This window comes from Anabrus simplex, chromosome 4 (assembly GCF_040414725.1).
Source record: "Anabrus simplex isolate iqAnaSimp1 chromosome 4, ASM4041472v1, whole genome shotgun sequence".
In the NCBI taxonomy this organism is placed as follows: domain Eukaryota; kingdom Metazoa; phylum Arthropoda; class Insecta; order Orthoptera; family Tettigoniidae; genus Anabrus; species Anabrus simplex.
In genome coordinates this window covers 293615292-293687380 of record NC_090268.1, presented here as the reverse complement: position 1 = coordinate 293687380, position 72089 = coordinate 293615292, and positions in this window count along the sequence as shown.

The window sequence follows — 72089 nt, the reverse complement described above, 5'->3', positions numbered from 1 at the left end:
TACTTACATTCCACTCCCTACTGTGAAGGGGACCGATGATCCCCTTGTTTTTTCCTTTATTGAAAATGAAAACCTACAACCTGTTTTGCAGTCATTGACCGGGTCAGGGATGGAATGAATGAAGCAGATATAGGCTATTAGCACGATGGGGTCGCCATTTCCAAAGTGATTTATTAATGACTGACAGATGCTATGAAATGAGAACGGAGAGTGCTGCTGGAATGAAAGATGACAGGGAAAACCGGAGTACCAGGGGAAAAACCTGTCCCGCCTCCGCTTTGCCCAGCACAAATCTCACATGGAACGACCGGGATTTGAACCACGGTATCCAGCAGTGTGAGGCTGACGCGCTGCCGTCTGAGCCACGGAGGCACCTTTTTTCCTTAATTATCTCCATTAACTCTTCTCTGAGAAATAGTTTATGTCTTCCAAGCTCGTATAGGGTTTTCTAGGTTCTAATATTGTAAGCTTTTAGCTTTCTGCATATATAACCTGCGCTTTAGATACGAAATTCCACTTTGAACCCCGGTTACAGTTAGGCCTGCTATTTCTATGCACAAAGGATCTGTATTCCCCCGACCTTATGCTAACTAAGTGAAACCAATGAATTATTCCTAGTGCACCAATACAACTGTTTTACCGGGATAAAGCCATTGGAATTGAAATACAATCGATGGTGGGCTGTGAGACTTAACGTACCGGGCGGAATAAAGCGAGCCTCTACACACCAGTTAATGTTATCCGTACTTTAGTCTATATGTACTATTCTAATGAGATTATTGGATTACTGTAGAATCTTACTGCAGCCTGTCCCATTTACATCATTTAGTTATAACGCTCTTCAGATAATATTGGTTCTTTTTAGAGTATACGATCAGATTTTTATTCATAAAAGCAGTTTTCATCTCATTTCAGTAGTCATCCTCAGTAGAGGCCAATGACCAAGCAGTTTCGAACCAATACAATCAATCACAATGACAACAACGAAAACGACGTCGACGACAGAACAACTGTCTATCATTTTATTGTACACGTTCACGCACGCTGGCACATAAGAAGTTCCCTTTAACAAGAACAAGCTACTTGCTCAAGCTTCGCACGAAAGCAGTTATGAATCTAAAAGCAATAGGCTTATTTTAACCAAAGATTCATATTAGTTCCTTGTATATAACATTAATCTTTTTTCCTCCAACTAGTGAACACGAAAAAAAAAAATCGTTTTAATGTAACACGCGAAATGGCCAAGTAAAGCCGTCCATGAGAAAAATATTCTTCACTGAGATCAACTCCAGCCACGTTAGCTATCACACTGTACTTTGCCATACCAAAACTAACTCTCACCGGGAATTGAACTCGCTTGAAATCAAAAGGAAAATCTAAAGGAATCATAGTGATTCTCAGTATTAAGACCTTTTTCTCCTGTGTCACAGCCGGTTAAAATAGTATACCCACTGTCGGCAGCCCTAAAGATGGTTTTCCGTGGTTCCCCATTTTCACACCAGGCAAATGCTGGGGCTGTACCTTAGTTAAGGCCACGGCCGCTTCCTTCCTACCCCTAGGCCTTTCCTGTCCCATCGTCACCATAAGACCTATCTGTGTCGGTGCGACGTAAAGCAAACAGCAAAAAAAAAAAAAAAAAAAAAAAAAATTCCATCTTCCGGTTGAACAATATCGGCAGACAACAAACATTGTACTCAAAGAAACAGAACCATCATTTTTATAATTCAAGGACGAATCATAATCATAATACTCGTCTTGCGGGACAACGGATTGACACACACACACACACACACACACACACACACACACACACACACGTGTTAAAGGTAGATAGGACCTATATGCTATCGCGGACATTTTCGTAGAATTTATTCAAAAAGCAAAGCAAAGCAAAGTCACCTCCGTACAGGCCATGAAGGCCCTTGGAGGAGTGGAAGGTAAAGGCTTCCACCATTGTTAACCTCGGCACGTGATGGGGTAGAGTAGTTAGCTCTACGCCCGGCCGCCTTTGCCCCCAGGAATTAACCTGGTACTCATTTTTGGTGTAGGCTGAGTGAACCTCAGGGCCATATGAATATCCGGAAGTGGAAATCTCGTTTCTTAAATTTTACGACTTCCTGACGGGGATTCGAACCCACGTCCTTCCGGGCGAACCGAGCACGCCTTTACCTCCTCGGTCAGGCAGACCCTAGAATTTATTCAGCTGAACAATTCTTTAACAGTTTAGTCAGCGTAACATAAGAAGGCGCACGCACGACTGTTTTATCTTCGACTTCCTTCACTAAAATAGTTACTGCTCGACTTCCTTTGGTCAAAGATGAATGTTTCTATACATAAACCTTTCTCGAGAAATACTTAATGAAATGGTGTAAACTGTATCAAAATCTATCCAGTGGTCCTTGAGATAAGCCGTCACAGACAGATAGAAAAAATATGAACTGAAACCTACTTTCAACTTTTGTAAACCTAATGCGAAATAAAATGAAATATAGAGCAGCTTCCACGAGAAATGGAAAACAGAGAAACTTCCAAGAGGCTGGTATACTGCACGGATTCACCCCATTGATAAGAAAGACGACAAAAAGAATGAAAGCAACTATCGTGATATTTCCCTCGTCTCAGTTACCTACAAGATTCTTTCGAAAACTCTTCAGAATAGGGCAGTAGGTAGGTTAGGGTTATTCTGCTCGAAGGCAGGTCCGAACCTCCGCAGAGGTGTTCCTGAGCCGGAGTTTACGTGCGGTAGGGTGGCCAGTTCCTTTCCGCTCCTCCATTCCCTTACCCCCCGACAACCAACAGCGCGTGGCAACCCATCCAACTCCTGACCACGCCCAATGTTGCTTAACTTCGTAGATCTCACGGGATCCGGTGTTTCAACACGGCTACGGCCGTTGGCAACTAGGGCAGAAGAACAACTATAATAGATCCACAACTAGCAGAATGCCAAGGAGGGTTCAGGAAAGGACGCTCTTATATCGAGCAGATTATGACTCTAAAATCAACCCTTTCATACCTGAAGCTCAGGAACAAGAAATACGTAGGGACTTTTGTCGATTTCTAAAAGGCTTACGACTCGATTGATTGAAATGTCCTAATGAAAATGAAAATCCACAGCCTGTTTCTAGTCATTCGACCGGGTCAAGAATGGGATGAATGAAGCCCCATCTAGCGGCGAAGATAGGAATACCGAGTTCGATAGCTGCAGTCGCTTAAGTGCGGCCAGTATCCAGTAATCGGGAGATTGTCGGTTCGAGCTCCACTGTCGGCAGCCCTGAAGATGGTTTTCCTTGGTTTCCCATTTTCACACCAGGCAAAAGCCGGGGCTGTACCTTAAAAAGGCCACGGCCGCTTCCTTCCAATTCCTAGGCCTTTCCTATCCCATCCTCGCCGTAAGACATATCTGTGTCGGTGCGACGTAAAGCAAATAGCAAAAAAAAAAAAAAAAAAAAAAAAAAAAAAAAAAAAAAAAAAAAAAAACAAGTAGGAATTGTGCCGGCTGCCGAAGCCTATCGCTCTCCTCTGGGGCAATGACTGATGAACGACGGATGGAATGATACTATACTGGAGAGTGTTGCTGGAATGAAATATGACAGGTAAAACTGGAGTACCCAGAGAAAAATTTGTCCCGCCTCCGCTTTGTTCAGCAGAAATATCGCATGGAGTGACCGGGATTCGAATCACGGAACCCAGCGGTGAGAGGCCGGCACGCTTCCGCCTGAGTCACGGAGGCTTATGGAAATGCTCTAATGCAAACCCTAAAGGAATTTGGCTTGGACAACGAAACAAGAACGGTCATTCAGATACAACTTCCAAAGTGAAGTTCAGAGGGGAAGTTCAGATGCCTTTGAAATAAGGACAGGAGTTGGGCAGGGAGACTGAATTTCACCTCTGTTCTTCAACTGTGTTCTATAGAAAGTCATCCGCGAATGGCGCAAGAAAATGAGAAATCAAGGGGTGATTAGTGGAGTCAGACTGGGTTGCAGGAACACAAATCGTGTAATTGACTATCTTGCTTCTGCAGACGATCTGGCTATCTTTCCGACTCGCTACAGACAGCTACAAAACAAATCAGGAAGCTGAAGACATAGGCAGTGAAAGCAGGTCTTCAGATCCCCTTTGAGAAAACTCAGTTCATAACAAACATTAAGGAGGCACCAAACGAGCTAAATGTGGATCAGGGAAAAATCAAGCGGGTAGGAAATTTAAATATCTAGGTGAATGGGCAGAACCCAATATATCTGAGAAAGAAGCCTTCATGTCACGCATGAATAAAGTGGAAATGGCATATCAACTAACCAAGGATGTATACAACAAAAGATCAATATCCTTGAATGCCAAGTTCAGACACTACCACACAGTTTTACATCCGGAGGTCCTCTATGCGACAGAGTGCCTTGCAATGACAAAAACAGGCCTTGTTATGAAACTTGACGTCAAAGAAAGATTGAGGAAAATCTAGGGCCCAATTTTTTTTTTTTTTTTTTGATAGTTGCTTTATGTCGCTCCGATACAGATAGGTCATGGCGACGATGGGACGGGAAAGGCCTAGGAATGGCAAGGAAGTAGCCATGGCCTTAATTAAGGTACAGCCGCAGCATTTGCCTGGTGTGAAAATGGGAAACCACGGAAAACCATCTTCAGGGCTACCGACAGTGAGGTTCGAACCCACTATCTCCCGGATGCAAGCTCACAGCTGAGCGCTCCTAACCTCGCGGCGAAATCGCCCGGTAGGGCCCTATCAAAGACAAAGGTGAATATAGAAGACAGCACAACCACGAGATCTATTTCCACGTAGAAAAGATAACCGATACGATGCGGAAGAGAAGAATTGTTTTCTCTTGTCACGTGACAAGAATGAGCCCTACAAGGTCAACCAAGCGAATCGTCTCCTACTTCCAAGATGAGAAGACAAAAGGAGCCTGGTTCAGCGAAGTAGAAAAAGATCTACAATAGGTGGGCATCACACATGATGATATAGTGCAGCGCAACCCACTTAAGAAGGAACTTCAAGACCAGAAGAGTTTCCAAGAAAAGCCGAAGCTGAAAACAGGGAAGGCGTGGACCCAAGAAAGTAACAACACCGACAACGAATGCGGGAATACCGGGCAAATGTCGAAACGACATGAATAATAATAATAATAATAATAATAATAATAATAATAATAATAATAATAATAATAGTAATAATAATAATAATAATTGTACCGGGAGGTACACCTCAACTCCACACATTCAAAAGAAGCGCCTTAATGAACTCTGTCTATCTAACAAAACATGCAATTTCTACTTCATGAAGTTGGGACATTAATCAGATGATGTCACTAGTGAATAATTGAGAAGATTGTTAACTCTAAGTTTCCTAACCTGACTGGATTTATTTGCTTTGTGTTTGTTTTCAAGAAGTTTGAACTTTTCTCCATATATGCCTCTACAAAACTGAAGTCACGCACTCTGGTGCAAAGTGGAATAATTTTTTATTGAAAGAAATTTTGTGTTTATAGGTTTTCTGAAGTAAATTAACTTTCATTTATTTACTTTTTATATTTCAAGGTTTGCAACACTTCTTTCTCATTCCGACAGTTTTTGAATGTAGCCAATAAGGAATTTTCTGTAATTATGTTTCAGCCTATCACAGCCATCTTGTTGCTTTTTGGGTGTAACTTTTGATTCTGCCAATAATGAGAGGGTGTGTCCGGATTAGTCCAGAATCATTTCGAACCTTCCCTTCGGGTATATAAACTGCGGCTTTTCTGGCTACCTTGTCTTTGGATCACTGAATTTCTGAGTGTGTGTGTCAAGTTAGGAGGCGGGGCGCCTCATTCTTCGCCAGGCAGTTCAACAGCCAAGGTAATGGCCATCAATCTTATCTTTCTGTAGCTACCTCCGCAGCCTTACACGAGGGGAAGGTCCTAATTTCTAACTATGTAACCTGTTTTCTGAAATGTACATTTTCTTTCGGGGATAGAGAGTGAGTTACCCTCTCGAGTTTGAGGTGACTACGAGTTTGTAACCTCTTTTTTCTGTAATACATTAAATTTTCATTCGAGTCACCTCAGTACCTTGGGATTAGCCTCTGTATCACCGGGCCGAGAGCCCAATTAGGGTTTTATATTAAAGTGTACGCCTCCATTCAGACTGTGTTTCGGGCCATTAATTTAACCTGTTCTTTTTCCACAAAAGCCCAGTAGGTTGGACAATAGATACCCCTGTGTAAAATAAATTTATATTGTCAATTGTGTCTAGGGAGGCCAAAGAACGGGCTGTTAAAATTTAGTGAAGTTGGAGAGCATGTAAGCTCTTTTCTGTGTTTTCTAAATTCAACTGCAATATTGAGGTGCGCCTCTGCAAGGCTGTAAATTTGTTGGAGCAAAGTGCTCTTGAATTTTTCTATCTTTGTCTGAATAATACCACTTTTGAAACTGTAAACGTGTAAACTAGGGGCTTGAAGCCCAAAAATGTTAAATTCCCTATTCTGTGGTTCTCTATTTTAATCTCCAAATTTCTCATTATTATTATTATTATTATTATTATTACACTAAGTGAAAAGTTGTTATGTTTGTTTTTTGAAAAGAAATATCACCTTTATTTAAAGTTTTAAATTAATTTTTGATATTGTAGTTAGACCCATTCGAGCCCACACCTTCTTTAACCTATTTCTTCTCCACGGATATCCCCGTAATAATAATAATAATAATAATAATAATAATAATAATAATAATAATAATAATAATAATAATAATAATAACAACACAGCAGAAATGAAATATTTAAGATGAGTTACGGGAAACTAAGAGCCAAAATACTAGAATGGTATTAACTTTCCATCCTCTGTAAAATCATGTGGAATTGGCTCAACTCAAGATGGTTTGGGCAACTGAGCATAATGGAACAGAATGGAAGGCAAGCGATTACCTCAGCAAGTAAGAGAACGCCCACGAAGACCTATCAGAAAGGGTACATACACGGGTCAGTTTATGGAACGATCAATTCGAAACTGGTGCGCTAATCAGTCAACAAAAAAGACATAATTGCGCTTCTCCCATGGGTATTTTCTCAGATAAAAGTACACTGTCATATTTGGCGATGGCACACAATTCCCGTCTGAAAGTAAAATTTTCTTACATTATTAAAAGAGAATATTCGCCCATTTACCACATCAACAAAATCTTGGAAATCATGTCCTTTGTTTTTCAAATGGGTTATTTGAACCTTGAAGGAGCCAAGAGGAGCAAACGACACAAAAGGCTTGCCAAAATTTTCGGAAAAGCAACGAAAAATGTACAATGAAATGTCCATGTCAATACATTTTGGAAAATCATATCCCTCCTATATTCTTTAGATGGATTAGGTATCATAAAATGTACAGATTATGACAAAACTTTAGGACGTAAAATGCTCTAAGCTGTTAATTTTATTTATTATGAATTTATTTACTATGGCGAATTATTATCTGTTATTAATATATCCAAGAAATAATAAAACAAAAACAAGACAATTAAAAATCTGTTGTGAGTCTACGCTGGAAGTAAATATCGACTAGACTTACGGCTATCCGTGGAGGTCCAGGCGTTCGTGGATTTTAAATCCACTATCGTGAAGGGTAGTGCGAAACTTCGTGATGGGATTACCTCATACGTAAACTATGGACCTTTCGGCACGGTTTCTAATTTCAGGTGTGAAATCAATCTGACATTTCTCAAATGACCGGTGGGTGAACTATGTCTCTTTTCTGACCCTCCCCAGGTAACTACTTGTCCGGTCCATGAACTGCCGGGTAGCTGGCAGATACCGAAAGAAGAAAGATCCAGAGGAAGGGAATGATACAGTACTAGAAGTTCTGGAGAACCGAAAAATATCATAGGAAAGGGACAAGAAGTTATCGTTAAAGAGGAAAGAATGGTGAGTTCCCTCTGTAAAACCTGGACACCGGATGGTGGAAGAGAACCGGATTATGTAAGTAAAAGTGGTAAGTAAAAGTAAGTAAAGTTCCTTGCATGAGAGAGAGAGAGAGAGAGAGAGAGAGATCAAGCACTTTCGTGTAACTGAGGAAGTAAGTACTTCACCTGCTCACACCGGCGAGGAGTAACCCTCTGAAGATAAATTATAATGGGTCGAAGCAAAGTGCTTTGCGGATATTCTATATCTCATTTCTCTATGCGATGTTAGATCGTTAGCAAGCTGTGCTTCTATATTCAGCAAGCCGTCGTTCTCATTTGAGAAAAGAGCCTCGGTATTGAGATGTATCGCTTATTGGAAAGCCATTACTGAACCAGTCATAGAAACTAGGAGCATCCAAGATAAATAAAACAAACCTGGCGCTCAAGATAGCGGATTATACCACATACTCTCGCTGCTTCCTCTTTATCTTCAACTCTGGCTCTAATCGACACTTGAAATGAAGCACATTAACAGATATAGCTGTACGTTCTATTTGTGTTTAATTTCCTGTTCCACACATTCGAGTATATGCGAAATGATCTCACTAACAGTTATGTAGAATAGCAATTGAAGTGGGGTGGGAATTCCTATTGGATCCTCCATCACCCTCAACTTGATTTTGTCACTTGTTTTTAACTTAGAAAAACCTCGCCATCGTAGCTTGAGCGCGTGCTCGGTATCTTCATTTTCTCGTAGTCTGTTTTCCACTGCACAATGCTCAGTGGAGAATCACGAACACATACTTACGATAAATTGAGTGATGACAAGATTTAATCGAGAAAACTGTTGCAAATGAGTGACAGAGAATCCAGTGGGTTTAAGTAACATTTTTGTAAATTAGGAAATTGACCAGGTATGTCGAATTAACCTCACTGACGAACGAAGAGAATACTTCCACAGAACATGTTTTACATTATTTTAACTTTCTTGTATGACAAGAGGCTGCACTTAGTTGCTGAGTTTTCTAGAAAATTATGGGCGTTTTTTTCGGTAGATCTGAAATGAATTTCATGCGTTTAATGAGAAACCCACGTTCTTCTGCCTTCATTACATCGGCTAGGCATTTCCTTCTGAATTACGCTCGTAACGTGGAAATATGATACCAAATTTAAAGTAATCCAGAAGGCCAGAAAGCTGACTATTCCGCCAAGGAACCGGACTAGGATTGTAAGTTATGGTTATTCAAATAATATCTGGTGAGAATAATACCTTATAGGCCTACGAATTAAATAACACATTTAATAATCGAATGCAGGATTACATCGTAAGTTTGAAGTGTATTCAAGTAAATGAACGTCCATTATTACTACTTGCACTGGGATATTGTTGTTTCGGTAATGTTCGGTGATTTTTTGCATGTAACTATTCAAGTTGGCATCAATAATAGATCTTACGTGGAACTAATTTTACATGATTTCATCTAGACACTACGGCACGTAACAGGCCCGATTAACTGATAACCACTTTTTATGATCCTGACAATTTTCAGGAAGGGGTCCGACACATCGATAAAAATGAAGGTATCGGCCAAAGGAAAGCAAGGGCCACAAAGGGCGTGAAAATGAGATTCACTAGACCTCCATACGTAATACCGTTGGGGTCGGAAAGGAACGAAAGTTGACCAAGAGAGGTCGGATAGGATAGATGAACAAGGAACTTGGTAAGTGGATGCAAGGCCAACACTACGCTAAGTGCCCCATGGTCACAAATCGACGCTCTCAAGTTGATCCCCAGGGTCCCTTTAAGTCACCTCTTACGACAGGCAGGGGATACCTTGGGTGCTGTTCTACCACCCCCACCCACAGGAGGAACAACTATATGACCTAAACCGTGCAGCTACTCGCTCCGTTGATCGATTTTAATTTTGTGGACCATTTACCCCTATTTTTAAGAAGGGTTAGTGACAACTATGGATCAAATCAAAGAGCTGGCAGCACTTTCTGTAATTTTCATTCATATTTACGTTCTTTATCCTTAGCAAGACCACGAGGACACGCGAGTCTCTACAGAGACGATATTTCTTCGTTTCGAGCGTAGGAGTTGGAATACTATATCCACCAATCCACCATCTCTTTGAGGAGGATATTGTTCACGAACTAGATTTAATCCGTTTATGGAGCACAGAGAGCTTTAAATAGAAGTTCTGTTCGTCTTACCGTTCAGATTGATATGCGGCTGACAACGTGAGCTGTATATACAGGAGGATCGTATTGTTATGAAGGACTCACAAAGGTAAACTGGGACAGGGAGACGGTAAAGGGGCTTTAACAAGAAATAGAGGCAATATAATAGAATTCTGAGAACCATAAAAGTTCGAGAATATGATCGATAAAGGAAGAGGACTATGTCTGCCGTGGAGGAAGAGAACTCCTACATATTAAACAGTTAAACTCTTAAACTATTATTTCTTTCATTTTTTAACGTACATTCTAATCGGTCTTAAGAGATGCTATATTGCCCAATAAAGGGAGATTTTTATTCTGGCAATATATCTTCCGATGCACAATAGGTAACTCACATTTAAGCCCTCTTTAAATCCAAACGACTGTAGAAAGTTTAAAACCTGCAATCTTCAGCTCAGAAGAAGTAGAAATACTACAAGGTGGTGGTGGTGGTGCTGGTGGTGGAGGAGGAGGCAGTTCTTCTTACAAAATAAAAGATCCATGATTGATAATTATTTATATTTTACTATTATTTTTTTTTGTGAATATAACAGGTCATATTTCCTAATTACAATTCTCACGATTGTTGTTACATATTTATGTAAAATGTGTGTATCCTTTAAATTACTTAACAGTGACTCACAAACAAGGTGTAAAAACAACATGAAATAAAACTAATATCGTATTGTTAACTAATAACAAAAGAAATAGTTATAATAAAATATATTAAAAAGGGGAACGTTCATCTATGATGTTACGTATTTGGTAATATGATTAGAGCCTCCTTGACTTACGCGGCATGACGTCGGCCTCTCACAGCTGAGTTCCGTCGTTCAAATCCGGGTCACTCCATGCGAGAATTGTGCTGGACAAAGCGGAGGCGGGACAGGTTTGTCTGCGGGTACTTTGGTTTCCCTGTCATCTTTCATTCCAGCAACACACTCCAATATCATTACATTTCGTATGTCAGTCATTATCATTGCCCCAGAGGAGTGCGACAGGCTTCGGCAGCCGCCACAATTCCTATCATCGCCGCTAGATAAGGGGTTCATTCTACTCTATTTCTGCCCCGGTCAAATGACTGGAAAAAGGCTGTAGATTTTTATCTGGTAATATGATTAAAAAGTTAATGCTCGAGTGCTGGTATATTAAATTTCGTAATCTCGATTATATACCATTGGGAATTACAGTGTTATAACGTAGTCTCTGTCGGAAGCATTTAGGTTACGGTTAACTGTTATTACTGGTCACAGGATGCTTTGTGGAGAATGTGCCTTGAAAAATATACCATATAAATAGACAATATAACACATTACAGCAGGTTATAAAGTGTTATCTTCGATTGACAATGCTGTAAGCCATGGCCAAATAACTGTATTTGTGCAAACGAAGATAGTTCTCTAAAAGTCAGCCTATCTAAAATTCCTCCGCGTAGTATCATTCATTATACACAATACAATGTATTGGAGAATGACAAGTAAAAATTGGACAGAAATAGAACCACTCTCGCTGGAAAAGATGCGTCTATCAATAGGTCAGATATGAGTATTATGAAAACAAAATTGAGTAGGTAACCTTTGTGGTAGGCATTGGACTAGCAGTACCAGCGACCTATAATGTGACTGATACCTAAGAAGATACGATATCTAAACAGGGCTCTGGTCGAAGAGCCCAGGGCCAAAGATCAATACATATCACCTCATTGATGTCCGACTCGTTGGCTGAACGGTCAGCGTACTGACCTTCGGTTCAGAGGGTCCCGGGTTCGATTCCCGGCCGGGTCGGGGATTTTAACCTTAATTGGTTAATTCCAATGGCACGGGGGCTGGGTGTATGTGTTGTCTTCATCATCATTTCATCCTCATCACGACGCGCAGGTCACCTACGGGTTTCAAATAGAAAGACCTGCACCTGGCGAGCCGAACCCTTCCTGGGATATCCCGGCACTAAAAGCCATACGACATTTCATTTCACCTCATTGATTATATCAGCCTACGGGTGGATCCAAAAAAACTTGAAAAAAGTCTGAAGATCTGAAGATACTTCAGATTCATCCCTAGACATCCAATGATAAGTAACTGAATTAGACATAGCTGCTATTTTGACGAAATGCTACTGGGGTTGGCCCGAGAGATGTAGTAGTAAGGCATGGCACGATACTGTGATGGCGTTAGACTTCGTCTTGGCCGGGTGAATAACATTTAAGCACAAAATGGGTAAGACTCAAATTTTAACGCATTTGATCGCGGCCAGATTGTCGATGTCAGTTATATAGGGCATTCCATCTCCAAAGTCAACAGATACTAGGCTTTTCACACGTCTAGACTGAACAATGAATTTGTGAATTCGGGCAAAAAACCACCCTCACCAGTATCAACTAACATGGTTTAACGCGTTGATGACAGCGGTCCCTGGTGGCTAGCTCGGAAGTTAAGAGCGGGTAGGCGGGCCAAGGTGCAGTATATAATGTGCAAATTCAATGTTGGACAAAAATGGAGTATGAGTAGCCATACCATCTAAAACCATCTCCTTGCAATGTGAAATAGAAGCCACCGTCCCAGTAGGGAACTTCAGCTCATCGCATGTCACAAGGTACAGTACAAAGGCTGACATAGGCAAAGGTCTGCCGAAGCACATAGAAAGGTTGCCTGGACAGATGAATCGAGGTACCACTTTGTAGGATATGACGATACAGGTCCCACTTCCCAGCAATGTGCAGATCACGCCGATGGTGGTGGTATCCTCGTGTGGGGACTGTTCATGTGGGGTAAAATGCTATTAACTATTTGCTTTATGTCGCACCGACACAGATAGGTCTTATGGCGCCGATAGGACAGGAAAGGGCTATGAATGAGAAGGAAGCGGCCGCACTTAAACGACTGCACCATCGAGCTCGGTATGGGGTAAAATGATACTCGTAGTATATCTGCCAACATTCCTCACAGATGATCGATATAGAAATTTGCTGTCAGAATTTGTCTACTCGTTTATTTGCCTCCAGCTCCTCGCAGGATACCTGTACGTACAGCTAGAAAATACAACGGCCTATCACTCTGAAATTTGAGACAACTGGTTCGTTTAACCCTCCATGATTATGAAGATACACTGACTGACAGAGCAAATGCAATACCAAGAAGGAGTGGTCAGAACTTTATGCCAATTGCAGGGTAGACTGACGTCACTGAGGTATGCTCATGATGTGAAATACGCCGCTGTGCTGCGCACGTAGCGAACGATAAATGGGACACGGCTTGGCGAATGGCCCACTTCGTACCGTGATTTCTCAGCCGACAGTCATTGTAGAACGTGTTGTCGTGTGCCATAGGACACGTGTATAGCTAAGAATGCCAGGCCGCCGTCAACGGAGGCATTTCCAGCAGACAGACGACTTTACGAGGGGTATGGTGATCGGGCTGAGAAGGGCAGGTTGGTCGCTTCGTCAAATCGCAGCCGATACCCATAGGGATGTGTCCACGGTGCAGCGCCTGTGGCGAAGATGGTTGGCGCAGGGACATGTGGCACGTGCGAGGGGTCCAGGCGCAGCCCGAGTGACGTCAGCACGCGAGGATCGGCGCATCCGCCGCCAAGCGGTGGCAGCCCCGCACGCCACGTCAACCGCCATTCTTCAGCATGTGCAAGACACCCTGGCTGTTCCAATATCGACCAGAACAATTTCCCGTCGATTGGTTGAAGGAGGCCTGCACTCCCGGCGTCCGCTCAGAAGACTACCATTGACTCCACAGCATAGACGTGCACGCCTGACATGGTGCCGGGCTAGAGCGACTTGGATGAGGGAATGGCGGAACGTCGTGTTCTCCGATGAGTCACGCTTCTGTTCTGTCAGTGATAGTCACCGCAGACGAGTGTGGCGTCGGCGTGGAGAAAGGTCAAATCCGGCAGTAACTGTGGAGCGCCCTACCGCTAGACAACGCGGCATCATGGTTTGGGGCGCTATTGCGTATGATTCCACGTCACCTCTAGTGCGTATTCAAGGCACGTTAAATGCCCACCGCTACGTGCAGCATGTGCTGCGGCCGGTGGCACTCCCGTACCTTCAGGGGCTGCCCAATGCTCTGTTTCAGCAGGATAATGCCCACCCATACACTGCTCGCATCTCCCAACAGGCTCTACGAGGTGTACAGATGCTTCCGTGGCCAGCGTACTCTCCGGATCTCTCACCAATCGAACACGTGTGGGATCTCATTGGACGCCGTTTGCAAACTCTGCCCCAGCCTCGTACGGACGACCAACTGTGGCAAATGGTTGACAGAGAATGGAGAACCATCCCTCAGGACACCATCCGCACTCTTATTGACTCTGTACCTCGACGTGTTTCTGCGTGCATCGCCGCTCGCGGTGGTCCTACATCCTACTGAGTCGATGCCGTGCGCATTGTGTAACCTGCATATCGGTTTGAAATAAACATCAATTATTCGTCCGTGCCGTCTCTGTTTTTTCCCCAACTTTCATCCCTTTCGAACCACTCCTTCTTGGTGTTGCATTTGCTCTGTCAGTTAGTGTATTTTCCAGGTCCTCAACGTCGCCCGACCGTATTCACATGGAGCAGATTTGTAATGATGTCAGAGGAATGTACCCGACCATGTAATTATGTCAATATGTCGTTCTACGTGACCGGGTACAGTAAAATACAAGATTAACGCATAAAATTAAAATACACTGACGTAGAGGGCGTACGAAACCACGAACTGGGGGAGTAACGTACTCTGAGGCATTCCGGATACACGTCTCTCACACAGCTGTGGAGTAGCCCATGTGGTAAAACGCTAGCCTAACAGTTAACGGTATCCTACATCGCACAAATCGTATACGATCGGAATGAAGTCGCTGCAGCCATTCGCCACGTATTCCACGGATAATACGTTGATACGCTCCTTATCTATGGAAAGCACGAGAAAATTCGTATAGGAGATTTTCCAGTGTTGAAAGACGTTTACGAACAACAGGGGTATTTCGGACGATACCACCTGTGCGGTAGAATTCCGTGCCGTTTGGTGAGAATGAGGAGGCTGTTCTGGGCACAGATCGCAATAACCCACACCCGAATACACGGACAATTGCATAACAGGTGAACGTCTGCCAGGTTTCCGTACTGCGATGCATAAATATCACCCCTACCATCTGCAGCTAAACCAGGAGCTCCAAGGGCGGGATTTCGAAACTCAAATGCATTTCTGTTAGTGGCCTTTAGAAAATCTGGAAAATGATTCATCATTCCTGTTAAAAACCCTGTTTTCGGAAGAACCATAATTCCAAAATAATGGTACTATCAACCACCACAACATGCACTATTGGATGTTGACAATTCCTTAAGGACGAATTAATGAATATATGGGGTGGAATCTTGGGCGATCGCCTTATTGGACCGTAATTCTTTGAGGGGTCATTTAACAGACACATGCTGCCGCAATTCATACGCTATGATTTCTCATTTCTGCTGCAGGATGTGCCGCTAGGAGTACGTTTAACGATGTGGTTTCAATACGACGGAGATCCAGAGGAGGACATACCTCTTGGCCCACCAGATCACCGGATTTAACGTTATTAGATAATATGATTGGTTTTTCATCCCATTAACTACCTTTACGGTTTTTGAAGACGTCTAGGTGCCGTCATTTTGTCCTTCTGGAGTTTATTTACGTATCGATAAATCTACCGACACAAGGCTGCCGTACTTGAGCAACGTCAAATACCACCAGGCTCGAAGCCCCCAACTTGAACTCAGACGGCTAGCGTTCTACCGTTTGAGCTACTCGGTATGGCACGTCATTGGACTTCTTCCTGTGGGGGCATTTGAAACAAACAGTTTACACTCAGGAAGTCAGGAAATCCCGAACACCTTCGACAACTCATCGCCGACATTTTCAGATCAATGACACCGGCTATGCTACAGCGCACTAAAATATCCACTCAGCGGCGTGCCCGCATGCGCATAAACAAGCAGGTTATAACTTCGAGCACTTTCTAACTTATCTAATCATTGCTAGTGCAGTCTGATTCCCCCCCCCCCCTACTATCTATCCCGTCTTCGTCCGAGCGTGATGGCATTCTTAGAGCCACATACACTTTAATTGACTGAAAATATGAAGATGTTATTTCGAGTACACTGAAATATAGTAACAGCTAAATAAATCAAAAATAAAATAGCATCCTTGTCCCGGACTCGAAACTACCACATGCATGACTGGCGCACCGTAACGTTCGGCTTACTCTTACCATCTACGCTGGTCTGTGTCGTGTCATAATGCGTGTATATTACAGCTCACGTGATAATTCAACAGGATCGCAATATCCACTTCATGTTTCACAAATGTTTCATTTACATATCGGATAATTTAGAGAGCACACTCGAAGTTTTTTGTTTAATAATATTATGGCATAACACAGGGCCTTTCAGGGTGCATGCGCATGGTGCAAAAGACGACTTCGCTTGGTTGACCAGAGTGCAGACTCCCACTCCCCCATTTGGAGCAATAGCGTTTACTCTCTCTTTCCTCACGCCTATCTCGCTCGCTCCCCCTGCCTCCCTCTTCCACACTTGCTCCGTAGCGCTCCAAATACGAGCTGAGTTGAGCCGAGTAGAGCCGAGCTTAGTCGAGTAGTCCAGACACGAAGCGTTGGTTTGAACCGAGCCGAGTGGGAGCGATGCACAGTGCACGGAGCCCTTGCGCCTCGATTTGCACGCGTAAAGATTTTGGGCGTTTGAGAGGCCCTGGCATAACAGATTCCTATTTATATGTAGGTCGTAAAAATACATAAATATCCGCTTTACTGTGTTTACTTTGCGTAGCGGAAAGACATATGTTTTCAGGACGTAAATAAAGCTGCGGTTTACATAAAAATATATTGGTAGGGGCAGCTGATTCGTATATGTCTCAAAACCTAAGAAAAAATTTCTAATTATTATTATTATTATTATTATTATTATTATTATTATTATTATTATTATTAGCCGGCAAATGCTGGAGCTGTACCTTAATTAAGGCCACGGCCGCTTCCTTAACACTCCTAGACCTTTCCCATCCCATCGTCAGCATAATACCTATCTGTGTCGGTGTGACGCAAAATAAATTGTAAAGAAATTTTAAAATATTAGGCCTATTATTATTATTATTATTATTATTATTATTATTATTATTATTGCCAGTGCTCTCTAATCGTATGGAATTTGTTTTTCTAGTACGTTAGGGTCACAATTCGATGTTTGAACATATCCACCAAAGAGTAGAACATCGTCTCGCTCACGAAAGTCAGCTACCACTAGTAGCCTTTATCCTCCCAAAATACAGCCGTTTTTCAACCTCAAGTTGGTAGTCTACTTTAACGAGGCTGCAGTCTAAACAAAGAGGTTTAAAAACAAGCGCCCTTGCAGACGAAACCGCTTGCCTTGGAGTGCAGACGACCCCAACCCAATTTGGCAAGTTAGCGCTCGGCTGCACTTGAGGATCTCTTGACAGCACTCAGCGGCGGTGGTGGCGGAGGCGCGTCGTTCCTTACAATGGCATCGCCGTCACGTATGGGGTGCTCGATCCATTCTTCTTTGTACGCACCACAAAGATTCCCTTCAATTGAGGTCTTTCTCCCTATGTATATTAATCTGCATTCAATTCTTCGGAACTTCAATGAGACAAATATCAATGAACCAGAAAGACATATTTCCAAGCCATTAATTCAATAATCTGAAACAGTTTTATAATCGGTTATCGCTTATTGATTATGAAGAATTTACCTTTATCATTTCTAAATAGGTCACTCTGTCGTTCCTTTGATGACTATCACATTACGAAGAGGTATAACGCCAGTATTCCACAATTGAAGGAAACATCACTACACGTTCTTTACGAAATTTGAATGAAATTCTGCTACAGAGTGAAAATCCAGACGATGATGATGATTTATTTTACGTACACTTTTATATCGGTAGTGTTCTAGGACATGTTCATCTCGCCTGGTGCAGGTCTTTTTATCTGACACCAATGGGTGAGCCTGCGCTTCTGGATGTGGGAGGGTGATGTTAATAAAAATAGGGAGAGTGTGAAACCTGGTGTCGGCAAATAGCCTACTCCTGTTGAATAGCACCAAGGGGTCTGATCAATGCTTAACGTCTCCATCCGACGGACGAATCATGGTCAATATTATTTATACGAGAGGTTCAACGTCGCACTATCTCTTCGAAGGTTTTCAGCGATGTAAGGATGAGAAAGGGCTAGGACTAGGATGGCAGCAGCCATGGCTTTTATAAAGGTACAATCTTTGCATTTGTCTGGAATGAAAATGTGAAACAACGAAAAACCATCTTCAGAAGTACCAACGGTGGGATTCGAGCCCAACATTACCCGACAGCGAACTCTCTGCTACTTGATGCGAACTGCGCAACCAACTCGCTCGGTATTATTATTTTCTAGATTTCAATGAAAGTTGTTTCCAAGGAGTCCCTAGCCTGTCAAATGGGAGTGGGACTCCATTACTCCCATAGGTCCGAGGCTTGCTTAAAATGTTCTGAGCTCGGTAAATTCATGAAGCAGGATGCTACCCTACTTGCACAGAGTCCAAGTGAGGATCTCTCCTCTAACGGGTTATGGACCACCGGTGAATTGCATAGTCCTAGCCGCCTGAGCACAAGGAGGACCAGGACTCAGAATATGTCCGAGATGCCCACTTCCATTCCATAGCAACTGATATTCCGACTCTCAGGACCACTTACTAGGCCACTCAGCCGTTGCCCATGGTTCACGAACTAGGACGTGACTACAGTAACCCACAAACAAGAGGTATAGAACTAAATGAGGCCACAACACTAGTTGCAAATCGAGGATTGTGGCGATGTTTAATGAATTCTCAGAGGCTTGCAGACTGAACGCTGAAAGGTATAACAGTATATAATGATAATGTATGTATGTATTGTCCCCTTCAAAAGTGGTAATAATTTAGTAAAAGGAAAATGATTTATTTCATCAGCGTGTTGGAACATTATTTAATCGCCAAGAGGGTGAGATTCTGTATTTCCGTGCTAGTGCGAGCCAGCCACTTGCGAACCGGTTTTTCCCGACCTACCAAGAGAACGAGGAAGCAGGGTGAAATTCCTGTTATGTGGCCTTCAAACACATGTGTGCGTACCACGTGACCCGGCGAGCAGCCTGATCTCAATCGATCAAAAAATGGAAAGTCAAGTGACGTGAAATTGGAGCAGCCAATAAAAATGACAATCTTCACAGGAATTCAACAAATCCACCAATTAGATGTAATTAAGGGGCACACCTACGTCTTACGATAGGAAATTAATGGTAATTCCAGAGAAAAATTTATAGAGCCTTTTGTACTTCGGGACGCTAAATTTGAGCATTACTCTGACTGCAGCTACGGAAGAGACTGGACGTCGTTTGCTTCACTGGGAGACTTTACATTCGAGAAGACATCGAGGACTGTATAAACAGCAATTCAGACACTCGGAAAAATTAGCTACGATTTTATTTAGGGTTGTCCTAAGATAAGTGTCTACATCCAAATTATAAAGCATCGTGTGTGTATCCTGGGCTATTGCTAAGACTTTTGTTAGTTTCAGCTTTCTACGAGAACTTGGAAGAAGGAAGGTCCTTGGTTCGAGTTCACTGCAAGATGGTTATCCAGTTCCGCGAAGAATACTACAAGTTCCTGTGTATCTTCAGCTCCTCCATGAGTCACTAAGCATGTAAGGCGTCGGACATGGGCGAGACTTTGTTCGATGGAAGGTGATGTGACCACGTGCTAGGTCATCAGCCAGAATCCAGTTCACACCAGCCACATGAGTATTCTTTAAGAATTCAATTTCTTTCTATCTTTGTAAAATGTTTGTAAACGTAGCCTTACCTTATTCATTTAGATTTCTGTTAGTTTTGCAGTAGTTAGACTTTTCATTCTTCTTTCTTTGGTGAGAGGTAGTTAGTGCTCTGGAATGAGTGTGTATTTGTTCTATTAGTTAGAAATTAGTGTATGTCATCGAGAGAGACCTCAACTGTCCTAAGAATTTAGAAGGCAGGAGAGAAAATAAAATAAATGAACCCCGCGTTAATTTTGATTGGTTTTGAAATAATTTGAAAATTAACTGTGACAAATTAGGACAGTGTTCTAGTGTTTTTCTTAGTGTAGAATTTCATTCTACGATGGTACGACATGTTTGTGGGTTCGAGTTTGTTTAGAGTCATCCGAGTAACTTCATACGACAGCTTTGCGAGTAAGATTATGCACGGTCAGGAATATAATAATAATAATAATAATAATGAGTAAAAATAATTAAACCTAATTACGGGCTAAAATGATTTAATAAGGTCATGGGTTTAATGTTAGTTATTCTTGGAAAGTATTATCGTGTGCTCACTTTATGTAAAGTAAGCCTGGGACATGGCAATTCTCCGGACGGAGTAATGACGAATTAGATGTATTTTTTCTGCGCTATTAATTTGAGTATGACTTGCAGATGGACATTATATTTTGAGTAATAATTTATGCATCCATTAGAGTCAATTTTGGGAAGAGATGTGTCACTGGACATGATTTCTTCGAGCTTCAGTGCAGAGTAATCGAGAGCCACGACATTATAGGTGAATAAAAATAAATGCCGCAACTCATGTACCGTAAGCGCGTATTCTAATATTTTGACCTGTGTTGGAGTTATTCTACTGGCTTAATTGGGATGATTTCTGTTTAAAATATTCCTTGAACATCGTTGTATAGTTAATTTCTACGTATAAGTGATAACCTTAATTCCATCACATTCTAAATTGATACCTGGGATGTGCGTGATAGTGTCATCTAGAAAATGATTTCCCTAATTTGCAGTAAATCCTAAATTTAATAATAATGGGTTAGTGTTCGTGTAAATAGTATTATAATAATGCCGTGTACCCATGTGTGAATGTGTGATGTGTGATTTGATCATATTCTGTGTTTTATGAATATTTTTTGTATGATTTTGTGACGATATTCTCCACTATATGCGTCAAATTTTTGTCCGATTTGTATTATTTCGCGTGTCCGTAATTGGATCAAATTTGAATCTTTAGAAGATTTTATTGTAATTTAAGGTAGATTAGGGCCTAATTCACTAAGTTAAAGTGAATAAGAGAAGGCAACGTCCGTGGACTGATGTCACGAGATTTAATTATTAGTTATTGTACAGTCACTTTCTGCATAAAATTGAGTAAAATTTAGGTTGATATAAGTTCAAGTAAAAATTTATTACAAGAAGTTTATTCAATTAATAATTATAAAAATGAAGTAATTGTTGAAGGGAAAGTCTAAGGAAGACTTGCTAACCATAAATTGATGAATTAAATAATTTTCAATAATTTAAATAAGGAAGAGAAAATAATCATTTTATTGTAAAAATAAGCGAAATCCAGATGGAATATTTTAATTTAAACAATTTGATTATCATTATAATAGAATGATATCAGATATTATTTTGTTTTTCAATCAATTTTTCAGTAAATTAATGATTCCTATATTTATTATTACAGAAACGAACAGTCGTTGAACTTTAATTTGAGCGAGATCCCTCATAAATGATAGCACGAGGAGAAGATATTTTCAAGAATCAAACCCAGATTTTGTGAATTTAATTGTTTTATTTAAAAGTGTGTCACTTTTAATAAATGTGTAAACCTATTTTAGTCTCCTTTCATTTGTCGCTAGTCCTTCATCTATCCCTGCCTTTAAAAATTTCTGCACAGCCGATAGCGAACGGTCCACCTCTGAGACCCTCGCTCTCCGGCGAGCTGAGCCCGGCATAAAGGGGGCAGTATGTATGTATGTATGTATGTATTGAACCCTTTGGTCCATATAGAGGGATACCTACCTTTCTTACCTATCAGCAAAGCTCATGAGATCTGTCTCTTGGGTCGTGTCGGGTTCTTCGTCACTTGCTGAGGTAAAGGTAGGGTTCAGTAATTCTAATCTATCTACTGGAATGAAAGGTCTGTTTAAAAAATTCCTATTTATTCAGGAAAATTCTGAAGCATTTTGATATGTCAACGGTATCATAGACGTCAATTGTGTCCACTGGACACCACAATCATTTTTACATAAACGTCAGAACACTGGTGTAAGACTTTAACGTAACTGCCTGACGGGCATTCATACTAGAAACCATTGTCTCAATTATTAATCATTTAAGAAAGGAAAGTCTGGAAATCCTTAAATTCGGCTTCCATGTGAGACCACATGTACCATCATAGTGATTCGTTATGGTCCAGCCCTCGTAACGCGAACTCTGGACTCTGGGTATAATTAAGGCCGTCCAATCGGTGTGTGCCACACAGTGGTTCTACGGCATGGACCCTTAATTGAATCGATGTGACCTGCGTCTATGTCATGGACCGACCTCTAATCTTCTAAGTTACTTTAAAGTCATTGTGGATGATGACCGCAAGGAAATGATGCTACAATGGCATATGGCCCTAATCTAAGTCACTGAGGTTGATGACCCCCTGACTATCCAAGTTTCTAGGCTGAAACCTGGTGTCGGCAGTATGTATGTTACATCGGTTGATGACCAAAGTTCCACTTTACTATCCCCAGCACATTCACTGCTCAATCAATCAAAGTTCAATAATTACAACAATAGCAATGCTCACAAACTTTGTGGCAGTAAAATCCATTTCCTTCGGATATGTCCCCTTACTCGTTACTTTATTTTTTAATATTCCCCAGAAAACAAACTAAAATTTCCAGAATGCATCTCCAAGTTATTCGCTTGATTAAAGTTATTTCAAAATGCGGTTTCACTGAATTTAATAATTAAATAAATTTAAATGATTTAACGAAATGTTAAAGAACAGTAAATTTTATCTCCGCGGACTCTGGTTTCTTCACAAATGCCTACGCAGCTGTGATGTGAATTCAATCTAGTGATGTTTATCTGGCTGGAAAAGAATTGTTACATAATTCATGTCCAGTTATATATCTTGTCTCGTGATCTCACACTTTAAAATCTAATCTAGTCCTAACCGTTATTAACACTTGGATATCCTAATAATCTACGTACGAACCAAACAACACGCCATATAATTATGATGTCATATCTCGTCATACCATTATGAATTTTGCACACCCCTCACAGACAAACCGATCATCACAACCATCGCTCTACATTTTGGACAACCCTGAATTTGGTTACTCTGTTCCTTATACTCAAAGTTCGTGATTTCAAATGTTCATTACGTCCCCAATTACAGTGTTTCACAATACTCAGATCATTACCGGCTATGAATTTCAACTAAATCCAGCATTTTAACGTTTTCCCTGGCCGAGAATACAGTACAATCTCAATTCCACGCCTGTCCCGTTATCACAGCTGAGGTATTTTCTCCCCCAAGTTCGCTTGGCAGTCACATGAAACACCTGGTTTACTCACAGTTGACTGGCTTCTCAAAATGCTCTCTTTAAACTCTGCCGACATAATTAAACAAATACGATATTCTAACCAACAAAATGCACAGATTAAGCTTCAAGATGCCCACACTAATTATACGCGTCGCCAATTAATACCGCTATGGATTTCTATGAATTTCTTTCCATTCCCCAACATTATAAAATATACCTCGGGCTATCGTGTCCCGGCTTCAATGACATGACTCTTAACCTGATTCGCACATCTCATCTCAACTCATATAAAACATTCTTCGGGCTTCCATGTCCCGGCTTCAATGACAGGTCCAACCTGATTCACAAATCTCATATCAACAAAACTAACCTCTGTTTCCCAGCTCCACAATTATCATCGACAAAGAACTGGAATAAAATCCTTACTAGAAATCTCGACGTCTAATATCGCACAATGCATTAATCCTGAATAACTTCCCATAAATGATATCGTATTTAATAACTTGATTTTTACAAACAAAATGACTGAAACATTCTACTAGATCTTTTTATTGTCTGTCAGACACAGTTTAAAATGGGCCTAGAAAAACGTTTCTCTCCGTGACCAAATTCATCACCCTAGGTTCTCATCCGACAGCGCGCTTCCACTCGATTGAAAATGAGTAACCATGGATTATTATTATTATTAACGTCAAATTGCAGACAGAAAAATTTTACGTCGAATGAACATCTTAATTTGGCATCACAAAATATAGGCAGTGCACTCACACGGATGACGATCTACATTGGACGTGATATCACTTCGAAACCCTATTCAATAACTTTTTACAACATTATACGGCACTCGCAAGACTTCAAAAATTTATCCAAGTGGGAAATAAAACAAATGACTCTTTAGCCGTACTCTCACATTTACAAAACTTAGTAAGGGTGACCACTGCGTCGTATATCCCCATTCAAATACACTTTTAGAGATCATGAGACAAGATATAAGAGGTAGTAAGATGGAAGTCACCTACCTCATATAGTCACGCCAGTGTTCGTCATAGGGCTCACCTGCGATCGTGGCATTTTATTTAGCCATTTTTACATTCATGGCTTTACAAACCATTATGTTTCTTCAGGTTTCCTGGAATAAAGCATTAAAAAAAAAGAAAATGCCCTTCACTTGTTTGCTGAGTGCACACGATGGATTATAATTATTTCCGCACACGAATTACTTAATTACATTAGAATTTATTCAGTACTTTGACCGTCCTATCTGGTACAATTATTTCACTCAAGAAAAATATCTCCTCATGGAGACAAGACCTAGCCGCAATGGCTAAAATCTGCAGTTGAACTCAGTCTACTTTCGTTGTTTGATTTCGCAGAGCAGATCAACAATTTTTCGTCCGCTTTGTATCACAAATGCCGGAGAAGGAGACTTCGTCATGGCGTCCCTTCGTATTTATAGCAGTTACCCCCTCTCTTCGGATATCTCCCTTTGCCGCCAAGAAAATTTCTATAAATTTTCTGACTTACCTAAACTGTAATTTCAAGAGTTTTGAAAGTGACTACATGCTTGCTACATTTCTGGCGGTAGTGTTCATGGACATTTAAAACTTTTACGGGTTCGATTTGTGAGATGATTGACCCCCTTTGATAGGCACTATATTTTTTGACTTGGCTTGGGTCGCCATGTACACGCGCTTTGAAATAGTTCACAAAAATGACTTGAGATTCTTCCGCCGTTGACACGTGCGGCTGACGTCACGTACCCCAGAGCGTGGGACCGAAGGTAATCACCCCCTCGTCACGTGTCAAATCCATGCTATCAAGAATCCAACTTATAGTTTAATTGTTACATTATGCATAATGTTCTTAGGGCACAAAGGTGATGGGTTCAGTATGTTTCAATGAAAGAAATGAAATTTCCTATATAATCGTCTCCAGACACATATGCGGCAAATGTGTATATAAGGCTTTCTTTTAAATATGGATACATTTCCAATACGAGACTTTCGCATTCGAACATAATTAAAATGGCACCGACCTGTATTGAATGCCACGCACAGTGAAACAATTCTTTCTTTTCTCACCGCCAATCTTACAAAACTGTACAAATAAGAAAAAAAGGAAATGGAGACACGATCGCAAGATTTATGGGGTAGAAATATATCTTCTTGAACAGAATTGTAGTAGAAGTAACAACAATATTTATAGAATATGATTTTAAAAATAAAGCGGCTATAGATCAGTGGTGCATATGTGGATAGAGTGTGTTCTCAGAACCAGAGTAAATTTCGGGGTGGAGTGAGTGACTGCTAAATTGATACATGACGTAACATTATAGCGAAGGACTGGCCAGTCCACCGCAGTTGTCGGTGAATGCACGGTGGGATCATTTCATTGGCCCAAAGCTCGAGTAATATGAAAACGGCGGCCTGGTTCGTGTTATGACCCCGAATGGGAGGATGGACCACCTGCTCATAGAGATGAGAAATGCACCTATGTGACACTGTTACAACGAGCGGGAGAGCAATATGCGAACGGTACTATATTTTATTAAACTTCTTTCTCCATGACCTCGTGTAAATAATTGTAGAAATCATCACTCACAGCAAAACGGAATTTTTATGTTATTAATAAAGCTAATGTCGGGCCATTCCCAACCCTCGTCGGATCGCTGTGAAACAATAAGTTAACACTAAGTGGATCATTGATAATATTCACCTCTTGACCTTAAGTTCGCGCGTTCGATCTCAGCCGAGGTAGTCGAATACTGAACAGGCGCACAAATCACGCCACTCCATATACGCATTCTATAAACAGCGTGGTACGGTACTAGTGTTGGCTACTGAGGGTGTAATTCGAAGCAGTGTATCGGTTCTTTCAAGTGTCCGAGTGAATTAATTCACAGGAACGGCGAGCTCATGGCACACGACTCAGCTGACTCGCAGCAGACAGTGCGCACTCAGGGATCAGTGAGACACAATACACACACGGCTCACCAGCGGTACACTGGACATTGGCGGGGAGCCGAACTCCCGCTGCAGCGAGACATACTGAGCCATGGGACACTGAAAGAATCGTTCGCTATAGCGGACTCTCACACTCAGCTCATTTGAAAACAATACCCACTAAATAATAGAAGGATTTATTTGCAGTGTTAAAAAGGTAGTCAGAACATAATTCCAAAGTACCTAGCTTGTAAGTAAGCAGGTTATTCTATTTACCGTATTACACTCATGCTCATAAATTAAGGATAATTGCATATTGTGGTGCCACACAACGTGGCACTACACAAAACTGGCGCTAATAGCATAGGCACATAGTGAACACAAACATATCTGTAAGTCCACGGTATTGGTGATAACTTGAGAAAACCGTCCCAAAACACATATGCTACCAAAGGCCACTGTTTCCTGCGCATGTACCCAGACATCAATATGGGATATGACACCATGCACACGTACACAGGCCGCACAACGGGTTGGCATACCCTGGATCAGGTGGTCGAGCAGCTGCTGGGGTATAGCCTCCCATTCTTGCACCAGTGCCTGCCGGAGCTCCTGAAGTGTCCTAGGGGTTTGAAGACGAGCAGCGATGCGTCGAATGAGAGCATCCCAGACGTACTCGATGTGGTTTAGGTCTGGAGAACAGGCAGGCCACTCCATTCGCCGGATATCTTCTGATTCACGGTAGTCCTCCACGATGGCAGCTCGGTGGGGCCGTGCGTTATCATCCATCAGGATGAAGGTGGGACCCACTGCACCCCTGAAAAGGCGGACATACTGGTACAAAATGAGGACCCGATACACCTGACCTGTTGCAGTTCCTCTGTCAAAGACATGTAGGGGTGTACGTGCACCAATCATAACCCCACCCCACACCATCAAACCACTACCTCCATACAAGTCCCTTTCAAGGACATTATGGGGTTTGTATCTGGTTCCTGGTTCACGCCAGATGAGAACCCGGCGAGAGTCACTGTTCAGACTATACCTGTACTCGTCCGTGAACATGACCTGGGACCACTGTTCCAATGATCATGTACCGTGTTCTTGACACCAGGCTTTACGAGCTCTCCTGTGAACAGGGGTCAGTGGAATGCACCTTGCAGGTCTCCGGGCAAATAAACCATGTCTGTTCAGTCGTCTGTAGTGTTGGCTACTGAATGAATGATTCGAAGCAGTGTATCGATTCATTTAAGTGTCCGAGTGAATCGATTCACAGGAACGGCGAGCTCACGGCACACGATTCAGCTTACTCCCAGCGGACAGTGCTGAGTGGCGCACTCACTGGACGTTGACGGGGAGCCGAGCTTCCGCTGCAGCGAGACACTGAATCATGGCACATCGAAAGAATCGTGAACGAGCGCGGCTCAGTGAGACACATGATACACACGGCTCCTTATCGGCTCACTGGACACGCGGAGAGCCGGGCTTCCGCTGCAGCGAGACACTGAATCATGGCACATCGAAAGAATCGTGAACGAGCGCGGCTCAGTGAGACACATGATACACACGGCTCCTTATCGGCTCACTGGACACGCGGAGAGCCGAGCTTCCGCTGCAGCGAGACATACAGTGAGCCATGCTACACTGAAAGAATCATATGCTATAATGGACTCTCGAGCTCAGCTCATTTGAAAATAATACCCATTTGCATTCACTGTCCTCTTCTTACAGGGAGGTTTAAGTAATAGATGGATTTATTTGCAGTGTTAAAAAGGTAGTCACAACATAATTCTGAAGTAGCTAGTAAGTAGGTAGGCTATTAGGTTATACTATTTATTAGTTTAATGAATCTTAGTATTATAACTTAGTTGACATTTGACAATTAAACTCGACTCTGGCCTGTCCTATGACTATGAGTCATGCTCATGACCACTCAAAAGTACCTGTTTTATATTTTGGAAGAACGGCTCAGTATTCTCTCAGTTCATATGTCACATCGTTGCACAAGACTTCAATCATATGTGGACAGACGCAATAACAGTATGTTGAATCAGAAAACCAGCGGGCTACTGTACATCTCGGGTAGCCTATACAAAATATGACGATTAAAAAAATGACTGAGCGAGTTGTCGTGCGGTTAATATCGCGTGGCTATGCGCTTGCATTCGGGGGATGGTGGGTTCGAATCCCACCGTCGGCAGCCGTTAAGATGGTTTTTCCGTAGTTTCCCCATTTTCACACCAGGAAATGCTGGGACTGTACCTTAATTCAGGCCAGGGCTGCTACCTTCCTAACCTTTCCCACCCTGCGTCGCCGGAAACCTTCGATGTATTAGAGTAACTAGCATTTTTTCTAAGAAAGGAGTTCATAGTATGAAGACCAGATGGCAGCTGCGAGCACTGAATGCTGTTGCTGCAGTCTTACCAGCACATACTACACAGATGCAGTAGGAGCGGTGACCAATGAGCCGTGAATCGGATCACTGTATCGATTCAGTAACGTGAACGGAATCAAATGAATCGATTCAGTAAAATGAATCGAATGTCCCATCACTAATCGTCTGTAGACTGTGTGTCTGGAGACAAGTGTTCCAGTGGCTGTGGCAAGGTCCCGAGCAAGGCTACCTGCAGCACTCCGTGGCCGTCTGCGGGCACTGATGGTGACATATCGGTCTTCTTGTGGTGTTGTACACTGCGGACGTCTCGTACTGTAGCGCCTGGACACGTTTCATGTCTTCTGGAATCGTTGCCATAATCTTGAGATCACACTTTGTGGAACACGGAGGGCCCGTGCTACGACCTGCTGTGTTTGACCAGCCTCCAGTCGCCCTATTATTCTACCCCTCATAACGTCATCAATATGTGTTCGTTGAGCCATTTTCCCTACACAGTCACCATTAGCACGTCTGAAAACATCTGCACACTTACTCGTTGCACCGTACTCTGACATGCACCAACACACCTCTGCGTATTTGGACTGCTGCCAGCGCCACCGTGCGACGACCGCAGGTCAAATGCAGCACATGGTCATACCCCGAGGTGATTAAAAACCGCAAACCGCCCACCATAGCGTTGTTTCACCATGTATCAGCATGATCCTTAATTTATGAGCATGAGTGTAGTTTGATCAATCAGTACTTTATACCTAGTTGACATTCGATAATTAATTAAACTCAGCTCTCTAGCCTACCCGCCTGGCTGGGTGGCTCAGACGGTTGAGGCCTGGCCTTCTGACCCCAACTTGGCAGGTTCGATCCTGGCTCAGTCATGTGGTATTTGAAGGTGTTCAAATACGTCAGCCTCGTGTCAGTACATTTACTGGCACGTGAAGGAACTCCTGAGGAACTAAATTCCGGTACCTCGGCGTCTCTGAAAACCGTAAAACTAGTTAGTGGGACGTAAAGCCAACAACATTATTATCTGGTCTACCTTATGGATATGAGTCATGCTCATGGCCACTCGAAATTGTCTGCTTTATATTGGGAAGAACCGCTCGGTATTCTGTCAGTTCCTATGTCGCATCATTGCACAATACTTCAATAATCGAATCACGAGATCACCGGTGTACGTGGACAGTGAGTAAGTGAGCAGACTGATGCAATAGCTTAAGAGGCGGCCGGAGTCAGTTCTAGATTCACATTTTATTTCAAAATATCGCCACTAGTCCCGTTGATGTCGACAACTAACTCCACTGATAGTTACATCGCGGGTGCATAGATGGCAGTACGAAAGGCCAAGGCCGAACGAGCGATTCCCCTCTCACCCTCCAGCGTCACATAGTCTGTCACCAGGAAGTTGTGATACAGTACTTGCACGGAGCTGATGGTGTTGACATTTGTACGGAATGCGAAACATTCCAGGAAATTATTGAGCATGGGTTAGTGCTGAACAAAACAGTCAAAATAAGGTACTGTTTCCGACAAATATAAATGAAATGGCATATGGTTTTTAGTGCCGGGAGTGTCCGAAGACAAGTTCGCAGGTCTTTTGATTTGACACCCGTAGGCGACCTGCGCGTCGTGATGAGGTTGAAATGATGATGGAGACGACACATACACCCAGCCCCCATGCCAGATAAATTAACCAATTATGGTTAAAATTACCAACCCTGCCGGGAATCGAACCCGGGACCCCTGTGACCAAAGGCCAGCACGCCTGACACTGTTTCCGATGATGAAATGAAGTAGAGCATCAATCCCGTCCCCGCCTCACGTCTTTCCCTGTACCGGCCAGTCAGTGAAACATAATATAATTCTATCCAATGAAAATACAAACTGATACAACAGAAGTTAATTAATTTACGAATTTTTTAGCCACACAGTGATACTTTGGACATACGATAAATATTTTAACGCGACCAAGAACAGAATTTTCCAACAACCGTGAGTAAAACAATGAGCCTTACAAATTTATAACAGTTTTTTCCTCTTGGAAACAAACAGTTCTGAAATATATAAACAATGTATAAAACATCCCATTGCATATTGTGTTAAAATTTGAATTCGATCAAATAACTTGTTTTCGGAGACACAGACGTGCCGGAATGTTGTCCCGCAAGAGTTCTTTAACGTCTCGACCTTCCAATACCACCGCCCTGAGCCAGGATCGAACCTGCCAAGGGGCAGAAGGCCTGCGTTCTCGAGCCGTTGTGAGAGTCTCTTTGTCTTTACAAAGACGGATTTGAAGTCGTACGTTTTCGTATAAGTTTTAAATAATAAATGTTACAGCATCTAAATATCCATTAGTTCTGTATTTCATGACTTGAGTCGAGTGTAATTAGAGTAACTACTAAGCTCAAAAATATACCACTTCATTCTCGCTCTCGGTGACATCAGGTGCTTTAGCCAATAGCAACGCTGCTCACCGGAATGACCTATCTGACCTGTGAGTTATTCCAGTTACGTTGGATAACCCAATTTCCAAGAAATACACTGACTGACAGAGCAAATGCAACACCAAGAAGGAGTGGTCAGAACTTTATGCCAATTGCAGGGTAGACTGACGTCACTGAGGTATGCTCATGATGTGAAATGCGGCGCTGTGCTGCGCACGTAGCGAACGATAAATGGGACACGGCGTTGGCGAATGGCCCACTTCGTACCGTGATTTCTCAGCCGACAGTCATTGTAGAACGTGTTGTCGTGTGCCACAGGACACGTGTATAGCTAAGAATGCCAGGCCGCCGTCAACGGAGGCATTTCCAGCAGACAGACGACTTTACGAGGGGTATGGTGATCGGGCTGAGAAGGGCAGGTTGGTCGCTTCGTCAAATCGCAGCCGATACCCATAGGGATGTGTCCACGGTGCAGCGCCTGTGGCGAAGATGGTTGGCGCAGGGACATGTGGCACGTGCGAGGGGTCCAGGCGCAGCCCGAGTGACGTCAGCACGCGAGGATCGGCGCATCCGCCGCCAAGCGGTGGCAGCCCCGCACGCCACGTCAACCGCCATTCTTCAGCATGTGCAAGACACCCTGGCTGTTCCAATATCGACCAGAACAATTTCCCGTCGATTGGTTGAAGGAGGCCTGCACTCTCGGCGTTCGCTCAGAAGACTACCATTGACTCCACAGCATAGACGTGCACGCCTGGCATGGTGCCGGGCTAGAGCGACTTGGATGAGGGAATGGCGGAACGTCGTGTTCTCCGATGAGTCACGCTTCTGTTCTGTCAGTGATAGTCACCGCAGACGAGTGTGGCGTCGGCGTGGAGAAAGGTCAAATCCGGCAGTAACTGTGGAGCGCCCTACCGCTAGACAACGCGGCATCATGGTTTGGGGCGCTATTGCGTATGATTCCACGTCACCTCTAGTGCGTATTCAAGGCACGTTAAATGCCCACCGCTACGTGCAGCATGTGCTGCGGCCGGTGGCACTCCCGTACCTTCAGGGGCTGCCCAATGCTCTGTTTCAGCAGGATAATGCCCGCCCACACACTGCTCGCATCTCCCAACAGGCTCTACGAGGTGTACAGATGCTTCCGTGGCCAGCGTACTCTCCGGATCTCTCACCAATCGAACACGTGTGGGATCTCATTGGACGCCGTTTGCAAACTCTGCCCCAGCCTCGTACGGACGACCAACTGTGGCAAATGGTTGACAGAGAATGGAGAACCATCCCTCAGGACACCATCCGCACTCTTATTGACTCTGTACCTCGACGTGTTTCTGCGTGCATCGCCGCTCGCGGTGGTCCTACATCCTACTGAGTCGATGCCGTGCGCATTGTGTAACCTGCATATCGGTTTGAAATAAACATCAATTATTCTTCCGTGCCGACTCTGTTTTTCCCCCAACTTTCATCCCTTTCGAACCACTCCTCCTTGGTGTTGCATTTGCTCTGTCAGTCAGTGTACAAGGACTGTAAACGACGGTGATGTATACCTACCCGTTATGAAACTCGGAAACGGTGCTGGTAAAGAACGCAACAGCTGAGGGGCACTGCAACTTCCCTCTGTAGGTGGGGGTAGTAGAATAACACACACAGTATCCCCTGCCTGTCGTAAGAGGCGACTAAAGTGGGCCCCATAAGCTCTGAACTTGGGAGTCTGGGTTGGCGACCACGGAGCCCTTAGCTGAGTCCTAGCTTTATTTCCACTTACTTGTGCCGGGCTCCTCACTTTCATATATCCTTCTTCTTCAAGTGACATCTCTTTTTTTTTTTTTTGCTAGTTGCTTTACGTCGCACAGACACAGATAGGTCTTATGACGACGATGGGGCAGGAAAGGGCTAGGAGTGGGAAGGAAGCGGCCGTGGCCTTAATTGAATCGATTATTTCAGAAAGCAGTCAAGTGCCAAAAAAATGGAAAAATGAGTTATACGCACATTTTGGTGCTGAAACCAATCAAGAAACGTCGTCCTATAATAGTCAGGCATTACGTTGAATTTCGTATTTAGTTCAGAAACCAGTTAAATGACACCGCTTGGTTGGTTTCTGCGATAAACTGCTGGTACCTTTCCGGTTGGCGCTGCTGTTCTGAATCCAGAATAACCAGCTGTTCATCGGTTTTTGTTGTCATTGTTGTGTTTCTGGAATATTATGTTCCTAGTTTTGTGAACAACTGATTCAAAAAGTGTTTCTTTTGTTCAGTGCAGTGTTTTTTATATTCTTAATAATATGTCTCGCCTCTATGGTGTAGTGGTTAGTGTGATTAGCTGCCACCCCCAGAGATCCGGGTTCGATTCCCGGCTATGCCACGAAATTTGAAAAAGTGGTACGCGGGCTGGAACGGGGTCCACTCAGCCTCGAGAGGTCAACTGAGTAGAGGTGGGTTCGATTCCCACCTCAGTCATCCTAGAAGTGGTTTTCCGTGGTTTCCCACTTCTCCTCCAGGCAAATGCCGGGATGGTACCTAACTTAAGGCCACGGCCGCTTCCTTCCCTCTTCCTTGCCTGACCCATCCAATCTTCCCATCCCTCCACAATTCCCCTGTTGAGCATAGCAGGTGAGGCCGCCTGGGCGAGGTACTGGTCATTCTCCCCAGTTGTATCCCCCGACCCAAAGTCTGAAACTTCAGGACACTGCCCTTGAGGCGGTAGAGGTGGGATCCCTCGCTGTGTCCGAGGGAAAAACCGACCCTGGAGGGTAAACAGATTAAGAAGAAGAAGTGATATATCTGAAAATTCAGAAGCGGGTTCGATTCCCACTGTCGGCAGCCCTGAAGATGGTTTTCCGTGGTTTCCCATTTTCACACCAAGAAAATGCTTGGGATGTAACTTAAGGCCACGGACGCTTCCTTCCAACTCCTAGGCCTTTCCTATCCCGTCGTCGCCATAAGACCTATCTGTGTCGGTGCGACGTAAAGCCACTACTGTAGCAAAAATAAATCAGAAGACGAACCTGTATCTAAAAAGGAAACGAGGAGTGGTAGACAAACAAACTCACACGCGTAATATTATTCGGAATGCAAGGGTAAAAGGAGAAGGTTATATTTCTTACTCAGACAAGGACGTACCTGGTCTGAGCCCTACATTATTCTTTGTTATCGTTTGTTTTAGGTGCCCATCAATATCAAGAAGATACGTGAACTAAATGCCTTAAAACCATACCTGATGGAATATGAATACTTTTATGACAGCATTTTACAATGGCCTACTACAGAGACAGAATGTGCTGTGGAGTTTGTTTATGCGGATTGATTACCTCCTGTCATGATGAACAGGCATTGCTGATTTCATCCTTTTGTGTCAGCAATACAGTCTAAACCTATTAAAATATGTTTTTTTTAACAAATATGGGGTTTATGACAAAATCCCTTCAAAATTCAAGAACCATCCCATAAAAATATGTTTGCAGCACTCGTTTATTTCAGAAACCAGTTTAAGTGGAAATTTGTTCCGGTTTTTTTACGGCAAAGTTAATAAGCACAACATATTTTTCCTTAGATAGAAATTATTAAGCGATATAATACTTTCAAGCTAAAATATTAAAACCCCTACCGTCAGGCCCCGATTTCAAGTAGTTAGCGCCCTGGGCAAACAATATTTGCCGCCCGCCCCTCTGCTCGTTCTAAAAAATAATTAAATAATACAGTTTTCAAGATTATGAGTTTTTAAACAGCACATTATGCAAATACAGTTAATTCTCATAATTAAAGTTATCAAGACAATTAAAGATAACAGCGAAATAAGAATGAGGCTGTTTTTATTGTTATTTAAAAGTTTGATATTTGTATGTAAGTAAATAATTTTAGAAATAAGACACGTTTTCTTCATAAAATTTAAATATATAGATTAAATTCAGGTTTTAAAGTTAGAATAGTTTAAAGTGTTTTATATAGTCTAATAAAATAATTGGAATAATTTGTGGAATGTAAAAGTAATTTGAGTGTAATGAATTTAAGACGTAATTCACGCAGGCCATAATTACTCGATCCGCCAGCCGCCGACCCTCAAAAACTGGCGCCCTGGGCAAATGCCCAGTCCGCCCATTTGTAAATCGGGGCCTGCTTACCGTAACATATTGTCTGATGCTAGACAGTTTCTTTCATTTTCCCAAAAATGACAGATTTGGCGCTTGACTTGTTCCTGAAATAATCGATTCAATTAAGGTACAGCCCCAGTATTTGCTTGGTGTAAAAGTGGGAAACCACGGAAAACCATCTTCAGGGCTGCCGACAGTGGGGTTCGAACCTGTTATCTCCCGAATACTGGATACCGGCCGCACTTTAGCGACTGCAGCTATCGAGCTCGGGTTTTAAGTATCTAGAACCGCCACTGCCCATATTGTAATAGGCTACAACTGAAAGAGGAACAACATATATTTATAGCAATTTATTCTTATTCTATCGTTCATGTTTGTGGATTACTGTTGTCACGTCCTAGTTCGTGAACCATGGGCAACGCCTGAGTGGCCTAGTAAGTGGTCCTGAGAGTCGGGATACCAGTTGCTATGGAATGGGAATGGGCATCTCGGACATATTCTGAGTCATGGCCCTCCTTGTGCTCAGGCGGCTAGGACTATACAATCCACCGGTGGTCCATAACCCGTTAGAGGAGAGATCCTCACTTGGACTATGTGCAAGTAGGGTAGCATCCTGCTTCATGAATTTACCGAGCTCAGAACATTTTAAGCAAGCCTCGGACCTATGGGAGTAACGGAGTCCCACTCCCATTTGACAGGCGAGGGACTCCTTGGAAACAACTTGGCGAACGAAATGGAATTCGATGGGGAGCTATCAATATTAATGGGGCTTATGGAAGAAAGAAAGTAGAACTGGCTGAGTCAGCAAAGAGGATGCATCTGGATGTGCTAGGAGTAAGTGATATTCGGGTAAGGGGAGATAACGAGGAAGAGATAGGAGCTTATAAAGTGTACTTGACGGGTGTTAGAAAGGGAAGGGCAGAGTCTGGGGTAGGGCTCTTTATCAGGAATACCACTGCACGGAACATAGTTTCTGTTAGGCACGTAAATGAGCGAATGATGTGGGTAGATTTGTCAGTTGGAGGAATTAGGACTAGAATTGTGTCAGTGTATTCACCATGTGAGGGTGCAGATGAGGATGAAGTTGACAAGTTTTATGAAGCATTAAGTGACATCGTGGTCAGGGTCAACAGCAAGGATAGAATAGTGCTAATGGGCGATTTCAATGCGAGAGTTGGGAATAGAACTGAAGGATACAAAAGGGTGATTGGTAAATGTGGGGAAGATATGGAAGCCAATGGGAATGGGAAGCGTTTGCTGGACTTCTGTGCTAGTATGGGTTTAACTGTTACGAATACATTCTTCAAGCATAAGGCTATTCACCGCTACACATGGGACGCTAGGGGTACCAGATCCATAATAGACTATATCTTAACAGACTTCGAATTCAGGAAATCTGTTAGGAATGTACGAGTTTTCCGGGGATTTTTCGATGATACAGACCACTGTCTGATCTGTAGTGAACTAAATATCTCTAGGCCTAAGGTAGAGAAAGTGAAATCTGTCTGCAAACGAATAACGGTAGAAAATCTCCAGGATGAGGAAATTAGACAGAAGTACATGGATATGATTAGTGAGAAGTTTCGAACAGTAGACAGTAAGCAGGTTCAGGATATAGAAAGTGAATGAGTGACATACAGGGATGCTGTAGTAGAAACAGCAAGGGAATGCCTAGGAACAACTGTGTGTAAAGATGGGAAAAGGCGAACATCTTGGTGGAATGATGAAGTGAGAGCAGCTTGTAAACGTAAAAAGAAGGCTTATCAGAAATGGCTCCAGACAAGGGCCGAGGCAGACAGGGAGTTGTATGTAGATGAAAGAAACAGAGCGAAACAAATAGTTGTTGAATCCAAAAAGAAGTCATGGGAAGATTTTGGTAACAACCTGGAAAGGCTAGGTCAAGCAGCAGGGAAACCTTTCTGGACAGTAATAAAGAATCTTAGGGAGGGAGGGAAAAAGGAAATGAACAGTGTTTTGAGTAATTCAGGTGAACTCATAATAGATCCCACGGAATCACTGGAGAGGTGGAGGGAATATTTTGAACATCTTCTCAATGTAAAGGAAATCATCCTGGTGGTGTTGCAAACAGCCAAGCTCATGGGGAGGAGGAAAATGATGTTGGTGAAATTATGCTTGAGGAAGTGGAAAGGATGGTAAATAAACTCCATTGTCATAAGACAGCAGGAATAGATGAAATTAGACCTGAAATGGTGAACTATAGTGGGAAGGCAGAGACGAAATGGCTTCATAGAGTAGTAAAATTAGCATGGAGTGTTGGTAAGGTACCATCAGATTGGGCAAAAGCAGTAATCGCACCTATCTATAAGCAAGGGAACAGGAAGGATTGCAACAACTATCGGGGTATCTCACTGATTAGTATACCAGGCAAAGTATTCACTGGCATCCTGGAAGGGAGGGTGCGATCAGTCGTTGAGAGTAAGCTGGATGAAAACCAGTGTAGTTTCAGACCACAGAGAGACTGTCAGGATCAGATTTTTAGTATGCGCCAGGTAATTGAAAAATGCTACGAGAGGAATAGGCAGTTGTGTTTATGTTTCGTAGATCTAGAGAAAGCATATGACAGGGTACCGAGGGAAAAGATGTTCGCTATACTGGGGGACTATGGAATTAAAGGCAGATTATTAAAAGCAATCAAAGGCATTTATGTTGACAATTGGGCTTCGGTGAGAATTGATGGTAGAATGAGTTCTTGGTTCAGGGTACTTACAGGGGTTAGACAAGGCTGTAATCTTTCACCTTTGCTGTTTGTAGTTTACATGGATCATCTGCTGAAAGGTATAAAATGGCAGGGAGGGATTCAGTTATGAGGAAATGTAGTAAGCAGTCTGGCCTATGCTGACGACTTGGTCTTAATGGCAGATTGTGTCGAAAGCCTACAGTCTAATATCGTGGAACTTGAAAATAGGTGCAATGAGTATGGTATGAAAATTAGCCTCTCGAAGACTAAATTGATGTCAGTAGGTAAGAAATTCAACAGAATTGAATGTCAGATTGGTGGTACAAAGCTAGAACAGGTCGATAATTTCAACTATTTAGGTTGTGTGTTCTCCCAGGATGGTAATATAGTAAGTGAGATTGAATCAAGGTGTCGTAAAGCTAATGCAGTGAGCTCGCAGTTGTAAGAAGGAAATCAGCTCCCAGACGAAACTATCTTTACATCGGTCTGTTTTCAGACCAACTTTGCTTTACGGGAGCGAAAGCTGGGTGGACTCAGGATATCTCATTCATAAGTTAGAAGTAACAGACATGAAAGTAGCAAGAATGATTGCTGGTACAAACAGGTGGGAACAATGGCAGGAGGGTACTCGGAATGAGGAGATAAAGGCTAATTTAGGAATGAACTCGATGGATGAAGCTGTACGCATAAACCGGCTTCGGTGGTGGGGTCATGTGAGGCGAATGGAGGAGGATAGGTTACCTAGGGGAATAATGGACTCTGCTATGGAGGGTAAGAGAAGTAGAGGGAGACCAAGACGACGATGGCTAGACTCGGTTTCTAACGATTTAAAGATAAGAGGTATAGAACTAAATGAGGCCACAACACTAGTTGCAAATCGAAGATTGTGGCGACGTTTAGTAAATTCACAGAGGCTTGCAGACTGAACGCTGAAAGGCATAACAGTCTATAATGATAATGTATGTATGTATGTATTCTTATTCTACTAAACCTTAAAATAGTTTTATAAATGTATACACACAGAGATAATACAGAAACATTAGTTTGCAACTACTATTCAGTATGCGGAATCTCAACCATTACTACATCTCTTTCTGTAACGTTACGCCATTTAGCCATTCTTTTAGTGAGATATGTTGTAGCTTATTCGAACTGACGATTCACCTCCGACCTACAATTACCAATAAAAATAAGTTAATTGTCTTAGTTTGAATAGTAAGCATCATTGCGTCACTAATATAACAAAGGCAATTCAATAAAGTCGGATAACACCTACCTCAGATAAGGCAGCTGTTCTAAGTTCATTCGCAATTTCATGGTGTTCTTCACCAACATATTTGTCATATTCTTCGGCGTGTTTTAAATAATAATGTCGATGAATGTTATTTTTTTTTGCTAGTGGTTTTACGTCGCACCGACACAGATATGTCTTATGGCGACGATGGGATAGGAAAGGCCTATGAGTTTTAAGGAAGCGGCCGCGGCATTAATTAAGGTACAGCCCCAGCATTTGCCTGGTGTGAAAATGGGAAACCACCTAAAACCATCTTCAGGGCTGACGACAGTGAGTTTCGAACCCACTATCTCCGGGATGCAAGCTCACAGCCGCGCGCCTCTAACCGCACGGCCAGCTCGCCCAGTGTTAACATTTTTAATAAAGTTTAATGTCTTATTACAAATCAAGCATTTTGCCATTCCATTGCACTCGGTAAAAAGATACGGCATAATAAAACACGACAAAATATAACGTGCTATTGAAAGGTCATACCACAACTAGCGAGTAACAAAGTATTGTCAGCGTGTCCACTGCCGCTTGTTATGAAGCAAGGGTGAGGAAGCGACTGATAGCAGCTGAAGATCTCGCTCACCACATCCCTGCGTGGGTAAGAGCTAATCTGTCATCATCCCTCTTCAAGGACAAGGCGCTGCGGCATCTGACGGAAACTGGCTGAACTACCAGCACTAGAATTCGGCCGACACTCGGAAGTCAATAAGCAGAGCTTTATTAAAATCACGATTAAATATATAAAGAAACCCTAATCTGGAAGTATGTTAAAGTAGCCCCTTAGAGAAAAATATAAACTTCGCTACGGTATAGTTTGGTTCCAATTTGAACACCATCTTGACTTGAAACAAGTTTAGGAAAACCACGGTTCAGAGCTCAATTTCATATGGAGATTCGTTATTTTAATTACCATTTTATAACTATATTTGCATTTCTTTTTGAAATGTTTTTGCACTAATGAAAGTGTATCACAGACTACCGTGCGCTATAAAAACAAAATAATTTTACCTTGTTCCGTTTCCTTATAAAAACTCTTACAAACTTTTGACCCATGTTACAACAACTACTGAGCTGGTGGCCGGCCGTTCCAGCTCCGGCCGCCTCTTAAAGGGGCCGATGACCTTCGATGTTAGGCCCCTTAAAACAACAAGCAAGCATCAATAGCTTAAATAAAAAGACGTTCAAACAGAAAACCAGTGGGCTACTCTACATCTCGGATAGCCTATACAAAGTATGGCGATTTAAACAATCCTCTGCTGATAGAAAAATACATTTTCAAAGACGATCGAGGTAGTTGGCCGTGCGTTTAGGATCACGTAGCTATGACCTTGCGTTCGGGGATGGTGGTTTCGAATCCTACCGTCGTCAGCCATTAAGATAGTTTTGCGTGGTTTCCCATTTTCACACCAGGCAAATGCTGGTGCTGTACCTTAATTAAGGCCACGGCCACTTCCTTTCCACTCCTAGCCCTTTCCTATCTCATCGTCGCCATAAGAACTATCTGTGTCGGTGCGACGTAAAGCAACTTATTTGATTTATATTTAACATGTGGGCTACTTATTGCGGAAACAGCTTAAATGATGATCAAAGCTTTCACAGATAACCATCCCTCTGATATTCTAAGTGAATGACGCAATTTCAAAATTTTCACAAACCACTGATTAATTAACATTTTTCTGAATACATTTTCATGCAATCCTCTTTTAACAGTCAAATTCGCGGTCGAATACTTTGAGTCGCGGTCGTTTATAAAATGAGGAAGGTGCAACTTCAAACTACCAAGATTTGAACCCTAATGTTGAACACAAATATACTGATTGTGGTTTTATTTCTTGGTTTTCTATGTTTGTACCTTGTTTCAGGAGAGTTACCGTTCTCAACTAAAATAATATTAAAATTACACATTTTACCACACGCCCCACGACACATGTACTTCACTTTCAGACGGTCTTACGCCAAAAGTATCGTGACATGAATCAACAGTAAAATACCTTTTGTATTAATTCCATTTACTAGAAATGTAGTAGCACAATATGCAGGAAAACAAACGACACTGAAATGTTATATAATTACGTTGGTACTGCTTGTGTTGAAAATGAGCACCATCACGTGCCACACATTTTTCAGCACGTTTCTGAAGATTATTGGACATGCTCGTGAGAAAAGCTTGCTGTAAGGGCACCAGAAATGGCGTTATATTGTCACGTAACTCAGGAATATTTGATGGTTCATCTGTCTTGAAAACTGATTATTTTAATATGCTCCACATGTAGGCGTCTGGGGCCGTGAGGTCCGGGGAGCAGGAAGGCTGTGGAACTGTAGTTCCTCGAGAAATTAGGCGATCTACGAAGATTCGTTTCAGAAGGATAAGTACCCGTAGGCTTTAGCTCCATCTTGTTGCACCCATTGTCGTTGGAGGAGTAGGTTTCTGTCAGGACAAAACCGGTGCAACTCCCGCACGAATGGGGGTAATAATTGAGGTATCTGCAGGATACCTGGTCTATTGTTTTCAGGTTCTATGAAGCATCCTTGACGTAATAACGGCTCAGTATTCCACCAGCAGACACGGTGCACCAAATCGTAACCCGCACACCGTGTAATGGTTTCTGTATAACATCAGGCCGTTCAAACCCTAAAAGACGAGTTGTTTGCCGGTTGATGTAGCCGTAAGAATTAATATACATGTTTGATCTGAAAACAGTATGTTGTGGAAGAAATCTGAACCCTCATACGTCATGGTCAACACTCGACTGCAATACTTGTAATCAGAGTCACTCATCCATTTCTGTTAGACTGTGAGTAACTTGAATGCGGTATGCAAGTCCACCCAGCGCTTTAAACACTCCCCGAGCAGACTTATCGTTCAAACGGAGTTTCAGCGATGTTATAGCACCTCTCGCTTGTGGTGACGATTCGTGAGCGCCCTGTTGTCCGCTTTCGTTGACATAAGGCTGATCCAGTACGATGGAACTCGTCAACGACAGCTAAACTTGTTCTGTTACTTCGTACCTGCTTACTACATCGATCCTTGTCGAGCAAACTCTGTCCATTCTGACGCCTCACTCCATACGGGCGGCATAAATGCTCCATGTTGAACACCTCGGTTGTGAGAGCCATAACTGCAGAAATCTGTTTTTTTTTTTGCTAGTTGCTTTACGTCTCTCTGACACAGATAGATCTTATGGCGACGATGGGACAGGAAAGGGCTGGGAGTGGGAAGGAAGCGGCCGTGGCCTTAATTAAGGTACAGCCCCAGCATTTGCCTGGTGTGAAAATGGGAAACCACGGAAAATCATCTTCAGGGCTGCCGATAGTGGGGTTCGAACCGACTATCTCCCGAATACTGGATACTGGCCGCACTTAAGCGACTGCAGCTATCGAGCTCGGTACTGCAGAAATCAATCCAACACTGAATCCTCAATACGTCAAGCAATGTTATATAATGAATAAATACTTCGTTGTTAGGGAAAAGTGGACAGCAGATAAGACATAATTTCAGTGTCATTTGTTTTGCTGCATAGCGTAGAGTAGTGTGGCTGTTGCAGTCGTTTCACTTGAGGGGACTGGCACTTCTCAGGTGATCATTCATGTATACTCTAATGTTCCCCTCAAATACTGTAGTAATAATAATGGCGTGTGGCTTCCGAACAGGCCTGGTCCAAGTCTTTCGAGTTGACGCCATATAGGCGACCTGCACATCTATGAAGCTATGGGCTTTACGTCGCACCGACACAGATACGTCTTATGGCGACGATGGGATAGGAAAGGCCTAGGAGTTGGAAGGAAGCGGCCGTGGCCTTAATTAAGGCACAGCCCCAGCATTTGCCTGGTGTGAAAATGGGAAACCACGGAAAACCATTTTCAGGGCTGCCGATAGTGGGATTCGAACCTACTATCTCCCGGATGCAAGCTTCACAGCCGCGCGCCTATACGCGCACGGCACATCTATGAAGAAGAGGCCGTAACAAAGATATATTCACTGTTGAAAACGTCAACACACTCAGCCCCCGAGCCATCGGAATTAATCAATTAAGGTTAAAATCCCTGACTCGAACGGCAATCGAATCCGAGACCCCTTGGACCAAAGGCCAGCATGCTATTTATCCATGGAGCCCCGGACAAATACTGTAGTATCAAAATGGGCGCGTGCATTCCCCCCACTCCCTTATTTGAGCGAGGCTTCTCACTTTCACCTTGCCTATGCGATCTTCATATTTCTATTCTACTTCCCTTCGACCACACTGGTATTAGATTTTAATTCATTATAGTTGCAGTCGCTTAAGTGCGGCAGCCCTGAAGATGGTTTTCCGTGCTTTCCCATTTTCACACCAGGTAAATGCTGGGACTGTGCCTTAATTAAGGCCACGGACGCTTCCTTCCCATTCCTAGGCCGTTCCTATCCCATCGTCGCCATAAGACCTATCTGTGTCGGTGCGACGTAAAACAAAAAAAAAAGAATTTCATTCTATTCCACGCTTGTCATGGTACTTCTATTTCTTTTTTCGGTACCTTCAATCTTCATTTCTTTCCTATTTTTAGAGTTACATTCCTTAAATTTCCCCTTGCTCTAATAACCACCATTATTACGAATTGGAATGGGCAAAAATTAATTGAAAATTTGGTGTTAAATTTCCTTTACTATAAAATGATCATAAATGTGTCTTTCAATGAATGAAACTAAATTTGGTCAGTTTAATTTATTTGCATCTAACGAATCGTCTTTGAGAGACATCTGTATGGACCTCGGAGTCGATAAATTTACAATTCAGTGCACTGAAAGAGGAAACACAATGAAGTAATCCGCTTTCTAGAGTATGATGAGATGAGACAAGGCAGCCTGCAAGATCACATCGACCATATATACTCTAACGCCCCTCTTTGATAATATGTCTCTCGATCAAGGCCATACATGAGTAGTTCACATGTCCTGCTCCATGGCTAAATGGTTAACGTGCTGGCCTTTGGTCACAGGGGTCCCGGGTTCGATTTTCGATAGGGTAGGGAATTTTAACCATCATTGGTTATTTTCGCTGGCATGGGGGCTGGGTATATGTGTCGTCTTCATCATCATTTCATCCTCATCACGACGCGCAAGTCGCCTACGGACGTCAAATCAAAAGACCTGGCGAGGCGAACAAGTCTTTAGACACTCCCGACACTAAAAGCCATACGCCATTATTATTAGTAACTAGCAAATGTACCCGTGCTTCGCTACGGTACTCTACATTGTATACGGATATCGAAGTAAATTAGTGCACATTAAGTGAATAAGATTTTTAAATTGGGTTTGTCTTGGCTTTATCCGAGAATCAGTATTGTGAAAACCACAGACGTTGTTTCGAATGAAAGTGTGATTTGCGGAATTGCGATGATAACGGCAAGTCCACATGTTTACTGAAATTCACAACGAAGAAAGTAATTTTCATTTAACGGCAGACCCCATTGCCTAGTGCGCGGCCAAAATCGATTTGGGGAGGTTTCATTACAATGGCAGACCAAACTTCCTACTTTCAGATAGATTACAGTTGAGGAACTTTTATTTTATTTGCAAGGACCTTCCTTACTGCCAGTCAAAAGTGAGTTGCGTTCTTATCTTTATAATGGCAGACGCATTTTCTAATGCCAGTCAGCTTCCTGCCAGTCACACCGAGTGGGTGAGATTCCATTATAATTAGCAGGCCACTATGCCTATCGTCAGTCACATTTTAGATGGGTCAATTATAATGGAAGACACGCTCCCTAGAGTTCTGCTAGTCGAATCGAGAAGGGATTTATGCATTAAAATAGTGCACAAGAGATGGAGGACGACCCCATTCTTATTGCCTGTCAAGGTCGAAGTGGGGAGGACTGAAAACAATAGCAGAAGTCCTCCTTCTGACAGTCACTATCGATTTGCAATGTATTTAATACCAATGGCAGACAAACCCTTTCTATATCGCTACAAATCGACGTCAATGAAAGAATATAGTCGTCATACGGAAGTATAAGGATGTTAACCATCATTTACAGAATAACTGCTGCAAAACGGTACATCAAATCGAAAAACAGATTGTACGATAAGACGAAATTCTGGCCATATCTTGGGGTCATCAGCTTCTCCCGTACCAAGTTTCACATTTCCGAGATTTTTGGAAGTGCCTCATTAATTCACGTCTTTTTTCATTTTTAAATATTTATTTATACATCGCTCCAGCCCGACTTGCTTTTATATATATAGATGACTGATAAGCATGAGCACGTTGAAAAGTGCAGACTTCCACTTCGAGATTCATATCTCCTAAACGGTTTATGATATTAAGAAACGGTTTGCGCCATCAGACGCCTCATTTATCGCTCTACATGTTTGTTTCTAAACCATATCCTCGTATCTCCAATATTAAGGGGGTAAATTGAGTTCACATTTTGAATAGGGTGATATTTGGGTGCATTTTTAACATTTTACATTACTTTTTGCCTACTTATGTATAAGCTAGAATCATGAAATTTAGTACAAACATGTCCCTTAATCGTGCCAATGTGCGCACCCAACGTGATGATCCTATCATTCTTATAAGTGTGTCACACAATGAAATATACTTGTAAAAATCACCAAATTTACGAACAATCCAGAAATACGGCCAAATTTAACGTATAAGGGAGAGAGATACGACAAAATGTCACAGGACCAAAGTTGTAGATCACTCCGAATTGAAGGGACATTGTGCCATCCGTTTTGTGATACAACTTACCGTTTAGCCAAAAAATAGCTCAAAAGGAATGTCTGCACAGTCATTAAAATTGCCTCCATATTTCGATATCTTTGGGGGTAAAAGTGAAAAATTTGAACATCTTGGAATTTTTCCGTCGGTTAGGGACCAAAAGCTATAATTTCACCAAATTTCAATTGTCTACCTCGTCTGGAAACTTGTGCCGCCATCTTGATTTGGGGGATGGGGGATAAAAATGAGGAAATTCCCGAAAATTTTTAAGCCCACGAAACCTATAGGTTATCGTTTTGGATATATTATACGACTGTGTTCTTATGCTGAGCCCAAAATTTGAGCCCCCCTGGCGTGCCCCCTTCAGGGAATTTTGAGAATTTCCGATTTTTCTAGGGACCCTGGGGTCATCAGTTTCTCCCGTACCAAGTTTCAAATTTCTGAGATTTCTGGAAGTGCCTCATTAATTCACGTCTTTTTTCATTTTTAAATATTTATATATACATCGCTCCAGCCCGACTTGCTTTTATATATATAGATTCACATCACAGCCTGCACGGTTGCTAGGTAACATCACCTCACAAATTTTGCATCGGTAATTTCGTAATGCAAATTTTCATATGATTCCCAGCCATGATATATACTTACGTCAACTGTGCTGCTGTGGAGAATGCAAATGGCGAGTGAATTATCTAGGATTTTGGATGCAAACTTATCCGAGTTTCAAACCAGGTGATAATGCAGGGTTTCTCTCAACACGTATTAAAAAAATAGTCACTTAAAGCGCCTGGATACAAAGCTTGAATGTCTGGACAACGTATCTATAACGGAAAGTGAGTTAACGGTAGACCGAGGGGTTAGGAAGATATTTATTATAATCTTCTCCATTTGCAATAGTTGTCACCAGGATTTAATATTTCAAAAGAAAGACACAAGTGGGCTCCTCTGGGGCTGCATTCTCTATTGAATTTTCAGTAGCTGTTCGTGCGCTTTGAGCGAATCATAACACCACGACTGGCACAGCTTTTGTTCCACAAACTTTGGTTTCTTATGGAACTTTAATTTCAGCAATGCTTTGTTATCATTCATCATCGTCACGGAGATGTTTGTGCCAGATCTAGCCAGTTAGCCGATTTCAACATTTCTTCATTTCTGTCAGAAGTTGACTCGGAACACCTGAGAGCAAAATGCATTATCAATATTGAAACAACTGCATGCAATTAATAATTGCCGCTTTCGATTAGTCTAGTAGGAATTCTGTTCCTAAACTAGCGAATTTGATCTAGGCTGATATCGGTGATACTTAAATGCAACGACACTAGCACTTTGAATTCAGTCTACTAAATAATTCATGCGTATTATTATTATTATTATTATTATTATTATTATTATTATTATTATTATTATTATTATTATTATTATTATTATTACTACGGGGTTACCCGTGGAGCAGAAGGAGGTTAAAGAAGGTGCGGGCTTGAATGGGTCTAACTACGATATCAAGAAGTGATTTAAAACTTTAACGAAGGTTATATTTCTTTTAGGACTTCAAACTTAACAATTTTTCATAACAATGAAACATCAGGTACAATGACAATCTTGAAACAAGTCAAGGAAAATACAAGACTAGTGAACTTCACAGATCCTGGGCTTCAAGCCCCTCGCTTTACAACTCCTGAGCTCCCAGCTCAAATTTACAATTCAAAAAATGAGAACAAATTTAGTCAAGGGCAGAAATCCCCTAACAAAAGAACACTTGCTCCTAAAATTACACTATCTAGCCTTCCAGAGGCACTCTTTACAATTACAAAACTTGATAAAGTGCTAACAGGCTCTCGGTTCCTCACTGCCTACTCAAGGCAACATTACATCAATCTCTGGTCCCTCAAACCACCATTTACAAATGGAACTTTTTATAGGGGTATTTAATACCCAACCTACTGGGCCTTCATGGAAAAGAACAGGTTAGATAACTGGCCCAAACCCAAGGTGAATGAAGGCAGACAGCGCTCAAAGCTAATGAACACTTAAAAATCTAAAGGCTCTAGGCCGATGAAACAGGGGCTATTCCCAAACTACTGAGGTGACTCGTATAGAAATTGCTTTAACACCTTACAGAAGAAAAAGTTACAAAACATAGTCACCTCAAACCAAGATGAAGGGGAGCTCGAGAGGGTAATTCATTCTCTATCCCCGATTTACAGTCAAGAATTTTATGAAATTTTTATATTAGCCGGAAGATAGTTACATTTTAAAACGTAGGTTGCATGGTTAAAGATTCGGACCTTCCCCTTGGAATAATGTGCGGAGGTAGCTACAACAAGAAAGATGTAGTTTATGTGGCCATTACCTTATAGATGTTCAGCTGCCGACGAAAGAGGCCGCCCGCATCCTGCTTAACACACATACTCAAGAGATGACGATCAATTGGCCAAGAAGCGTGACAAGCCGCAGTTTATAAACCCTCAGAGAAGGTTCGAGATCATTCAAGACTAAACTAGCCACACCACCTCAATTTTATTGGTTGAGTACAAAAGTAACACTCACAATCGAACAAGAAGCCTGTGATAGGTTGAAAATTAATTACAGAAATTTGTCATTGGCCAGATTCAAAACTGGCGGAAAGGAAAAGGAAATATTGCCAACCCAAAAATAAATGAACATCAATCAGCTACAAAAACCTAGGAATACAAAACTTCTTTCAATTATAAGTTCTTTCACTTTGCACCAGGGTGCATGATCATAGTTTTTCGGTAGTGTCATCTGTGGAGAAATGTCCAAACTTCTTGATGTAAAGCAACCAAAACTAGGAGAAATTCAGTCAGTTTAGGAAACTTCACAATAACAAAATTACTCAATATTTTACTGGTGACATCTTCTGATTAAAGTTCCAAGTTGGTGTAGTTTCAGTTTCATTGTTTGACCAATAGAGAAATTAATTTAGGCGCTGATTTTGAAGGCGCGGCATTGAGGTGTACCTCGCGGTACAATTATTATTATTATTATTATTATTATTATTATTATTATTATTATTATTATTATTATTATTATTATTAATGGCACTGGGTAATTGGTCTGGACAATCCCCTTCCAAACTGAGTGCCCTGAGTTCGAATACCTGGAGACTTTCAATGAGATTTTGAGTAAGTCCAGCGCATGGCGACAGGAAAACATCAGGCCATAAAACCGCTGGTCGTGATCTTAACGGGGTCTGTGAGCTCCGTCGACCCTTCATTATTATTATCATCTGATAATTGCATTAAAGGTAATCATACCTTCCGCTATTCAACCTGCAAGCTTCAGGGAGTTAACGAAGTTTCTCCATAATGTTTTTATTCGCAACTAACGCTGTAACTTCATTTGCTTCTACTCCTCTTATCTTGTAACTGAACTTACTAAGATTGTGGAGTCTACCTATTTTCTCCATGACCGAGTCCATTATTTCGCTAGGTACCCTATCCACCTCCATCCTCCTAACACTGACTCCTCTAGAATGGTAGTTCGTATCTGCAGCTTCATGCAATAAATAAATAAATAAATAAATAAATAAATAAATAAATAAATAAATAAATAAATAAATAAATAAATAAATAAATAAATAAATAAATAAATAAATAAATAAATAAATAAATAAATAAATAAATAAATAAATAAATAAATAAATAAATAAATAAATAAATAAATAAATAAATAAATAAATAAATAAATAAATAAATAAATAAATAAATAAATAAATAAATAAATAAATAAATAAATAAATAAATAAATAAATAAATAAATAAATAAATAAATAAATAAATAAATAAATAAATAAATAAATAAATAAATAAATAAATAAATAAATAAATAAATAAATAAATAAATAAATAAATAAATCAATCAATCAATCAATCAATAAATACATAAATAATAAGATCTAAGCAAATGGAGTATATCATTAACACATACGTAAAATAATTAAACTTGTATATTAAAAGGAAGTTCCTGCTACTAAAAGACTGTCAGACTGAAGAATTCTGCTAGAAATGGTTACCATCGCGGCAAATTGCGTTAGATTCAACTGATCGCCTGCTCTGGATGAAGCAGGGTGGATGTGTTTTTACAATTTCTATTATGCGAACCTTAAATAAACTCACGAATTTGTTATAACGGTTAACACTCCTTTTGTATTGAGGGAACCTCGTGTTGTAATCGAATGGTGTAATCCTTCCCTTTACTCATAGAGACACAACCTTCCTGCCTGTTAATACATTACATGCGAGGAGATGGGGCTCCAATAACAACATTTAATCCGATCACGCACAGAATATCAATAGGCTTGTTTAATGAATGCAGCAGCCTTAGGCCACCGCTATGTATAATATACACACAGTCCATTTACCTGCGAGCGTATCTCACTCCTTCACACCGCCCACGAGCGGAGTATTTATAATCGTCCGTTAACAATGGATACATTACCGTGCAGTGTGGGCGGGAGCCGAACTCCGATCTGCACGGTCTCAAGACGCCTCAGATCATCCACCACGAACTTCTTCAAATTCCATATATTTCCTACAAAGTTGAACCGAGTCATTCCAAACAGATTACTTTGATTCACTCATCCTACTGTATTTGATTCCAAGAAGTACTATATAATTTACCACATGCATTCGATCTTGAGAAACGATTCTACTGTTTACAAAAATGAGCAGTAAAGAACAACACATGAGCTGGGTATCATCTGGTGTTCCCTCATAGAAACACATAGCTGGAGTTCTTTTGATGTAACAACAACATTCCTTCTAAAATATTCATAAAAGAATAGAGCGACATCCGCGATACGCACATGAGAATATGGCGGCACAGTGCTGTCAAGTTTTATGATATTTTGTTATCAATTGCATAATAATTGTCGTGCGATCTGTGTGTACTATCCTAGACAATATTTATTTCCTTTCATTTTTATTTTGCACAGAATCATTATTTTATATTTCCATTTCTTTCCATTATTCCGTAAAGAATGGCTAAGGAGTGCAACTGCAAGAACTGCGGGTATGGCCCGGCTTTAAGGAGTATGAGGGAAGAATTGGAGAGTTTGGGGGAGATAATTAGAATTCTCTCAGAGTACAGGAAGGAAAGTAGGCCTCCCTCAAACAATGTTCGGGATACAGTAGGTGAAATTTTTTTTTGCTAGTGGCTTAACGTCGCACCGACTCAGATATGTCTTATGGCGACGATGTGATAGGAAAGGCATATAAGTCTCTTGTAAGACCCCAACTAGAGTATGGTTCTAGCGTATGGAACGCTCACCAGGATTATTTATTTCGAGAACTGGAAAAAATCCAAAGAAAAGTTGCTCGATTTGTTCTGCGTGATTTCAGCCAAAGACTAGCGTTACGAATATGTTGCAAAGATTCGGCTGGAATGACTTGCGAGAAATGAGACGAGCTACTCGACTAAATGGTATGTTCCGAGCAGTCAGTGGAGAGATGTCGTAGAATGACAGTAGACGAATAAGTTTGCGTGGTGTTTTGTAAAGTATGGAAGGTCAAAATATGAAGATAAATTTGGAATTCAAGAGGACAAATTGGGGCAAATATTCGTTTATAGGAAGAGTAGATAGGGATTGGAATAATTTATCAAGGGAGATGTTCAATAAACTTCCAAATTCTTTGCAATTATTTGAGAAAAGACTAGGTGAACAACAGAGAGGGAATCTGCTACCAGGGCGACTGACCTAAATGCAGATCAGCGGTGATTGATTGATTGATTGATTGATTTATTGATTGACAACAAATGAGCTTATCTTCTCGCGTAATTCAGGAATATTTGCAGGTGGGTCTTTAAAACCGATTATTTCAATATACTCCATATGTAGGCATCTGAGGCCGTTAGATCAGCGAAGCAGAAGGGGTACGGGAATGGAGTTTCAAGAAAAGAAGGCGACCTGTAAAGTATTATTGCACAAGGGTATGCGACTCTCCCTCGGAGTGGGCTTTTAGCTCCTTCTAGCTACATCCATTATCGTTGGAGGGAAAGTTCTTCGTGCGATGAAAACGCACAAATCCCGCATGAATAGGGTAATAATGACGTCTCTGTAGACTACCTGGTCCACAGTTTTTGGATTCTGTGTAGCTTCCTGGACGAAATAACGGCCCAATATTCATGTCCGAGCACAGCGCACCAAATCGTAGCCCACGCACTGTGTAGTCGTGACTGCATAATACCGGTATAATGCCTTTCACATCCTGAGAACGAGTTGTTTGTCGGCTAATGGAGCCATCAAGATGAATATTCTTATTTTAAAGACCATTACGAGGAGCGATTTAATACGGAAGTACCAAATAACAGAACAATTTTTTTTGTGTGGCTATTTCTAGCCTAGTGCAGCCCTTGTAAGGCAGACCCTCCGATGAGGGTGGGCGGCAGCTGCCATGTGTAGGTAACTGCGTGTTATTGTGGTGGAGGATAGTGTAATGTGTGGTGTGTGAGTTGCAGGGATGTTGGGGACAGCACAAACACCCAGCCCCCGGGCCATTGGAATTAACCAATGAATGTTAAAATCCCCGACCCGGCCGGGAATCGAACCCGCGACCCTCTGAACCGATCAGAAGTCCAGTACGCTGACCATTCAGCCAACGAGTCGGACAAACAGAACAATGTTAGCTGTCGTTAACAAATTCCGCATACGGAATCAGTCTGCTATCAACGAAGAGAGACAAGAGAGCGCCACGTGCTATCACCACAAACGAGCGGAGCCGTCACCATAAACGAGCATCATGGACAACGTCTCCAAAATATGTTGCAGTCCCCAAAGCGCAGTCTACGACGAACATCGCTGGAACTCTGCTCGCTGGGTGTTTAAAGAGTTGGGTGGATTATGTAGCGTATCGCACTCAAGATCCTCAGCGTCTAAAAGAAAGGGATGAGCGAGTCCGATTACAGAATTGCAGTCGAGCGTTGTACAAGACGTACGAAGATCCAGGTTTCTTCTGCAACATACGGTTTTCAGATGAAAGATTTCCATGTTTCTTGTTTGTGGTACAGGTTCTTGGGCGCCCTATTGTCTTCTTTTGTCGACATAAGACTGATCCCGTATGACTGACGGTGTCAACAACAGCTGACATTGTTCTGTTATTTGGTAACCCCTTATTATATCGCTCCTCGGCCACGGCTCTACGTCTCTGTATTTGGGAGACGGAGAGGAGCTGGCCTCCACCGTCAGCTGTCCTGAGAATGGTTTTGCGTGGTTTTCCATTCTCCTGTACTAAGGTGAATAGACTACGGCCGCCAACCCGTTACAGCCTAAGAGGTCCAAGAGGTCCAAAGCCCCCTTCATGAAAACAATGTGGCAGTAGTACTGTTTTTTGACGTGAAGCAAACTTGGCCCATTCTGACACCCCACACCGGATGACCGGAAATAATATTCCACAATAAACACCTTCTATACTATTGTTAGAACCATAATCACAGAAATCAACACAACATTGAATTCACAATACGTCAAACTATTATACGCAATAAATGAATAGTTTATAGGAAAACGTGGACAGCAGATGACCAATAATTTCAATCTCGTTTGTTTTAATGCATATGGAATACTGAAAAATAACATAAATATTGGAATTGTTTGACCCATACAGATGTACCTGGCCACTTAGAGAAATACGGTGCAATTTTCACTCGATATACTTCCATATACAGTCTCCCGGTATATATATTTTTGCTATTGGCTTTACGTCGCACCGACACAGATAAGGTCTTATGGCGACGATGGGACAGGAAAGGGCTAGGACTGCGAAGGAAGCGGCCGTGGCCTTAATTAAGGTACAGCCCCAGCATTTGCCTGGTGTGAAAATGGGAAACCACGGAAAACCATATTCAGGGCTGCCGACAGTGGGGTTCGAACCACCTATGTCCCGAATACTGGATACTTCCTGGTACATTTAGCTCTTGTTCCAAACTTTCGCGTGGATCACTGTTTCTCCATTGGACACAGTATTGGCAGGAGTTAATTGTGCCATTTATCTCAGCGCACGATTCAACCGTGAATAGAACTGTTCTACAGAAATCTACATCCGCTTCATTTCATGACCAATTAATTAATTAATTAATTGACTGATTGACCGAAAGAGTGACCACTTGATAGAGTGACTGAATGATTTAGCCGCTCATCATGCAACTGTGGAAAATCAGCAAATGCAATGAGATTATTCCTTTCTTTCGTTTCGAAAACCGAAAACGTTTCACCATCACAATGTCTACTTTTTAATTTACAAATTTTGCTTTACGTCGCGCCGACACAGATAGGATTTATGGCGACGATTGAATAGGAAGGGCCTAGGATTGGGAAAAAAGCATCCGTGGCCTCAATTAAGGCACAGCCCGATAATTTTCTTAGTGTGAAAATGGGAAACCACGGAAAACAATTTTCAGGGCTGCCGACGGTAGGATTCGAACCCAACACCTCCCAAATGCAAGTTCACAGCTCCGTGATCCTAACCGCATGACCAACTCGCTCGGTATCATTACAGTTCTGGTGGTATGTAATACTACCGAATTTCTGGATAGGTCCTCTATTTAACAATTTCATCAACATAGTATGGCCGAAGGTTCGGTAGGACCGAGGGATAGAAACTTTAATGAGTGGTCAGGGGCCGACGACCTCGACCTTAGGCCCATTAAAACAATAATAATAATTATCATTTATGACTGGCATATTGCACCCGTCCACCTCCCGAGTCCCAGACTAGCATTTATCTCAGGGGTGTCGGTTCATTATTTAAGTCATCAAATATAAATATAGCGGCATCAATGAACACGGGAATGAACGGAGCAATTAAAAATTAAAAATGGGGAAGGCTCGATTGTAAACTTGAATTTAAGGACTCCATGATAGGACTAGGAAGTGACTGTTAACTTTAAAAAGGGCATCATCTAACTACAATAAAAAGATTATGAGAATGGTTTCCTTTGAAATAATTGCCAGAAAGAGCAGTTTATTACGCCATCCGACGTACGAAACTTTGATACATTTGGCAACGATATTTAAATTTTCCACACATGTTACATAAACAAATCACTTGCTATACCGCAAGTGGTATCAATATCGTGCTGGGTTGCTTCTGAAATAAAATGACATTTTGAGGTATAATTTACGGATCGATTCCATTTGAATCGAACCGTTGTTCAAGGATATAGCTTCCTTCTATCGGGAGCCCGAGCATAACCCATGTTACGGTCGGCTTCTCGATTTAACTAAGATGATGTACTCCGGCTATATACATTTTTCCGAGACCGGTACTCGGACTGGGTAATGTTTCTCGTGAATTACGAAAAATGGATTACACGGACAGTTCCTATCTTACGATGTCCAGCTGATGCCATACCACAGAATTAGCATTTACATTTTATTTACATATGATCTGAAATGTTACAAAGTAGCCTCAGTAGACTACTGCCACAGACGAGAGGACGAGAAGCGGTGGGAAATACCGTGCGGAAACCGTACGATAACGAGGTCACAAATGACTAATATTTATCATTCTCATGATTCAAACATAAGAGTCGAGGGATGTTGTCACCAATTAATTTAATCCACTATCGTCAGAATATTCATTAAATTATCATCCTCGAAATTATTATTATTATTATTATTATTATTATTATTATTATTATTATTATTATTATTATTATTATTCAACGGTTCCTGGCACTGCCACGTTTGATTAATATCGTCATTATTATGTGGGATGCAAACACAAATGGTTATTAATGTTATTATTATTATATCCCTCTTGTGGTTATTATTATTATTACTAGCAAATGTACCCGTGCTTCGCTACGGTATTCTACATTGTACACGGATATCGACGTAAAGACTGTGCGTGCAGCAAATGAGATTGTTTTAAAATTGCATGTCTCTTAGCCTTATCCGATAAATAGCATGGGGAGGTCCACATACGTTGTTTCCAATGTAAAGTGAGGGTTGCGGAGTTGTGATGATAACGGCAGGCTCACTTGCCTACTGCCATTCACAATCGAGTTGGCAAGTTTACATTATAATTTCAGGCCCCAATGCCTACTGCGCGGTCACAATCGATTTGGGGAGTCTTAGTTACAATGGCAGACCCATTTCCTAATTTCAGACAGGTTACAGTTGAGGAGTTTTTATTATAATACCAGGCAACTTCCCTACCACCAGTCAAAATTGAGTTGTGCAGTTATCATTATAATGACAGTCCCTTTTTACTGCTGCTAGCCAGCTTACTGCCAGTCACACAGAATTAGTGAGTTTCCATGAAAATAGCAGGCCACTATGCCTAATGCTAGTCACATTTTAGATTGGAACATTTGTTTATAATGGCGGGCACCCTGGCCTAGAGCCACACACAATAGAGTAGGGGACTTTCGAACAAAACTGCATGATCCCTTGCCTTCTGCAAGACAAATCGAAAAGTGAATTATTCGTTAAAATGGTAGGCCCTCCTTACTAATGCCAGTTACACAGGAGTTGGAGAAGGACCCCATTCCTACTGCCAGCAGTCAAAGTCGGTGTAGGGAGTACTGATTACAATAGCAGACACACCCTTTCTCGATCGCTACAAATCGACATCAACGAATATATACAGATGGACATACGAAAGTATATAAATGTTTACAATATTGCAGACCTTCATTTACAGATTAACTGCTGCTAAACGGTACGTCATATCGACAAAGGATTGTACCGTATTTAGCGATCTAAATGGTTGGTCCTATGATATTTTTTCGCATCTAATCTATTCATGGGTCACATTGAATCAGAAACGTTGCATAGGTTGAAATTTGTGTAAGAATATCTTACATTGCATTACTTTTCGGATAATTATGTGACATAGAATTTGGCTCACATATGGGTACTGGGTGGGCCAATGTTCGTGTAGAGTTTGATCATACTATCTTTCCTGTAAGTGATTGAAATGATGCACATGAGAAGAAAAGGTTTAGAAATTAATTTCCATTAAGGCAGGTAGATTTCCATTAAGTTTGGTTGTGTGTATTTTGAGTGAGTGCAAAATCACGGTTTCGGTTTCGTATAAACCCCCAATTAGTTCAGGGATTTAGAAACAATATTTGCCCTAAAACCTCCCCAAAGGACAGGTGGATTCTAAATATGAAGTTTGGTGGAAATATATCCAGTAGTTTTCAAGTTAGAGAAAGACAAACAGACCAACAAACAAACAAACAAACAAACAAACAAACTAACTAACTAACAGACACCAAGGAAACCTACCCTCGGACAGATGGATGCTATATATAAAGTTTGCTTCAAATATCTTGTTAGTTTTCAAGTTGTAAGAAGTACGCTTAACACGCACCCGCTCTTGCGTTAAGTCCGCTGGGATTTGTACCGAAAAACGGTCCGTTAATGATATCTCCCTTACTAAATCCTGTTATCGAAATGATGCACATGAGAAAAAAAATTTAGAAATTAATTTTCATTAAGGCAGGTTGATTTCCATTAAGTTCGGTTGTGTATACATTGAGGGAGTGCAAAATCACGGTTACGGTTTCCTAAAAATCCCCACTCAGTTCAGGGATTTAGAAACGATATTTGCGCTAAAACCTACCCAAGGACAGGTGGATTCTAAATATGAAGTTTGGTGGAAATATATATTTAGTAGTTTTCAAGTTATAGAATGACAGACAAACAGACAAACAGACAACAGACAAACAGACAGACACCAAAGCTAAAAATGACGCAGATGGTCATTATTACACCTGAAACGGATAACTGTACGGAAATTCGCCAAAATAATCAATGCACAGACACACGGTCGTTACGATTTTATTTTTTTGTGCTAAAACCTACCCAAGGACAGGTGGATTCTAAATATGAAGTTTGGTGGAAATATATCCAGTAGTTTTCAAGTTATAGAAAGACAGACAAACAGACAGACACCAAAGCTAAAAATGATGCAGATGGTCATTATTACACCTGAAACGGATAACTGTATGGAAATTTCGCCAAAATAATCAATGTACAGACACACGGTCGTTACGATTTTATTTATATAGATGACGGATAAGCATGAGCACGTTGAAAAGTGCAGACTTCCACTTCGAGATTCATATCTCCTAAACGGTTTATGATATTAAGAAACGGTTTGGGCCATCAGACTCCTCATTTATCGCTCTACATGTCTGTTTGTAAACCATATCCTCGTATCTCCCATATTAAGGGGGTAAATTTAGCTCAAATTTTAAATAGGGTGAAATTTGGGTGCATTTTTAACATTTTACATTACGTTTTGCCTACTTATGTATAAGCTAGAATGATGAAATTTGCTACACATATGTCCCTTAATCGTGCCAATGTGCGCACCCAACGTGATGACGGATAAGCATGAGCACGTTGAAAAGTGCAGACTTCCACTTCGAGATTCATATCTCCTAAACGGTTTATGATATTAAGAAACGGTTTGCGCCATCAGACGCCCCATTTATCCCTCTAAATGTTTGTTTCTAAACCACATCCTCGTATCACCCATATTAAGGGGGTAAATTGAGTTCAAATTGTGAATAGGGTGAAATTTGGGTGCATTTTTAACATTTTACATTACATTTTGCCTACTTATGTATAAGCTAGAATCATGAAATTTGGTACACATATGTCCCTTAATCGTGCCAATGTGCGCATCTAACGCGATGATCCTATCATTCTTATAAGTGTGTCAAACAATGAAATATACTTGTAAAAATCACCAAATTTACGAACAATCCAGAAATACGGCCAAATTTAACGTATAAGGGAGCGAGATACGACAAAATGTCACAGGACCAAAGTTGTAGATCACTCTGAATTGAAGGGACATTGTGCCATCCATTTTGTGATACGACTTACCGTTTAGCCAAAAAATAGCTCAAAAGGAATGTCTGCACAGTCATTAAAATTGCCTCCATATTTCGATATCTTTGGGGGTAAAAAGTGAAAAATTTGAACATTTTGGAATTTTTCCGTCTGTTAGGGACCAAAAGCTATAATTTCACCAAATTTCAATTGTCTACCTCGTCTGGCAGGTTGTGCCGCCATCTTGATTTGGGGGGATAGGGGATAAAAATGAGGAAATTCCCGAAAATTTTTAAGCCCACGAAACCTATAGGTTATCGTTTTTTATATACTATACGACTGTGTTCTTATGCTGAGCCCAAAATTTGAGCCCCCCCCCAGCGTGCGCCCTTCAGGGAATTTTGAGAATTTCCGATTTTTCTAGGGATCTTGGGGACATCAGTTTCCCTCGTACCAAGTTTCAAATTTCTGAGATTTCTGGAAGTGCCTCATTAATTCACGTCTTTTTTCATTTTTAAATATTTATATATACATCGCTCCAGCCCGACTTGCTTTTATATATATAGATAGATGACGGATAAGCATGAGCACGTTGAAAAGTGCAGACTTCCACTTCGAGATTCATATCTCCTAAACGGTTTATGATATTAAGAAACGGTTTGCGCCATCAGACGCCTCACTTATCCCTCTAAATGTTTGTTTCAAAACCATATCCTCGTATCACCCATATTAAGGGGGTAAATTGAGTTCAAATTGTGAATAGGGTGAAATTTGGGTGCATTTTTAACATTTTACATTACATTTTGCCTACTTATGTATAAGCTAGAATCATGAAATTTGGTACACATATGTCCCTTAATCGTGCCAATGTGCGCACCTAACGCGATGATCCTATCATTCTTATAAGTGTGTCAAACAATGAAATATACTTGTAAAAATCACCAAATTTACGAACAATCCAGAAATACGGCCAAATTTAACGTATAAGGGAGCGAGATACGACAAAATGTCACAGGACCAAAGTTGTAGATCACTCTGAATTGAAGAGACATTGTGCCATCCATTTTGTGATACGACTTACCGTTTAGCCAAAAAATAGCTCAAAAGGAATGTCTGCACAGTCATTAAAATTGCCTCCATATTTCGATATCTTTGGGGGTAAAAAGTGAAAAATTTGAACATTTTGGAATTTTTCCGTCTGTTAGGGACCAAAAGCTATAATTTCACCAAATTTCAATTGTCTACCTCGTCTGGCAGGTTGTGCCGCCATCTTGATTTGGGGGGATAGGGGATAAAAATGAGGAAATTCCCGAAAATTTTTAAGCCCACGAAACCTATAGGTTATCGTTTTTTATATACTATACGACTGTGTTCTTATGCTGAGCCCAAAATTTGAGCCCCCCCCCAGCGTGCGCCCTTCAGGGAATTTTGAGAATTTCCGATTTTTCTAGGGATCTTGGGGACATCAGTTTCCCTCGTACCAAGTTTCAAATTTCTGAGATTTCTGGAAGTGCCTCATTAATTCACGTCTTTTTTCATTTTTAAATATTTATATATACATCGCTCCAGCCCGACTTGCTTTTATATATATAGATGACGGATAAGCATGAGCACGTTGAAAAGTGCAGACTTCCACTTCGAGATTCATATCTCCTAAACGGTTTATGATATTAAGAAACGGTTTGCGCCATCAGACGCCCCATTTATCCCTCTAAATGTTTGTTTCTAAACCACATCCTCGTATCACCCATATTAAGGGGGTAAATTGAGTTCAAATTGTGAATAGGGTGAAATTTGGGTGCATTTTTAACATTTTACATTACATTTTGCCTACTTATGTATAAGCTAGAATCATGAAATTTGGTACACATATGTCCCTTAATCGTGCCAATGTGCGCATCTAACGCGATGATCCTATCATTCTTATAAGTGTGTCAAACAATGAAATATACTTGTAAAAATCACCAAATTTACGAACAATCCAGAAATACGGCCAAATTTAACGTATAAGGGAGCGAGATACGACAAAATGTCACAGGACCAAAGTTGTAGATCACTCTGAATTGAAGGGACATTGTGCCATCCATTTTGTGATACGACTTACCGTTTAGCCAAAAAATAGCTCAAAAGGAATGTCTGCACAGTCATTAAAATTGCCTCCATATTTCGATATCTTTGGGGGTAAAAAGTGAAAAATTTGAACATTTTGGAATTTTTCCGTCTGTTAGGGACCAAAAGCTATAATTTCACCAAATTTCAATTGTCTACCTCGTCTGGCAGGTTGTGCCGCCATCTTGATTTGGGGGGATAGGGGATAAAAATGAGGAAATTCCCGAAAATTTTTAAGCCCACGAAACCTATAGGTTATCGTTTTTTATATACTATACGACTGTGTTCTTATGCTGAGCCCAAAATTTGAGCCCCCCAGCGTGCCCCCTTCAGGGAATTTTGAGAATTTCCGATTTTTCTAGGGATCCTGGGGTCATCAGTTTCCCTCGTACCAAGTTTCAAATTTCTGAGATTTCTGGAAGTGCCTCATTAATTCACGTCTTTTTTCATTTTTAAATATTTATATATACATCGCTCCAGCCCGACTTGCTTTTATATATATAGATGACGGATAAGCATGAGCACGTTGAAAAGTGCAGACTTCCACTTCGAGATTCATATCTCCTAAACGGTTTATGATATTAAGAAACGGTTTGCGCCATCAGACGCCTCACTTATCCCTCTAAATGTTTGTTTCAAAACCATATCCTCGTATCACCCATATTAAGGGGGTAAATTGAGTTCAAATTGTGAATAGGGTGAAATTTGGGTGCATTTTTAACATTTTACATTACATTTTGCCTACTTATGTATAAGCTAGAATCATGAAATTTGGTACACATATGTTCCTTAATCGTGCCAATGTACGCACCTAACGCGATGATCCTATCATTCTTATAAGTGTGTCAAACAATGAAATATACTTGTAAAAATCACCAAATTTACGAACAATCCAGAAATACGGCCAAATTTAACGTATAAGGGTGCGAGATACGACAAAATGTCACAGGACCAAAGTTGTAGATCACTCTGAATTGAAGCGACATTGTGCCATCCATTTTGTGATACGACTTACCGTTTAGCCAAAAAATAGCTCAAAAGGAATGTCTACACAGTCATTAAAATTGCCTCCATATTTCGATATCTTTGGGGGTAAAAAGTGAAAAATTTGAACATTTTGGAATTTTTCCGTCTGTTAGGGACCAAAAGCTATAATTTCACCAAATTTCAATTGTCTACCTCGTCTGGCAGGTTGTGCCGCCATCTTGATTTGGGGTGATAGGGGATAAAAATGAGGAAATTCCCGAAAATTTTTAAGCCCACGAAACCTATAGGTTATCGTTTTTTATATACTATACGACTGTGTTCTTATGCTGAGCCCGAAATTTGAGCCCCCCCCCCCAGCGTGCCCCCTTCAGGGAATTTTGAGAATTTCCGATTTTTCTAGGGACCTTGGGGACATCAGTTTCCCTCGTACCAAGTTTCAAATTTCTGAGATTTCTGGAAGTGCCTCATTAATTCACGTCTTTTTTCATTTTTAAATATTTATATATACATCGCTCCAGCCCGACTTGCTTTTATATATATAGATGACGGATAAGCATGAGCACGTTGAAAAGTGCAGACTTCCACTTCGAGATTCATATCTCCTAAACGGTTTATGATATTAAGAAACGGTTTGCGCCATCAGACGCCTCACTTATCCCTCTAAATGTTTGTTTCAAAACCATATCCTCGTATCACCCATATTAAGGGGGTAAATTGAGTTCAAATTGTGAATAGGGTGAAATTTGGGTGCATTTTTAACATTTTACATTACATTTTGCCTACTTATGTATAAGCTAGAATCATGAAATTTGGTACACATATGTCCCTTAATCGTGCCAATGTGCGCACCTAACGCGATGATCCTATCATTCTTATAAGTGTGTCAAACAATGAAATATACTTGTAAAAATCACCAAATTTACGAACAATCCAGAAATACGGCCAAATTTAACGTATAAGGGAGCGAGATACGACAAAATGTCACAGGACCAAAGTTGTAGATCACTCTGAATTGAAGAGACATTGTGCCATCCATTTTGTGATACGACTTACCGTTTAGCCAAAAAATAGCTCAAAAGGAATGTCTGCACAGTCATTAAAATTGCCTCCATATTTCGATATCTTTGGGGGTAAAAAGTGAAAAATTTGAACATTTTGGAATTTTTCCGTCTGTTAGGGACCAAAAGCTATAATTTCACCAAATTTCAATTGTCTACCTCGTCTGGCAGGTTGTGCCGCCATCTTGATTTGGGGGGATAGGGGATAAAAATGAGGAAATTCCCGAAAATTTTTAAGCCCACGAAACCTATAGGTTATCGTTTTTTATATACTATACGACTGTGTTCTTATGCTGAGCCCAAAATTTGAGCCCCCCCCCAGCGTGCGCCCTTCAGGGAATTTTGAGAATTTCCGATTTTTCTAGGGATCTTGGGGACATCAGTTTCCCTCGTACCAAGTTTCAAATTTCTGAGATTTCTGGAAGTGCCTCATTAATTCACGTCTTTTTTCATTTTTAAATATTTATATATACATCGCTCCAGCCCGACTTGCTTTTATATATATAGATGACGGATAAGCATGAGCACGTTGAAAAGTGCAGACTTCCACTTCGAGATTCATATCTCCTAAACGGTTTATGATATTAAGAAACGGTTTGCGCCATCAGACGCCCCATTTATCCCTCTAAATGTTTGTTTCTAAACCACATCCTCGTATCACCCATATTAAGGGGGTAAATTGAGTTCAAATTGTGAATAGGGTGAAATTTGGGTGCATTTTTAACATTTTACATTACATTTTGCCTACTTATGTATAAGCTAGAATCATGAAATTTGGTACACATATGTCCCTTAATCGTGCCAATGTGCGCATCTAACGCGATGATCCTATCATTCTTATAAGTGTGTCAAACAATGAAATATACTTGTAAAAATCACCAAATTTACGAACAATCCAGAAATACGGCCAAATTTAACGTATAAGGGAGCGAGATACGACAAAATGTCACAGGACCAAAGTTGTAGATCACTCTGAATTGAAGGGACATTGTGCCATCCATTTTGTGATACGACTTACCGTTTAGCCAAAAAATAGCTCAAAAGGAATGTCTGCACAGTCATTAAAATTGCCTCCATATTTCGATATCTTTGGGGGTAAAAAGTGAAAAATTTGAACATTTTGGAATTTTTCCGTCTGTTAGGGACCAAAAGCTATAATTTCACCAAATTTCAATTGTCTACCTCGTCTGGCAGGTTGTGCCGCCATCTTGATTTGGGGGGATAGGGGATAAAAATGAGGAAATTCCCGAAAATTTTTAAGCCCACGAAACCTATAGGTTATCGTTTTTTATATACTATACGACTGTGTTCTTATGCTGAGCCCAAAATTTGAGCCCCCCCCCAGCGTGCGCCCTTCAGGGAATTTTGAGAATTTCCGATTTTTCTAGGGATCTTGGGGACATCAGTTTCCCTCGTACCAAGTTTCAAATTTCTGAGATTTCTGGAAGTGCCTCATTAATTCACGTCTTTTTTCATTTTTAAATATTTATATATACATCGCTCCAGCCCGACTTGCTTTTATATATATAGATAGATGACGGATAAGCATGAGCACGTTGAAAAGTGCAGACTTCCACTTCGAGATTCATATCTCCTAAACGGTTTATGATATTAAAAAACGGTTTGCGCCATCAGACGCCTCACTTATCTCTCTAAATGTTTGTTTCAAAACCATATCCTCGTATCACCCATATGAAGGGGGTAAATTGAGTTCAAATTGTGAATAGGGTGAAATTTGGGTGCATTTTTAACATTTTACATTACATTTTGCCTACTTATGTATAAGCTAGAATCATGAAATTTGGTACACATATGTTCCTTAATCGTGCCAATGTACGCACCTAACGCGATGATCCTATCATTCTTATAAGTGTGTCAAACAATGAAATATACTTGTAAAAATCACCAAATTTACGAACAATCCAGAAATACGGCCAAATTTAACGTATAAGGGTGCGAGATACGACAAAATGTCACAGGACCAAAGTTGTAGATCACTCTGAATTGAAGCGACATTGTGCCATCCATTTTGTGATACGACTTACCGTTTAGCCAAAAAATAGCTCAAAAGGAATGTCTACACAGTCATTAAAATTGCCTCCATATTTCGATATCTTTGGGGGTAAAAAGTGAAAAATTTGAACATTTTGGAATTTTTCCGTCTGTTAGGGACCAAAAGCTATAATTTCACCAAATTTCAATTGTCTACCTCGTCTGGCAGGTTGTGCCGCCATCTTGATTTGGGGTGATAGGGGATAAAAATGAGGAAATTCCCGAAAATTTTTAAGCCCACGAAACCTATAGGTTATCGTTTTTTATATACTATACGACTGTGTTCTTATGCTGAGCCCAAAATTTGAGCCCCCCCCCCAGCGTGCCCCCTTCAGGGAATTTTGAGAATTTCCGATTTTTCTAGGGACCTTGGGGACATCAGTTTCCCTCGTACCAAGTTTCAAATTTCTGAGATTTCTGGAAGTGCCTCATTAATTCACGTCTTTTTTCATTTTTAAATATTTATATATACATCGCTCCAGCCCGACTTGCTTTTATATATATAGATGACGGATAAGCATGAGCACGTTGAAAAGTGCAGACTTCCACTTCGAGATTCATATCTCCTAAACGGTTTATGATATTAAGAAACGGTTTGCGCCATCAGACGCCTCACTTATCCCTCTAAATGTTTGTTTCAAAACCATATCCTCGTATCACCCATATTAAGGGGGTAAATTGAGTTCAAATTGTGAATAGGGTGAAATTTGGGTGCATTTTTAACATTTTACATTACATTTTGCCTACTTATGTATAAGCTAGAATCATGAAATTTGGTACACATATGTCCCTTAATCGTGCCAATGTGCGCACCTAACGCGATGATCCTATCATTCTTATAAGTGTGTCAAACAATGAAATATACTTGTAAAAATCACCAAATTTACGAACAATCCAGAAATACGGCCAAATTTAACGTATAAGGGAGCGAGATACGACAAAATGTCACAGGACCAAAGTTGTAGATCACTCTGAATTGAAGGGACATTGTGCCATCCATTTTGTGATACGACTTACCGTTTAGCCAAAAAATAGCTCAAAAGGAATGTCTGCACAGTCATTAAAATTGCCTCCATATTTCGATATCTTTGGGGGTAAAAAGTGAAAAATTTGAACATTTTGGAATTTTTCCGTCTGTTAGGGACCAAAAGCTATAATTTCACCAAATTTCAATTGTCTACCTCGTCTGGCAGGTTGTGCCGCCATCTTGATTTGGGGGGATAGGGGATAAAAATGAGGAAATTCCCGAAAATTTTTAAGCCCACGAAACCTATAGGTTATCGTTTTTTATATACTATACGACTGTGTTCTTATGCTGAGCCCAAAATTTGAGCCCCCCCAGCGTGCCCCCTTCAGGGAATTTTGAGAATTTCCGATTTTTCTAGGGATCCTGGGGTCATCAGTTTCCCTCGTACCAAGTTTCAAATTTCTGAGATTTCTGGAAGTGCCTCATTAATTCACGTCTTTTTTCATTTTTAAATATTTATATATACATCGCTCCAGCCCGACTTGCTTTTATATATATAGATGACGGATAAGCATGAGCACGTTGAAAAGTGCAGACTTCCACTTCGAGATTCATATCTCCTAAACGGTTTATGATATTAAGAAACGGTTTGCGCCATCAGACGCCTCACTTATCCCTCTAAATGTTTGTTTCAAAACCATATCCTCGTATCACCCATATTAAGGGGGTAAATTGAGTTCAAATTGTGAATAGGGTGAAATTTGGGTGCATGTTTAACATTTTACATTACATTTTGCCTACTTATGTATAAGCTAGAATCATGAAATTTGGTACACATATGTTCCTTAATCGTGCCAATGTACGCACCTAACGCGATGATCCTATCATTCTTATAAGTGTGTCAAACAATGAAATATACTTGTAAAAATCACCAAATTTACGAACAATCCAGAAATACGGCCAAATTTAACGTATAAGGGTGCGAGATACGACAAAATGTCACAGGACCAAAGTTGTAGATCACTCTGAATTGAAGCGACATTGTGCCATCCATTTTGTGATACGACTTACCGTTTAGCCAAAAAATAGCTCAAAAGGAATGTCTACACAGTCATTAAAATTGCCTCCATATTTCGATATCTTTGGGGGTAAAAAGTGAAAAATTTGAACATTTTGGAATTTTTCCGTCTGTTAGGGACCAAAAGCTATAATTTCACCAAATTTCAATTGTCTACCTCGTCTGGCAGGTTGTGCCGCCATCTTGATTTGGGGTGATAGGGGATAAAAATGAGGAAATTCCCGAAAATTTTTAAGCCCACGAAACCTATAGGTTATCGTTTTTTATATACTATACGACTGTGTTCTTATGCTGAGCCCAAAATTTGAGCCCCCCCCCAGCGTGCCCCCTTCAGGGAATTTTGAGAATTTCCGATTTTTCTAGGGACCTTGGGGACATCAGTTTCCCTCGTACCAAGTTTCAAATTTCTGAGATTTCTGGAAGTGCCTCATTAATTCACGTCTTTTTTCATTTTTAAATATTTATATATACATCGCTCCAGCCCGACTTGCTTTTATATATATAGATGACGGATAAGCATGAGCACGTTGAAAAGTGCAGACTTCCACTTCGAGATTCATATCTCCTAAACGGTTTATGATATTAAGAAACGGTTTGCGCCATCAGACGCCTCACTTATCCCTCTAAATGTTTGTTTCAAAACCATATCCTCGTATCACCCATATTAAGGGGGTAAATTGAGTTCAAATTGTGAATAGGGTGAAATTTGGGTGCATTTTTAACATTTTACATTACATTTTGCCTACTTATGTATAAGCTAGAATCATGAAATTTGGTACACATATGTCCCTTAATCGTGCCAATGTGCGCACCTAACGCGATGATCCTATCATTCTTATAAGTGTGTCAAACAATGAAATATACTTGTAAAAATCACCAAATTTACGAACAATCCAGAAATACGGCCAAATTTAACGTATAAGGGAGCGAGATACGACAAAATGTCACAGGACCAAAGTTGTAGATCACTCTGAATTGAAGAGACATTGTGCCATCCATTTTGTGATACGACTTACCGTTTAGCCAAAAAATAGCTCAAAAGGAATGTCTGCACAGTCATTAAAATTGCCTCCATATTTCGATATCTTTGGGGGTAAAAAGTGAAAAATTTGAACATTTTGGAATTTTTCCGTCTGTTAGGGACCAAAAGCTATAATTTCACCAAATTTCAATTGTCTACCTCGTCTGGCAGGTTGTGCCGCCATCTTGATTTGGGGGGATAGGGGATAAAAATGAGGAAATTCCCGAAAATTTTTAAGCCCACGAAACCTATAGGTTATCGTTTTTTATATACTATACGACTGTGTTCTTATGCTGAGCCCAAAATTTGAGCCCCCCCCCAGCGTGCGCCCTTCAGGGAATTTTGAGAATTTCCGATTTTTCTAGGGATCTTGGGGACATCAGTTTCCCTCGTACCAAGTTTCAAATTTCTGAGATTTCTGGAAGTGCCTCATTAATTCACGTCTTTTTTCATTTTTAAATATTTATATATACATCGCTCCAGCCCGACTTGCTTTTATATATATAGATGACGGATAAGCATGAGCACGTTGAAAAGTGCAGACTTCCACTTCGAGATTCATATCTCCTAAACGGTTTATGATATTAAGAAACGGTTTGCGCCATCAGACGCCCCATTTATCCCTCTAAATGTTTGTTTCTAAACCACATCCTCGTATCACCCATATTAAGGGGGTAAATTGAGTTCAAATTGTGAATAGGGTGAAATTTGGGTGCATTTTTAACATTTTACATTACATTTTGCCTACTTATGTATAAGCTAGAATCATGAAATTTGGTACACATATGTCCCTTAATCGTGCCAATGTGCGCACCTAACGCGATGATCCTATCATTCTTATAAGTGTGTCAAACAATGAAATATACTTGTAAAAATCACCAAATTTACGAACAATCCAGAAATACGGCCAAATTTAACGTATAAGGGAGCGAGATACGACAAAATGTCACAGGACCAAAGTTGTAGATCACTCTGAATTGAAGAGACATTGTGCCATCCATTTTGTGATACGACTTACCGTTTAGCCAAAAAATAGCTCAAAAGGAATGTCTGCACAGTCATTAAAATTGCCTCCATATTTCGATATCTTTGGGGGTAAAAAGTGAAAAATTTGAACATTTTGGAATTTTTCCGTCTGTTAGGGACCAAAAGCTATAATTTCACCAAATTTCAATTGTCTACCTCGTCTGGCAGGTTGTGCCGCCATCTTGATTTGGGGTGATAGGGGATAAAAATGAGGAAATTCCCGAAAATTTTTAAGCCCACGAAACCTATAGGTTATCGTTTTTTATATACTATACGACTGTGTTCTTATGCTGAGCCCAAAATTTGAGCCCCCCCAGCGTGCCCCCTTCAGGGAATTTTGAGAATTTCCGATTTTTCTAGGGATCCTGGGGTCATCAGTTTCCCTCGTACCAAGTTTCAAATTTCTGAGATTTCTGGAAGTGCCTCATTAATTCACGTCTTTTTTCATTTTTAAATATTTATATATACATCGCTCCAGCCCGACTTGCTTTTATATATATAGATTAAATAGGTGACTCCAGATTTTATTATTATTGACGGCACTCAAGAGGTTATTATTATTAATGAACCGGTCACTTCCGCCAAATATATTAAGATATCGGTCGCAATTATAATTATTTCACTGATCAACCAACGGCATCATTACTGTTATTATTATGACAATTATTATTAAGCTGACCGCAATGATTTAACATCGTCCTTACATTATTATTATTATTATTATTATTATTATTATTATTATTATTATTATTATTATTATTATCGGTTGCATATTCTCATTTAGATTCCCGTTTAACATCTTTATCAACGCTCAATTAATTAAAGCGGTCCAATCCTTTATCTGCAATATTTATTATTATTATTATTACGACATCATGATTGACATCACTCGTCATTACAATGATTATAATATACGATCATTTATGTGGAATCTGAACTCTCACTATCCTTAGATCCGTAGTATCTCGACGAATAGCTGTGCAGTCTATTTATTTCGTACATGCTGTCACGGGTCCGAATTCTACCCGCTGCGTAACTCAGTATTTCTCTGTGACACTGCCCGTACATTTTACACTCATTTCAATATCCTAAGTGTCTCTCGTACGGAATTTATTTCCCTTTCTATCTCAATATTCCTTGATTCATTGGAGGACATTCATAACGCAACTGAGGAGGCCTTGAAATGGATCAATGGACTTGATTTGGAACTATAGGCTTCTGCTTGTATATACTGTGTATATATTGTATACTTATTTATATAATCTATCTGTGCACATCATACGATAAATAAATAAATAAATAAATTCTCACAGAATTATCAACTGACTTATTTATTCCACTTTTGACATCGTACGACCTTTTATTATCTGACTGCAGATTCTTTAACATTTCAATCTCATTTCGATCTACGCCTTAGTTCGTTCTCCACAAATAATCGTAACAATCTTGAAATTATTATTTACCAAAATTTGACAATCATGGTTTCGTAATATTAGTCCTACGTGTTCCGGCTAATGAATTGCAAATTTAAGACACTACATTTATTCGTAAAGAAAAATATTGGACCGTAATTTAAACCACACGTTCATTAACATGTACGGATTATTAGCACCGATCTTAAATTTCAATATTATTAATTTATCAAGTTAAATTACCACACACTTTACTTCCGAATTAAAAACGACATCCCGTCATTAAATGATTTCCGACAAACACAACACCTGATCACTTAAATTTTATTATTACGCATTGATCACTAAAAATTTCCAATATCTCATGAATTATTATTATTTCCAAATTATATAAAAAAAATTTCTTCTAAAAAAGTAGTTTTATTTTTATTTATTATTATTATTATTAATTCAAAAAAATTAATTTTCGCCTGTTACACGGTAGTCCACTCTTAATATGTTTAACGCATAACCCCTTTTTACAATTTCGATTTATTCTGGCACTAATCAACTCCAGATACGATTTACTTGGAATATCATTATTATAATCGCTTCTCACAAATTTGAACAACTTCACTTTGAAAATATGAACATACTAATCAACAACAACACACAACTGGTATGGCGAAGCTGGATTTTCCTTCAGTGTCATTACATAGCTCGTTAAAATGACAAAACAGAAAAAAACATATCGGGTCTTATTTAACTATCATAACCAAATTCAAATGAAAGAAAATTATTCTACAAAGAAATATGAATGCATGCATGACTTAACGTACTACACTATATATACAAATTTACATCTACAACAAACTGAATACATAAAATACCCGATTATTTACATTGTTATTATTTACTACTGTCCGTGCTACAAATTTAGGATGGGGTCGTTAAGCGACTCATCTTGTTACAGAAGGTAACCAAGTATAATCAAATTATTCCCATTTTTCCCAATCACGATAACATTTCCCAAATATATATACATCATGTACTCATCTTAGTTTCTCGGTATTCCATTACAGCTTTGCAGATGAGAGGCTCCTTTCGGCCCCTCTCTGCTATTTTACTCCTCCATTCTTGATGGCGTAGTTCCACAAAAGATTTCCTGGCACATTACCATTTTACACTAATACCTTAATTATCACAAAACTTCACCATTGACAACGTTAATACTGAACACTTTAACTTTTATACAACAAATCAATATCCTAGACCCAAAAATTTAATATTTACACTATTTTAATCTTCGTCCAATTACCGCACAATGGACCTGGACACGTACGACGAGGTGTCAAATTTTACGCCCGTCGCGATTTATGTCGTCTGACGCGATACGCCCGTTTCATACGGCACTCTTGAAGTGTTCATGATAGCGGTTCGATATTGCAAAGTACAGGCTATTATTCCCTTAAAGTACTGTTCGTCACACAGTCTGTTATGTACGTACTTATTGTGGTACAATTTATATTACTCTCTTGCAGTGCAATTAATTTACTTCACTGATATTTATAA